A 72,089-nucleotide genomic window follows, 5' to 3' on the forward strand; every position below is an offset into this window, starting at 1 on the left:
CATTTCTAGTTTGAAAAATGTATAGGAAGTCATTGAGACATTTAAGTATTCCTAGCAAAGTTCTATGTCCATGAGTTCAATAGATATATTGTATTATTCTGTAGAAAAAACAAAGATGATTTATATGAATAGAAGTAATTCATTATAATGCACTAATTGAGCTAACTATATAGAGTATCTTCCATATAAAGAAATGATTTATATGAATAAAAGTAATTCACGTAATTTATATAAAAAAGTAGTTTTTTTTTTAAAAAAAAAATTTATTAACTTTTTATTTTAAAAATTTTTGAAATTAAAATATTTTTTTAAAAACTATTAATTTTTGATTTGGGGCCCAAGGCCCCCTTCTAAATTTTAGGGCCTTATATTTTTGGGGCCTATATGTTTAGGGGCTCATTATTCTTAGATAATTTTAGGCCCTCTTGTTAAGTGGGCTAGGGCTCAAATTTTTTGCCCCCTTAAATTGACACCTCTAGGCTTGACACTAGGCTTAAATTCTCAAACATATTGAGACGATTAAGTCCAAGCTTCTTCTTTTATTAATTACTTTAACTTTGTAATAACATTGCCATTTTGGCTCTTTTATAACATTTTAGCACGTTTACTACTTAAATATTATTATGTTATTTGAATCTCATTGAACAGTAATATGCAATTCTAATTAGCTATTAATATTATCGTCCATCATTCTTATTGCAGCTCATACCTGAGTCAACGACGTGAGATTCATCTTATTACCTAATAGACGACCTCTCATCCTATTCACCAATACAATAACATTACATCTCAATAGTTCATACGGATATTAGACCTAAATCTATGTCTAGACTTTAAGATATCCAATAGATGAAAAGCTTCGATCTAGTAATGACCAATACCTTTCAAATATCAACTCATTCCATAAAAACATATTTAAGGTAGCTAATCTAAATCAAGCAAAAAGAACGAAGAACTCATCAAAATTAAAGCTTAAGAAGAATCACATAGAACACCATGATCTAGATCAATGCACGAGCATTAGGACGACCACATCTAAACCCAACAAAAAAAAGTTATGCTTACTCATCGTAGCTTTACAATTAAGCCCTAGAAGAAAGATGTTGAAAACCATATGTTGCCAATCTTCAAACAGCGCTTCCGCCCTCAACCTCTCTCTCTTTTCCTCTCATGTAGTGTTTCTGGTACATAATGAATTTCTCTCACTTCCTACCAAGAAAACTACTTAATTACACCAAGTTATTTTCAAATGAACTACTTGAGAGCCTATTTATAGTGTTCTGGTCTGCCATTTTGACTAAACAAGGTTCAAAGCTCGCATAGCACGCCTACAAGCTTCCCCATTAAGAAATACCAACTCATCCTTCAAGTGGCCTTGGCAGCCTTAACCTTGCTTAGTGTGCCTCAAGCTCTCTTAATGAGCAACCCCTTACTTCTCTTTAAAATAACTTAGCTCGCTTAATGAGATTGCCACTTTTCTTAGCAAGCTACTAACCATCGCTTCCTCATGAAAGTAACTTGGCTTTGACGTAATCTTTAAACTGCATTGCTTCCCTGTGAAGTAACTTTGTCTTGAAGATATCTTGAACCGACATAGCTCGCTTACTGTACCCTATTTTGTTTAGCGAGTTTCAGTGCTTTTTGATGGGTTTTGGTGTTTTCTTTACTATTTTTACATGTAGATAATGAAAACACAATTAAAAAGCTCATATAGATATTTTTTGTGTTTTACTGATAAATTGAGGGTATTTTTATTCGGTACTTGTAAAATAAGTTAACAAATACGGATGTATTTTACGTATTTTCAGAAGTAATTAACTTTATATATTAGAAGTAACATAATGCACTTAAAGGACATTTTACATATAATTTATTTATAAAAAGATAACAAAATTAAATTTAGCAAGTTTGAAATACAATTATTAGTATGGTAGAATATAATAATAGCAATATTTTCATTTTACTAAAAATATTTCTAGTTTTGTTTCTAATTACCCCCTTAAATATGAGTATTATACAATTAATATATATTTTTTTTAATAAGCAATGGAATTAATCAAGAAGTATTATGGATACTCCTAACCTGAAAGGAACACAAAAGACATTCTTCAATTACTCAAAGCAAGTAAGAGGAAGAATGTTCCAAATATAAAAATTACAACAATCCTTCAAAACATAATACGATTGGAGCCAAGTCCAAGCTAACCAAATAATACCCGACATGCAATCAGTAAAACTATAAGGTTCACCTCTAAATATGATCGCATTACGCCTCAACCATTTAATATGCCTAATATAAATATTGACAATCTGTATTTTAAGTTCAAGTTTTCAAAGTTAATATCGAAAAAAAATTGAAGTGATTCTAAAAAGAAACACTCCTCTCTGTTACAAAAAAAAAAACACCACACATTATATGAAGCACCGGAAGTTTCATAGGTTTAGATATCAATTACTTATACAAACATTTACAATAGTTAAAATTTGTCAAGGACAACAATATAAAGTAAATTTTAATTTTACGAGTTGAACCACTCAATGATAGAATGTCCCACAAACAAGTTTTGTTTGAAAATTAAAAAATAGCCAACCATACCCCACATCACAAATATGAAAGAAAAAACAGAATGATAAAGTCAGGTGGGGTAATGGTGGCGGTCCGAGTGGCAGCGACTTGCACGACGGCGACAAAGAGACAGAACAGTGCTGAGTCAAACCAATGAGTCTTCCGCTAATAGAGAATGAGTATTTCATTTGAGCTGAAACATGTATATAATTTATGTGTTCAATTAATGAAAAAGAAAAGACATAACTTTATATGGAGGTTTTGATTGATCAAATGGTAGATATTAGATGAAAGGCACGGTGACTTTACCAGGGTAGAGTCACTGAAGCCTAATTCAAACCAAACACAGCAACAACTACTATACCGATAGTGATGACAGTTCTTAGTTTCTTGCTCTTTCCTAATCCTGAAATCAGAGTTAGTTAAAGATAGTCAAATAAAAAAAGTAAAAACAGCTTATAATGGTAAACATATAAAATAAACTTAAAACTGTTAAAAAATATATATACATGTGCAAAATCTAGGCATGTGTTTATTTCAAAGAATATGTGATTAGAATTCTTATATTCTCATATTTGTTTCAAAACTTATGAACAAAATTATTGGCAATGGTATTTCTAAAAATGATATTCTTGGAATTATAATTTTAATTCATCAGACAAACAAAACCTAATTAAGTTATCTTTACCTGGAGATGTATTGGTGGAATTGGTTGATGCAGTTTTAGGAGCAAGTGTTTGAGAAGGCTGTGGTGCTGGTGATTCTGTGTTGGTGGAGTTTGTCGATGCTGTTTTAGGAGCAAGTGCTTGAGATGGCTGTGATGCCGGCGACTCTGTGGAGTTGGTTGATGTAGATTTAGGGGGAAGTGCTTGAGAGGGCTGTGGTGCTGGCGACTCTGTCGAGTTTGTTGATGCAGATTTAGGAGGAAGTGCTTGCGATGGCCGTGGTGCTGGTGACTCCGTCCTGTTAACTATAGACTGATAAAACTGAACTATATCATATCTAACCGAACAACTTGGTCCCATATACAAACAACCTTTCATGTCTTTACACCACGTTGAGAACTTACCGTAAGCTGAATCCAAGCATTTAGTACAACTTTTCTTTGTCAAATCTGGTGTACATTGAACCAACCCATATATAGTCTCGTTATTGTTGTTATTTGATTCATTTACTTTAACACTCTTTATACCAAACTTCTTACGCCAATCGCCTTCAGCCGCGGTGCTTTTAAGTTCATCCAACAAGCCATTAAGTGTTTGACTAAATGCATCATCCACCCCTGTCTTATTTTCTATATCGTAAACATAACCAGTATCAGTATCCATGACACCAAAAATTGAAGCATTAGAATAGCGTAACATGCACAGGTCGTAGTATCCAATTGCTTCTTTCTGAATTGGACACCGATCTGTGAGAAGTACTGCGGAGGATTTCAAGCAGTCACGGCAATCATTTGGATTAAGGTCTCCTCTGCAGAATCCAATTGCGCTTACTTTGTCAGGTTTTTGGCCATAAGAGAAATTGTAGAATCCATAGTCTATTTCTTTGTTGGAATATATATTTTTTAGAACGGTGGCAAGGTTGTTTTGATAGGTACTACCGTCGGTGAAGTTTCCGAGATCATTGTTACATTTGTGGTAGCGGAAAACTAATTGGTCGTTGGCTTGAGAGTTTAGTGTGAAAAACAGAGGAAGAGATAAAAACAGAAGGCAACGCAAAGAAAGCATATTGCTCTTGTTTGGAGTGGTTTGTGAGAAAATTATGGAAGAATGAAGTAGTTAGAATGAATGTAGAAAGTAGCTTTTTATAGATCTTTCATGGTACTCACGGCAAGGTAATGGAATTTATTAAGGAAAGAAATATCTATTGAAGTTAAAAACACGGGTCAAGTGTTTTTATCCAACAAAAAGAAAGGGTCAAGTCTTCCCAAATTTCTTCTTGTTTTGTACTTTATGGTCAAGTCTTCCCAAATTTCAAAATTTCCGCTATTTTTGACTGGAAATTTCAAAATTTCCGCTATTTTTGACTGGAAATTTCAAAATTTTAGGTATTATCATTTACCAATACTATCGAAAATTTTGAAATTTCCAGAACCTATTATCATATCAGAAACTTTAAAATTTCCGGTATTTCAATTTAAAAAATAAAGAAGTTATTTTTGTTATATTTTTAAATTTTGCAGTGAGAATTAGAGGCAGAGACCGTTCTATTGCGGGACGGATCATCGATAGAGCCTGTGCGGTAGCTCGAACTACTGATGAAGTACAAGCCTCAGAGCTATGTGTTGGACGCGTTCCTCCGATCGGTTCTATCCGGAAACGAAGGGTTGAGCAACAGGCAGTGACAGGTTCCGCACACCTAGCCACAAGACTGGTAGAACATCCACTGTTGTGGAGGAGCATGTAGTTAAGGAGCAGGTGGTTCAGGAGCAGGTAGTTGAGGAGCCAATGGTTTAGGAACCGGTGGTTTAAAAGCAGATAGTTGAGAAGCCGGTGGTTCAAGAGCCGGTGGTTCAGGATCATATAGTTTAGGAGTCGGTGATTCAGGATACAGACACCACCACTCGTGCGTCTACGGAACTATCAATACACACTGATGGAGGTTTCCTCGAAGGACCTTATAACAGGTCCGTGTTGAAGGGATACACTGACTATGTCGCTTATAGGATGGATACTTGGAGTGGTTACACAATGTGTCACACCCTAGGGTCATACCACCTGCCACGACATCTGATGTTCCAGGGCCTTCAGGTACCAGGGATTTTTTTATCCACCGCCATTACCTCCACCTCCCGTGGGTGACCAGGACAGCCGCCTACAATTCATCGCCGTTCACTTAGATAGCCCCATGGGTTTTGTGAACCCTGATGGTGAAGTTCATACTATTTTAACTAGGTTGGCCGATGTTGCTCGTGGAAGGCCTATGTAGATTTAATTTTTTATGGTTGTATTATATGTATATTTTGTACAAACATCTTTTTATTGCATAATCTTTTTTGCTAGTACATGTTTCGATTATATAAAGAAAATAAAATATCTCAATAACAAACAAACATAGTTAACAAACATCATATGACAAACAACAAACATAAACAATACTCCAAAACAAAAAAACCTAGGCACTAACTGATAACTCTGGACATTTCAAACACTTCATTATGTTGTTCACGGATCTTCGGATCTGCGCGTCCATTTCGATCAGACCTTTAGTTATCCTACGGCGAAATGATTTCCACATTGCCTTCACATCTTCATCATTCTTCAACTCGATTAGGTTGTATTTCACCTTTCCATTTGTATCAATCCAATCCTCCCGAAACTCGATCTTTGTCACCCTTCTGTTATCAGAATCAGGCAGCAAATTATTCAATGTTTCTTTGAAGATGGCAAATGATTCGGGGCCATCTGAAATCTTGGTTTCAACAGCAGGGTTGCAGCCATTGAAATACTTTTACATTAATCAAATACTGAGGAAGAGGCATTTTGTTGAGATATCTTATCCAATAACCGTAAGACCCCTATTTATACAAATGGTGATGCATTCTAGACCACACATGTGTCGATGCAATCACTACCCTCCAAAAGTGTCGGCAAAATCTCAACCGTTGAAAAAACCTAAAATTGAAACATACCGAATATTTTAGTTATAATGAAATTTCTGGTACTGCCCGAAAATTTGAAATTTCCGGTATACCCAAAATTTTAAATACACTATCAGAAATTTCCTCGTACCAAAAATTTGATAGGGTGTATCAGAAATTTCGTCGAAAAATTCTTTGTATTTCATAAGGGGTAAAATTGGAATAAAAAAATTGAAGAGGTGACATGTATAATTTAAGGGGTGGCAATATAATTACTCCTCTTTTTGTCATGTTAACAGATTAAGCGAGAGAGTTTAGTTTTCTAATTTTTTTGGTCTCTTCTCGGATCAACTACGTCCAAAAAGTTTCTAAAAAGAATGAGAAAAGTTGAGTAAAATTATTGTACCCAAAACTTGAGAAACATTGGCATTCTATTTAGAGTAACATGTTGGGCCCAAAGTGAGATTCCGTAAGATGAAAAATATAGTAGTTCCTAACCTAAAAAAAAAAAGAAGATTAATACGTAATTTGTCTCTTGTTATATGAGGGCCAATCTTAAAAACACCTTGTAAAAAATACATATTCTCCCTTGCCCTTTAAAGATTCCCTTATTTTGAATCTTCATTAAATTATTTCTAAAACTATATAAATCCATTGAATATGTATTGGAAGTAGGGTCCTGAGGAAGCAAAAGGCATATAAAATATCACATCTATTCTTCTCTTTGGAATAGTATAAAAGGTTGTTTTGAGGAGTTGAAAAGCAATACTACTTGGCTTCTTGGAGATGGCAGGAAAAATTAACTTCTAATTAGATAATTGGGTCTGGGCTCCTCTGGTGGAGGTTTTCAATATCCCAACTTTAGTTATTTGATTTTAGTTTAATTTATATTATTTTATTTTAATTCAACTAATAAAATAACATTCATTGACTAGTTCATTAGAGTGTTCACACTACTGGATCAACAAGAAAAAAATCAAAAGGAAAAAGCACAAACAAGCATATATATAACAAACATAACAAAAAATAACGTCAACTCTTTCTGCTCCTATCTATCTGAAATGTTTCAGCTCCTCTTTCTCTTCGTGTGCCTTACCTCAATAACTTCAACATCATCATCACTATCTCCAACTTACAATGATATTTACTGTCCAAACAACAAAACCTTCGAATCCAACAACAACACAATACTCAAATCAAATCTCAATGTCCTCCTCTCCTCTCTCGTCACCAACGCCACGCTAGGCGGCGCTGACTTCTACTCAACCTTCATGGGATTGGGAACAACAAACGTGGTCAACGGTGTTTTCCTCTGTCGCGGTGATGTTAACTCCACCGCGTGTCAGAGTTGTGTAATCACTGCAGCTACAAATATAACACGCTTATGTCCTAACAAAACGGAGTCAATTATATGGTTTGATGAATGCATGCTGCGTTACTCTAACCGGTATTTTAGTCCTACCAGTATCGTCCCAAGAGCGAATTTGAATAACGGGAAGAACATCACTACCTCAAAATTGGATAGCTTTAATGTAACGTTGATGAGTTTCTTGGATAAGTTAGCTACGGAAGCTGCAGATTCTCAGACAACAACGCAATTCGCGATTGGAGAAGATAACTTCAACTTAAGCATAAGCAGCTCTTCGGTTTATGGGTTGGCGCAGTGTGTCAATGGATTGACCAATGTCCAGTGTGAGGAATGTTTAGTAAATGCGGCGAGAACACTTCTGACTTGTTGTGAAGGAAAACAAGGTGCTAGAGCTCTTCTAGCATGGTGTAACATCAGATATGATTCCTACAAGTTTTACAATACAACAGATGTTTCATCTTCGCTTCCGCCTCCTTCTTCCGGTAAGAGGTCTCATTGATTCAATCTCTAGTACAATTTTTTAAAGATTGCGTTCAACAAATAAAAATAATAATTGTCTAAGCAGGAAAGAACAAGTCCGGGTCAAAAACAAGAATGGTCTTGATTGTTGTTATTGTTATCGGGTCAACAATTCTACTTTGTTTAGGCTGCTATTTCCTCATCAGAAGATCAGCTTGGAAGAAATATAAAACTCTTATGAGAGAAAATTGTAAGTAAAGAAAAGTTTAATTAAGTCAACTCTCATTTCTTAAAAGCTTTGCTTACATTTAAGATTCACGTATATTTATTCTTCCAGTTGGTGATGAAAGTGCGGCGTTACAGTCACTGCAGTATAGTTTAGCCACAGTTGAGGCAGCCACAAAGAAATTTTCATCAGAGAATAAAATAGGCAGGGGAGGATTTGGAGAGGTTTACAAGGTAACATATCATAAGCAAAATTGAGTATTGTGTGTTTGTACTTTAATTTTCTCTAAGCTAATCGATTGGTTAGGATTTCAGGGTATTCTTATAGATGGAAGGCAAATAGCTGTGAAAAAGCTATCTCTGAGTTCAGGACAAGGTGCAGTAGAGTTCATAAATGAGGTTTTACTAATAGCCAAACTTCAACATAGAAATTTGGTAACCTTAATAGGCTTTTGCTTGGAGGACCAAGAGAAAATGCTCATTTACGAATATGTGCCCAACAAAAGTCTTGATTACTTTCTATTTGGTAATTCACCTCTCTGTATGAATTGATTTTGGTATATCGCCACAAGAGTTTAATATTTTTCTCACTCTAATGAATGTTTGATGATGTATTGATAGATCCCAACAAGACTAGATTCCTACAGTGGTTTGAACGTTATAACATCATCGAAGGAATTGCACATGGCATACATTATCTACACAACCATTCAAGGTTGAAGATTATTCATCGTGATCTCAAACCAAGTAATCTGTTGTTAGATGATAATATGAATCCCAAAATATCTGATTTCGGCATGGCAAGAATGGTCGCTCTAGATCAAGATCGGGGAAGTACAAACAGAATTGTTGGAACATAGTAAGTTTGTGGACTTGATATTCATATGACTACAAGAACTACGTGGTTTCATTTTTATTAATTTAGTTGATGTTTTGTTCTTATAGCGGCTATATGTCTCAAGAATACGCAATGTATGGACAATATTCAGAAAAATCAGACGTATTTAGTTTTGGAGTCATAATTTTGGAGATAATTAGTTCAAAAAGAAATGCTCGTTCTCTTTTATCAGATAGCGACGATGACCTATTGGGTCATGTGAGTATTGATTTTCAATAATTCATTTCTTTTTGTTGATCAAAAGAAGCAAAATGAGAATGATAATTATAATATCTAATTCAACAAATTATTACAGGCTTGGAAACAATGGATGAATCAAACACCATTAGAACTAGTAGACCAAGATATAAAAGAATCATGCAACCATAGTGAAGTGGTTAGGTGTATTCATATTGGTTTACTATGTGTTCAAGAGAAACCTGATGATAGACCTACAATGGCAACAGTTGTTTCGTATCTCACTAGCCCTTCAGCGGAGTTGCCATTTCCGAGAGAGCTGACGGAGTCTATGCATAGTGGAATACTGCTAAAGATAGTAGGAGGGGAGTTTAGTTCGACTTCTATATCAACTTTCAATGGAATAAGTCCATCAGTAAGTTCTGCATTCTCTGCCACTGCTTAGAAGTTAGAATTCATCTAATATGTTACTTCCAAATCTTGTGTTGTATATTGTATATATAATGTTTTCTACATGTTTGTAAATATCGATGATTCAAGTTACCTTGAAGCCTATGCGGTTAACAGAAAGTTTGTGTTTAGTGCACACATTCTTATCAAAGTTCAGAAAATGATGACAGATGTACTTACAGATTTTCCACCAGTGAGATCCTCAAATCGGTAGCAGAATTTGAATCAAGTTATCCCCTTTGTAATTATCGAAAATATATATTTAGCAATATAGCTGAAGAAAGAAGATGAGATGATGGACTCACAGTTTACATCTTGGACAATCTTCTTAGCAATTGTCAAATTCAGAAAACATCTGTTTGAAATCTCCCATTATATATATGAAATGAAATGCCGTTGAATCATGTTACTAAAATCATCACTGCAAATGTTTCGAAGAAAAATTGTTAACTTATGCGACAAGTCAAAGAAGGGTTCGAGGTTGAATACAGAGTGAAGAGACGGTTCCTTGAAGGCACTGAACCATGATTTGCAAACCAACATTGCACCAAGCCATTGATCCTTTACGCTGAGTCGTGACAGAGCGTTAATGAGACAGTTATGAATTAACTCAGCCTACTCGGCATTGTTTTCTTCCATTTCCTTCTAATTAACGCTTTCAAACATACTAACATGCAAACACTTCCTAAAACTTAAATTAGCTCGTGAGGTATTGAGGAAATAGGAAGTTAAAAGAGTAATTTAAGTTGAATATATGTTTTGTTCGCATAAGAAAAGGAAGGAATTTTAAAATTTATGTTATTTTCAAAATTATCCAACATCCTATTAAATAAATTAGTTCTGTTAATTCAACTCAATTGATAGTTGTGCTTACGAGTTTCATATGTGGAATTTTTTTCTTGAATAACCAATTTTTTAAAAAAAATTTCTGAAATATCCAACTTTTCAAAAAAATTTCCCAAATGTCCATTTTTTGCTATTTAATACACGTTGTCGCCAGGGGGGGTGGCGACAACACTGGGCTTTAAGGGTATTCGCCAGTGGGCCTGGCGCCCATGTGTATTTTTTAGGTGTTGTCGCCACCCCCCCTGGCGACAACACCCCCCCTTTATTTTTTTTTCTTTTTTTTTTTGTAATTTTTTTTTCTTTAACATATTGTCCTCCTAATTTTTTTCAGTATTTTTTTTTTAATAACTACAATGTTTTAATAATTTTTGTTAGTTTTTTTTTTTAGTTTTTTTTTTAACAACAATTTTTCAATAAATTTTTTATATTGTTTTTTTTATCTATCTTGTTAAAATTATTTTTGGAATATAAATGTTAATTAACTTATTTATAATTTAGTTTCTGAACATGGTTAATAATATATATTTTATTGGTCAATGAAGTAGTGGAAGTAGTTAATGAATTATAAGTAAAATAATTAATCAATAACTTATATTTTTGTGGTTAATATAGTTGTGAAGTTGGTTAGTAAAACAATGTTATATTTATATTATAAAATAAATTTTAAGATTATATAATATTGAAAAAAAATAATATTATTTTAAAAAATATTAAATACATTAAAATATAAGTTGGACATTCGTTAAAATAATTATATATTAAGATACAATAACGATACATTGACGATAGAAATACATTAAAATTAAAGACATTTCAAAAAACATTAACGATACAAATACATTATAATTAAAAACATTACAAAATACATTCAAGATACAAATAAAAATCTTATTGCGCGCCACGTGGACCATGGTACGATCCACACTGAGGTTGTCGAATGGGTCGTGTAGATGGGTCACGAGTTGGTAATGCCCCCCTATTCCCGCGACGACGCCCCCCTCTATTTGGTACGTCTTGTGCCATAGTCGACGGTCCCTGAATGAAACCTGGGTCTTCAACATCTTGACCTATAGAATTCCCTCCATATGATAGGCGGGTGCCCGCGGCGCTGTCGAAGCTGTGTCTAGGCGGAGGATCAGTAGTCCGGTGCGTGCCATCTGGCCTTATTCGAGATCGCATTTTTTCGTGTCTGTACTGATGCACACAAGAAACCCTAATTTATAGAGGGACAATTAGGGTTTCATTTACAAGGGAAAAACATAAACAATAATTTTGTAGAATAAAATTCAGGGCCCCACATGGTCCCCATCTGTTTTCTGTCCTTCGCATGCGTCCGAAACGAGTTCCTGTACACTAGCATGCGCCTGTAATGATTCCTGAAACGATTCCTGATAGATTCCTGCAACGATTCCCCCTATCTTCATGCATGCAGCCCTATCTTTTGTGGCATGCATTAGTCATGTCAAAGTTACTATCTTGTGCAGAATTATTGCCTCATTCATTGCATGCATGACCCCTGTGTAAGAGGTGGGGACGAGAATCTCTTGTGGCATGCATTAGTCATGTCAAAGTTACTATCTTGTGCAGAATTATTGCCTCATTCATTGCATGCATGACCCCTGTGTAAGAGGTGGGGACGAGAATCTCTTGTGGCATGCATTAGTCATGTCAAAGTTACTATCTTCTGCAGAATTATTGCCTCATTTATTGCATGCATGACTCTTGTGTAAGAGGTGGGGACGAGAATCTCTTGTGACATGCATTAGTCATGTCAAAGTTACTATCTTCTGCAGAATTATTGCATGCATTACCCTTGTGTAGGATTTCTTGCATGATATATAGGAACTACCTCACATACTATTTTTTACTACAAACACAAACTATCCCAACCATTTCTCACTTCTGCAACACAACACAATCCTCCCAAACATTTCTTCCTTTCACATTTCTTCTTTCACAAACACATAGCAAAATTATGGCATCCACCTCGCAGTACAAAGTTCGTGTTCATATGAATGGTGAGACATACCACTGCGACACAAACGGTTATCTATTTAGAAACACAAACTCAACACGTTTTGCTCTAAATAGACAATCTGATTTCTCGTATCTAAAAAGGAAAATCGAATCCAAAATAAGAGAACATGTGTCTCAGATATATTACCGACAACCCCTTCTTCAACCTAACAACTCGGTCATATTTTGTCAATCACAAATATCAACTGACTTAGAAGTTCAAAACATGTTCCTCACCCATGAGCATTTTGGTTATGATTATCTGGAACTGTACATAGTGGTTGAACAAAATGTACCTTCGCAAAATATTCAGTCACAAGTTATTGATCCTGTTGTTGATGACGAACAACAACCCGAGCATGTCATTGACGAAGAAACTGATATAGAAGATGTTGTTGATGAGTTGGTGAATCGTGAATCCGAAGATGAAGGTGACGAACAAGTTCCAGTACCGGAACGAGTACCGGAAACACATGCATATTCACCTCCGGCACATTTCACAACGCTTAATTTAGGAGAGGACGAGCCATCGTCCGATATGTTCTACAATCCATATATGAGGTCAAGCGAGGAGTTAAAAGAAGGTGACACGTTTCGTTCGAAGGATGATTGTCTGCTGGCCATAAAAAATTGGCACTTAGCAAATTGTGTTGATTTTAAAGCCGATCGATCAAATCCAGAGAGAGTGACTATTGCATGCAAAAACCCGGAATGTGGATACAGGCTGAAGGCATCGTTCAGAAAGAAGTTTAACGCGTGGGTGATACGTTCGATATCTCAAGCCCATACATGCGTCACCACTAACATGGCGCAAGATCATCGAAAACTAAGTCATGACATGATCTGTCATACCATCATTCCTCTGGTCGAAACTGACCCATCCCTGAAGGTTAAGACAATTATTTCTCATTGCGTTTCTGTGTTCAAATACAGACCTTCTTACAGAAAGGCTTGGTTGGCGAAACAGAAAGCAATTGAAAAAGTCTACGGCAACTGGGAGGAATCGTACCAACAACTTCCTCGATACCTGGCTGCACTGCAATTGTATTCACCTGGGACTGTTAGTATATTGGAGACACTGCCGGCACAGTCCCAGGACGGAACCCCTCTCGAAGATAATGGAATCTTCCATAGGCTATTCTGGGCGTTTCGACCATGCATCGTCGGTTTTGGTTTTTGCAAGCCGATTATTCAAATTGATGGAACGTGGCTGTATGGGAAATACAAGGGAACTTTGTTGATGGCGGTCGCGCAGGATGGAAATAGCAACATTTTTCCAATAGCCTTTGCTTTGGTAGAAGGAGAAACAGCTGCTGCTTGGGGTTTCTTTCTGAAGAATCTCCGAGCTAGAGTCGCACCACAACCCAATCTTTGTTTGATTTCTGACAGGCACGCTTCTATTGAGAGCGCATACAACAATCCGGCAAATGGTTGGCACAACACTCCGTCTAAGCATGTCTACTGTATTAGGCACATAGCACAGAATTTTATGAGAGAGATCAAGGATAAATTTTTGAAGAACCACTTGGTGAACGCGGGGTATGCCTTAAACCAACCTGGATTTCAATACTACCGCCGAGAAATAGCGTTGACAAATCCAGATGCAGGGAGGTGGATTGACAGCATTGATAGAGCAAGATGGACTAGGTCATATGACGATGGGGCTAGGTGGGGCCACATGACAACAAATCTTGTGGAATCAATGAACGGGGTATTCAAAGGCATACGAAACCTACCTGTAACTGCCATTGTTAGTGCTACGTATTTTCGGATGGCAACTTTGTTCGCCACACGAGGTAAGAGGTGGAATTCAGTGTTGCAAACACAACAGGTATATAGCGATGTCTGCATGAAATATATACAACAGGAATCTGCCAAGGCTAACACTCATCGAGTGACCGAGTTCGACCGTCATGGCCACACCTTTAGTGTCAAGGAAACAATTGACCATAACCAGGGGCTTCCACGACAAGAGTATCGCGTCAATATCCCAGATCGTTGGTGCGACTGTGGCCAATTTCAAGCATATCGCATGCCTTGCTCCCATGTCCTTGCAGCATGTTCACATACTCACTTTGATGCATTATCTTTGGTATCAGAAATTTACAAGGTATCAACGTTGCTCAGCGTATACGACAACTACTTTCCGGTGGTAGCAATGGAGGCATATTGGCCTGTGTACGAGGGGGAAACAGTTTGGCATAACGATTTAATGCGTCGGAATAAAAGCGGTCGACCAAACAGCAGGCGTATTAGAACCGAGATGGACGTAACTGAAAAAATGCAGAGGAAGTGTAGTATATGTCGTGAGGTAGGACATAATAGGACCAAATGTCCCAATCGTGGATCTAGTTCCACAACATAGTTATTAGTTTCGATGATGTTTGTAATTTACTCTTTCAATGAAATGAACTTTTTTATTATAAATTTTATGGGTTACAACACTAAATAAATTTTATGGGTCACAAAAAAAATTACTAAATAAAAAATAGTTCATGATACATATTAAAATAAATTACCAAATATTACTATGGAAAAAATATTTGGAACCACTAAAATTTACAAAGATTTAAGAAAAAATAGTACCGAAAACATTAATTTTGTCGGTAAAAAAATTACCGAAAACATTATACCATGGAAAAAAAAATTATTTATAAAATCCATTTTGAAATAATAATGGAAAAGCATAACATAAAAAAATTTAGGAGAAAATAATGTAAAAGAAAAAAAAATACAAAAAAAAAAAAGAAAAAAAAAATAAGGGGGGGTGTTGTCGCCAGGGGGGGTGGCGACAACACCTAAAATCAACACATGGGCGCCAGGCCCACTGGCGACTGCATTGCAGGCCCAGTGTTGTCGCCACCCCCCCTGGCGACAACGTGTGTTTTTTAAAAAAAAAATGACATTTGTGTAATTTTTTTGAAATCTTGGTTATTTCTGAAATTTTTTTTAAAAAAATGGTTATTCAAAAAAAAAATTCTCATATGTGACATTTGAGTTGTTCACCTTTAAACGGTAAATTTTAGTCATTAAATTATTTGAAAAAAAACTAAAATAGTTATGTATATTAACCGTTTATTTTAACAATTATTTTTTTTGTACATTTTCATAAATAACACAAATAATCAATGACAAAATATTTAATATTTTACACAAATAAATACAAATAAAAAAACATGAGAAAAATAAATCATTACTATGAAATTCAAAAAAACAAATTAATAAAAAGAACAAAGTAAAACATAAAAAAATAGTTAAAATAATTAAAATAATGAATTGCCGTGAAAAAAAAAATGAAAAATGATGTTGATTTAAAAAAACTTGAAAACCAGAAACAATAATGATTATAGCATATGAAGTTAGCTTGACGCATTAGCAAACTTTTAAGGTTTGTTTGGTACAATCAAGGGGAGGGGAGGGGAGAGGAGGGGAGATATTTTTATTAAGGGGAGGTGAGATGAGAGATTTTAATTACATATACGTTTGATTCAAAATATGAAAGGGGATGTGAGAGGAGAAATTTTATTTACAAATATGTTTGGTTCCACAAGTTAATGAGAGGTATTTTAAAAATAATTTACTTGTTTATCCTTGTAAATTTACCATAAGACTCATGATATTTAGTGTTTAAAATTCAAAGACAAATTCATTGACGAAACATAAGTATTCAATCAGAGAACACTATGACAAATTTTATAAAAACGTAACAATTGTAATATATAATTTAAAAAAGATTATCGAATATAATAAAATCTAACAAAAATTATTACAAACAAAAACATTACGATAATTAAAAAGTAACATTAAAATATAAAAAATTAAATAAAAAAATGTAAACACATATAATGATAATAAAATGAAGATATAAAAATACAAAAAATATAAAAGGAAGATAAAATTTATTTAAAATAGAACTTTTAACATTTTAATAAGTTAAATTTATATTTAAATAAATAAGGATAAATATGTAAATATAATTTTAAATAAAATAAACACTTCCCTTCCCCTCCAAATCCCCCCAAGTCGGGGGAAGCAAAAGTTGTTCTGGAAGAATTTTGGCCCCCTCCATCTACCTCTCCCTCTTGAAATTTAAACCAAACACATAAACTCTCAAATATTCTCTCTCCTCCCCTCCTCTCAATTTACTTCCTACCAAATAGACCCTTAGGTGCATAAGAGAAAACTTCAACATCAAAAAGTGAAGAGTAATTGGTTAGAAAACATAAAATTTATATATATATATATATATATATATATATATATATATATATATATATATATATATATATTATCATTTCTTACTTTCCCTCCAAAATGGAACAAATATGACTATATAAAGGAATCTGATCCTCTCCTCTTTTCTCCTCTCCCACTTAAATAATTGAATAAAAAAATTCACTGAAAATATTACCTTGTTTTTCCTCTCATCCTATCCAAAAAAATCTCAGCCAAACATGCCCTTAAGGTTAACAAACATGCCCAAAAGACATGGTAATGTTACTTTTATATAGAGTTGAAGTTGTAGTATTGTTTTTGGAATTGAAATTCTGGCGTCAGATTCAAGATGTCTTATGACTTGTTGGGACATCTGATCTGACACAACATACAACAAACAAATATCCATGAATTAAAACAATACTGAAAACTAATTGAACACACAAAATTGTTAACTCAGTTCGGTGTACAACAACACCTACTCAGGGGGCTACCAAGCCAGGAAGGAAATTCACTATTAGCAGTATCAATTTGAAACTAAACAACCTCTGGTTTACAACTTCTCACTTAATCTCTACCCAGTGCAACTTCTACCTAATAACTTCCTAGATAAGAGAAAACCCTCTCACTTCTAATCAACGTAGTGATGTCTCAAAATAACTACCCTAGTTACTGATATTAACGGTCTTTGACCACAATTGTCAATTACAAACAATACACGACTAAGACACCTTTAATAAAAAACTATTTGATCTTTCTTAAGAGCTTTGATCAAGAACAATAACTTGAATCACAAGTAACACACACTTAGATAACTGTATCAATGATACCTAAGTGACACACATACATTCAATACTTAGCAGCTTATGAATGCATAACTGAACTTACAACTCCATAAACAGTCCTACTCTTCTATCAACATGATATTAGAGAGGCTAATATTAAAAGAACAAACCCTAACCTAATCTCGTAAGTTCTTCTCTTCAAAAGGTTTGTAGCTTTCTAATTATAGCACACATCTGGTTGGGACTTGGACTTCAAAATGCAGTAGGGAGACTGCTAGAGATCTGCAAAATATTCTCCAAGAAAATAGATCTTCAATCATTAGTTTCCTAAATATTCTCCATATTTAGAAACCATCAAATCTCTTGAACATAGATAAAATCTTTTATCCATAGATTAAGCGTTATATTGGATTACATAATATTCTCCAAATATTATGCATCTGTAATAACTTAAATAAAATCCAAAAGCCCAACTTAACACTTAGACACGATGTCGGATGGGCTTTGCATATGTCATCTTGTTCGACATGTTACACCAGATGTAGTTGATAGAACATCCTGTTCAACATATATTTTCTGCAATGCTGAAATATTTTATCTAACATGTTGTTGTCTAATTTTTTTTACTAAAATTATTGTCAACCATACAAATAGAGATTCTACAATCTCCCCCTTTGAAAAATTTTGGCTAAAACAAATTTAAATATTACATCTAGCTAGAATTCAGAAACAATAAAGAAAACTTAAATGTCTCGCAGTCTTCCAAAGACCTCATGCAAACCTCAAGTATAGTTTTCACTTGAGACATTATTAGCACAGATCTATTTGTCAGAGAGCTAGTCTTCTTCTCATTCATATGAAGGTTGTCAGGACTTCATGTTTGACATCTTCGTACATCATTTTGAATGGGCTCCCTTTTCCACACACCACTGAACAACAACATCAAGAAAGGAGTAGAAAGTCCTGAAGTCATTTTGTGAACACGAGGATGAAGATAAACGACATTCCCCTTCAATATGGAAACCAAGTCTTGCCACTGATGGAAGTATCCAATTTTCCCTACTGATGGATAACTCTTCTATAGGGAATAACCGACCCATTAAGTGGCATAAGAGACCCCTTAAGAAGCATAAGAGGAAACTTAAGAAGCAGCCACCAGTCAACCTGTGTAACTCATAACACAAGACACAACTATGTTCATAACTCAGATCACAAGACAGAAAACCCACAAGACGTATGATGAAACATCTTATTTGACATCTTTGTAACCCCAAAAATTTAGACACAAGAAGAAAATAAGTCATACAACCCGACCCCTAACCATATTTTCTCTCCCCCTGTTTTGCCAAAAATTGACAAAGGACTCCATCACAGACCCATACTCAGACACTACTCACCCATACCTGAACAAATGTCATAGGAAAAAATAGGGACAAAAACAATATGCAATGAGAAGTAAGAAGAGATGACCTCTTTAAATAGCTGGGCAGTTACTTAGGAATCAAAGATCCTGGAAAGTAGCGATGGTCTTGGTCAAAGAAACACGTTATTTGAGAGAGATTCCTCATCCAAAAAAGTGCACCGTCCAAGTGAGTTTGTACGGCTTTATTGACTTTGGACCAGTTCTTTTGAAACGTTGATTCCAAACAATGTGCATGCATAGACACATTTTAAACACTTCTGACGAGTTATTGATTGCACCGTCCATAATATTCCCTTGCTCGTATCGAGGGACACAAATCCTGAACAAAGTCCTGACATCTTTTCAGACATTGTCTGCCTTCTCTTGTATTCTGAAGACTTCTTCAGTTAAGCAATGGATGGTTTAAGAAACCATCACGTGACCGAAAATAAACCATTATGCCTTCCACTGGTTACTGTTCTTAATTCATCCAGAATTAATGACATAGCCCTCAAAGATACGATATCATGTATGACATATCTCATACTTCAAGTTAACCTCAATACAGTCACTCCTCGAACAGAAGAGAAAATAAATTCTCTTATGCTCACTATTGTCCCTCCTGGTTTTCCAAAGAGGAAAGTGCACACATGATTTCATTATATCTAGAACCATACATGTCATCTTAAGACCACAACAACAACTAGGACATAATATTTAATAGTCCTTATGTCATGACATGTTGTTTGATATTTTAATCTTGCACAATCTTGATCAGTACACATGATCTCAAGGATAATACTACCATGCGCAAGACTTAATTCTCCCTGTCATGGACAACAAAAGCTCCTGTTGATGATGTGAATACTAGGACACCAGTATAACTCACATGATCGAGAGGTTACCGATCAATTTGTTTGGTGGAGGAATGCTTCCGGTTATTCGGTAAGTAATGCTTACGATGCTTTAATTTTAAGTCTTACTCTGAATCCAGTTGTAAATCACAATAGAGCTTTGGCTTTCTCGCGTTTATGGAAGTCTAAAGTTTCAAGTAGGATTCACCTTTTTGGTTGGAGGTTTATTTGGAATAGGCTTCCTTTAGTGTTTTTCAAGGGGGGTTGTAATGGATCTTGGGAGGATTGGTGTATTGATCCTAGGCTTGTTTTAATTTGATTTAGTTTTGGTTTGTTGGAAGGTTGGGGGTTGTGTCCTCACCTTTTCCTTCTGTTGTATTCTTGGGTTTTTAGCATTTCTAGTGCTTTTTAATACTACCCTTTGCTTATAAAAAAAATAATCTAGGGCTGATAGATGGAAATTTGGAGATGCCAGATAAATTTGTCTTAATAAAGGTTGTTAAGAGTACCACATTACATAATATATAGTTTGAACATAAGTAAGAGTAATCTTTATTTTACAAGTTGGTTTTGTAAAGGTTGAGTTGTTCAACCATATTTACATGATATCAAGAGCAATGTTTAAAAAAAAATAGATCACCTGCTCTTAGGTATCTGTTATTGCACTACCCACCATTTATTTCCATGTCAATTCACTTGCTATCAGTGTTTTACCCAAATAAGTGAACAATTGTTTGTTAGCTTTAAGATTTTGTCATTTTAATTAATGTATCTTCCCGTAAACTGTTCAAGAACTTCCAAGCATTTTCCATCTTGTACATTTGGAACAGAAAGCTACAAACAAAACAGCTATATTCAAAAGTCTCTCTTTTGAATAATTACTAACAGGACCTTTCCACAAGTTGAATGATCAAAGGACTTAAAGTTTGGCCTCAAACCCCAAATTTTATTCAACAAATTACTTCACACACGGCATATCTTTCTTATAAAAAAAGCTTCAATCCTCCAAAGCCCGGCCAAATTTTTTAAATATTCTGAGAAAGAAAACAATATCAGAATGGCAATTGTTACTACCAAGTTATTATTTTCCCTTTATTCTCTTCTCCTTCTTTTTATTGTATCTCTAACCAAAGCCCAGTCAAATTTTTTGTACAACTTCTGTCTAAATGATAAAGGAAACTACACAACCAATAGCACATATCAAAACAATCTCAACACCCTTTTGTCTAATCTCACTTCCAACACACAAATCAACTACGGTTTCTACAATTTCTCCCACGGCCAAAACAACGACAAAGTTAACGCAATTGGACTCTGCAGAGGAGATGTTAAACCAGATGTTTGCCGCAGTTGTCTCAATGATTCAAGAGTTCTTCTCACAAAGCTTTGTCCAAATCAAAAAGAAGCTATTGGTTGGTATGATAACTGCATGTTACGCTACTCGAACCGATCAATATTCGGTATTAACGAAGAATCACCTACTTTTTATATGTGGAACAATTACAACGCATCAGAGGTTGATCAATTTAATAAAGTTCTCGGGAACTTGATGACGAAATTGAAGGAAAAAGCAGCATCAAGTGATTCTCGTCGTAAGTTTGCCACGGATAATGACACTGATGTTAATTTTCAAACCATATACGGTCTTGTGCAGTGTACACCTGATTTGTCATATCAAGATTGTAGTGATTGTTTAGAAGCTGCTATCTCAGAAATTCCTAGTTGTTGTAATAACAAGAAAGGTGGGAGAGTTGTTAAAGCAAGTTGTAATATCAGATATGAAACCTATCGCTTCTATGATCCCACACCTATAATAGATCTGGAAAAAACCTCTCCTCCACCACAAAGTTCACCACAAGGTACTAACTTGTCAATATTTTACTATTCTTAATCTTTGAATGTCTAATTGAGCAGATGATTTTGATTTTAACAGAAAAAAGCAAATCATCGCATACTACCATCACCATAGTAGTGCCTATTGTTGTCGCTGTTGTTGTTGTTGCTGCTCTCCTAAGTTTCATTTGCATATACTTAATGAAAAGTAAGCCAAAGATGAATCATGAAGAAATAGAACACGATCACGATGATATTGAAATCGAGGAGTCATTGCAATTCAATTTCGATACAATACAAGTGGCAACAAATAACTTTTCTGAAGCTAATAAACTCGGACATGGCGGATTTGGAATTGTTTATCAAGTAAGTAACCATTTGATTTAGATGTATATCATATTCTTCCTCATGAAAGAATTTAGAGGACCCGTTTGTTTTGTCTTTCTTTTTTTAAACTAAAACAAACATACCCTAAATTATATATACAAATGCGATATATTTGCAGGGAACACTCTCTACTGAACAAGTGATTGCAGTAAAACGGCTGTCAAAAGGTTCTGGTCAAGGAGATAGTGAATTTCAGAATGAAGTGCAATTATTGGCTAAACTTCAACATCGGAATTTAGTTCGACTACTTGGTTTTTGTTTAAAAGGAAAAGAAAGACTACTTATCTATGAATTTGTTCCTAATAAAAGCCTCGACTACTTTTTATTTGGTAGGTTACAGTATATGCTTTATTAGATTGTTGCTCTCTTACATTAATTTTCATTTGAAAAAAAGACTATATATATTATTACTACTAATATAGCTAATTTGGTCCATGTATAGATCCACTAAAGAGAGCTCAATTAGACTGGGAAAGACGCTATAAAATTATTGAAGGTATTGTTAAAGGACTTCTTTACCTTCACGAGGATTCTCGACTTCGCATTATACATCGTGATCTTAAAGCAAGTAATATTCTCTTGGACAACAATATGAATCCTAAAATATCAGATTTTGGTATGGCCAGACTACTACTTGTTGATCAAACTCAAGTAAATACAGATAAAATCGTTGGAACATAGTAAGTACAAGAATATAAGTTCATATCTTGTTAAGTGCAATTTTTTATTATTACTTAATATTGTACTGCGAATAATTCATTGATGCTAACTCTTAAAAATAATTTCTATGATATTTTAGTTTTTTTTAAGGTACTACCATGAATAATTGGTTATTATAGAAAAACCTATTCTATTAACATGGAATCAGAATTGTTATTAAACTAAAACATGTTGAATATTTGTTACTAATTAAATCATTTTATTATGTTGTGTAGTGGATATATGGCTCCTGAATATGCAATGTTTGGACAATTTTCAATAAAATCAGATGTTTTTAGTTTTGGAGTACTAATTCTAGAGATTATAAGTGGCCTGAAAGTTTGTGGCATTCTTCATGAGCAGAGTATGGAAGACTTACTTAGCTTTGTAAGTCCTAATCTCTTATTATCATTTCTTTCATCCTAATGAAAAAAATATGCCTTAAAATATTATTACATATGACTAAACATATTAAAGTAGAATTATAATTAGTGTTCTATGCAATTGAGCAGGTGTGGAGAAATTGGAGGGAGGGTACAATCACAAATATAATTGATCCATCATTAAACAATAGTTTACAAAATGAAATAATGAGATGCATTCACATTGGTTTACTATGTGTTCAAGAAAAAGTGGTTGAAAGGCCAACTATGGCTACTATTGCACTCATGCTTAATAGTTATTCAGTCTCTTTACCTTTCCCTTTGGAGCCTGCATCTTTTATAGGAGGCAGAACTGGAAGTCTTTCAATTTCAGACATGCAATCTGGTGAAAATAGTGCAGGGATAATAAGGTCAAGTCAATCCAAGAGTATATCAACAAATGATGATTCAAGTGATGAGTTATCGGCATGTGGGTGATATGCTCATTTAGCATCATTGTTTCAACCAAAATACATATGTTTATGTTAAGTGTTGTTTATATATGTAGATTATTCTGAACCAACATGTTTAACATTATTTATGTATAAAATAGATAAACTAGTAATTTAGTTGTGTTTGTGTAAGTTTAAAACTATGTCAATTAATTTTTTTTAAAATCAAAACAAATTAGTGAATAAAAAAGAAAAAACAAAAAAGGATGACAGATCGTAAAATCTAATATCCATCTAAAAAATTATAAAAATGATAATTGGGCATGTTTAACCTATCTCTAAAAAAAATTAAAATCCAAAAAAAGAAAGTGAAAGTGTCATAATTAAAAAAAAAAATTACATTTGCTAATCTATCTATGCATTTTCTCCTATGAAAATATGAGATTTCTTGAATCTAAATAACACTACTAGAAAAAGTTTAAATAGCCACGGAAATTTAAAATAATGTCATTATCTGAAGAAATTGGTGTGATGTATAAAGATTTAAATAACACAATGAATGAAATAAATAAAAATATTATATTATTAATAGAAAATACCAATAGAATTGCATATTATACTTTTAATAAAATAAAAAATGGTCTTAATGAAATAAGTAATATACATGAAACCCTTGATGAAATTAATAGAGATAAAGAAATTGATGAAGCTATAAATATTCAAAAAATTAGAAAAATTCTTTATCAATTAGAAACCTTGTTAAAACATGAAGAAAGTAATAGAAGTATTACAATAAAAGATTTAGAAGAAATATTAGTCAGAACAAAAGAAGTAAACCAACTAAAAGTAGTTAAACAAGAACCTATAACTATATTTATGTTAATAAACCCATCATCTTCATGGAGGGGATAAAAACTGAATACATAGAAGCATTAAGAATATCTAATGATATTGAAGAAATTAGACAATTGATGGAACAACTACAAATAATAGAAGAAGAAAATAAACAAGTAGAAAAAATAGAAACTAAGGAAGAGAATGAAGAAGTAATATTAAATTATAATTCTTCAGAAATAGGATCTGAAGTAGGATCTGAATTAGATATAGACAAAATATTTATGGAAAAAGGAGAAACAAGTAATTCTAAACAAAAAAGAAAACGTGAAGAGAGTTTGAATCCTCATAGTTCTTGGGAAAAATATGAAAATGAAACTATGAATCAAAGAGGTTATGCAAAGGCTAGTGGAAATTGGACAAAAGTTGCAGAAGAATTTAAACCTTACTATGAAGAAACTAAATCTAAAAAATTATTAAACTTAGACTATATAAGAAATCCAGAGGATATACTACAAAGGTGGTCTAATGATACGATTATGCTTATAGCAACCGATGAAAAATTTTCTAAGATAAACTTAATGGATGTCAAGAATTCAATAGCTTATAGAACAACAGGAAATGTGCTGAAATTCTTAACGAGTATTAATGATGAAACATGGAATCAATATATAGGAATGGTAGAAAATAATCAAAAATTTGCTAAACAAATAATGGAATTAATATATAAAGAATTCATAGGCTACAATACTCTTGAACATAAAACAGAAGTAAATAAACTTTTGCGAGAAAAGGCAAAAATTCATCTAATTAATATGCAGATATGTAATATGTGTGAAATAGATAGTTTCATTTGTGAGTATAAAAAATACTATTATGAATTAGATAATGAAACTAGGGAAATATTTCAAGGAGTCTTTATATCCAAGTTACCATACCCACTTAGTGCAAAAATAAGAGATATATGGAAATCTCAACCAATTGAAATAGGTGATAGCTTAGGAGGAATTATTCAAATTCTATATAATGAATTAAGACGACAATGCATAAAGAGTACATGAGCTAAACAATTAAATAGAGGTAGATCCTCACTTTGTTGTGATATACCAGAGATAGAGCAACCAGGAAATTATGGTTGTAATCAACAAAGTAGAAAAAGATATAAAAGAAAACATATATTAAGAAAGACTTATCCAAGAAAAAAGGCCTATAAAAATACTAGAAGAAAGTATTTTAGAAAGAGAAAACAGACACCTAAAAAATATTTTCCAAAAGGAAAAAAGAAATGTGTATGTTGGATATGCAATGTAGAAGGTCATTATGCCAATGAATGTCCAACAAAGAAAGAAAAAGATCTTAAAAAAATCAAAACTAATAAAGAAAGTATATAAAATATATAATTTAGAACCATTAAAAGATGAGCTAAGTGATTCTGACTGTAGTGTATATGAATATATAGAGGATGAATTATCTTCAGAAGAAACATAATCTGAATAGTACATATATCAGAATTAAAATTGAAAAAGAAAACAAAGAAATTGAAGCCTATATAGATACATGAGCAAGTATTTGTATAGCAACCAAAGCATTATTTAGTAAATGGAAAAGATTAGAGAAACCATTAGAGATTCAGATAGCAAATGACTCAATACACCCACTAAATTGGATAGCTACAAGAATTACTTTAAATATTGAAAATAAATTATTCATAGTACCTACAATATATCAACAAGAAACAGGGTTAGATATAATAATAGGAAATAATTTCTTACGATTATATGCACCCTTTTGCCAATACTTAGAGTATATATCGATTAAGGCTCCATATATTAAAGTAAAACAACTAAAAGAAATTATAGATATCCCTATTATTCATTCCTCACAAACAATTTATTCAAGAAAACAATCAGAGCTCTCCAGACTAAAACGTGGTAAAATTATAAATTTGGTTTGTAGAAAAATGCGTTATGCATTAACTAATTTAGAACCAGGAAGAAAAATCCCAATACATATTGAAGAACTATTAGATAAAGTGAGTAGTGAAAAGCCACTAGATCCTAAAATTAATAATAAAAACATGGAACTAGTTGAATTGAAACTAAAAGATCCAACAAAATAAATTAAATGTAAACCCATGATATACACAAAACAAGATAGAGATGAATTTGTTGAAGATATTGAGCAAATGTGTGGAAAAGGATTAATAAGACCATCAAAAAGTAAACATTCAGCACCAAAATTTTATGTTGAAAATCATAATGAGATTAAAAGAGGAAAGAGAAGAATGGTAATTAATTATAAACAAATAAATGATGCTATGGAAGGTGATGTGTATTTTCTTCCAAGAAAGGATTTAATTATTGAAAGAGTTAGAAATATGAGATGGTTTAGTACTTTTGATTGTAAATCTGGATTTTATCGAATAAGATTGTCAGAAGAATCTAAAGCTTTAACAACATTTAGTTGTCCTCAAGGTCAATATGAATAGAATGTTCTTCCAATGGGAATGAAACAATCACCAGGTATTTTCCAATGCACGATGGATTCTATCCTTAAAGAATTCAAAGATTTTTGTCTTATTTATATTGATGATATATTAGTTTTTTCAAATAAGGATCCAGATGATCACTTTAAAAAAAGTAGAATTAGTACTTAATAGGTGTTTAGAACATGGAGTAGTATTAAGTAAGAAAAAATCTATAGTAGCTCAAAATAAAATCAATTATTTAGGATTAGAAATTGAAAAAGGGGAAATAATAATGCAAAAACATGTATTAGAAAAACTTCAAAATTTTCCCTCTAAACTAAAAGAACAAAAAAAAAAGAATTACAAAGATTTCTTGGATTACTAACATATATATATTTCAAATGAAGGATTTATTAAAAATCTTGCAGCTGAAAGAAAATTACTTCAACAAAAACTTAAGAAGGATGCTATTTGGTCATGGACCGAAAAAGACGAATTACTTATTACTAAATTAAAATATTTATGTCGAGATCTTCCTGAATTATATCATCCATCAGATGATGATCTAATTATTATTGAAACTGACGTATCAAATGAATGTTGGGGAGGTGTTATGAAGGCTAAGCCCCCTGGCCAAAAGAAAGAATTACTATGCAGATATATGTCTGGAACCTTTTTAGACAGTGAAATTTATTATCCTACTCATGAAAAAGAAACATTAGCATTAATTCGGATGTTAGAAAAACATCGAATTTATGTTCTTGATAAATAATTTATTGTTAGAACCGATTCTACTTATGTTGCAGTTTTCAAAAATATTAATCATAAAGGAACTTACAAGCAAGGGAGACTTATAAGATGGCAGATGAAACTAGCCGAATATAATTACTCAATTACTCACATTAAAGGCGAAAAGAACGTACTTGCAGATATACTTTCTAGAGAATGGGACGAATCTCAGAAGAAATCTTGAAACAACAATTGGAGTTAAAAGAAGCACTAAGAATTTACAAAATAAAAGAGCAAGAACTGATTGGAAAGGAAGTGGAATTAATCGACAAGGAAATAGAAATTATAAAATCTCGACTTAGAATGAAGAATCCACTTGAAGAGATTAAATTAAAAGAACCTAAGAAATGGTATGCAGTATTTAACGGACCATTTCCAGGAATTTATGATGAATGGTATAAAGCAACCCCTCATTGTACAAAAATCTCAGGAGTTACTTATAAAGGGTATGCCACCAAAGAAGAAGCTGAAAAAGCAATGAATGATCATAGAGAATCATAAAAATCAAGAAAAGAGATTTATCTTGGCCCGAGAACTTTTTCAGAAACAACAAAGAATATTGCACCAGAAAGAACATCCATGAAAATCTTAGGAAGAATCCCTTCTTCCCTGGATAATTTGCCAATTATGTCTCGAAAAGAGCATGAAAATCAGGTTAAATTCTCCGAAGAAAAATTTAAGGAGAATTTAAAAAGACTTAATTACTGGACCGAGAAAGAAAATACTAATTGTTTCTATATGGTGGATAAAAAGCTTTTTGGAGTAAAAGCTATAATTACACCAGGAGCATCCCAATTACTAACATTTAATATGTTCTACTTTGGACTTATTGAATGCCTTTATTTAAGTAAAAATCTGGAAGAAATTAATCTTTTCCCATATAATTTTAAAGAATCAGTCCAGAATTTTAAAAAGAATATTGCTGGAGAAAAAAATATTTATTTACAATTTTATTCAGCCTATCCGGATTTTACAACGAATCAACCAGCCAAGTATTTTGTCTTCATTGGAGTAAGCAATAATCAATTTCCTTTAAAAGATGACTAAAAAGAAAAAATGTATGATGATGATCACTTAAATATAATTTTATCTAATCAACTTTCAAGCATATTCTTTCAATGTCAAGTTATTGGAAAGAATTCATGTATGAAAGTATTGTACAAAGCACCTAATCTCCTACTACTAAGCAAGACAAGTGGAAATGTACTAAAGGATAGAGATATCCATCTATTGACATCTTTTGAGCTATCATTCTACGCATTTAATAAGGAGACAATGAATTATAAGCTATGTGTACTTAAGGAGTTATGTTCAAGTATAAAAAAGAGTGAAAATCATGCATGTGAAAGATGTTTTCAAGAAAAAGATACCGTGGAAGTGACCAAGTGTCTAGAAAAGTCCATGTGCCTTAAGGATGAGGACAAGGAGGAAGTAATAATAGAGTCATGAAGATGAGGATAAAGGAAAGCAATAATAGAGTCATGAAGATGAGGATAAGGGGAAGCAATAATAGAGTCATGAAGTAGATAAGAGTGAAGTCATTTGTCATGTAGTATTTAAGTGTTTTAAATAAGTGGTACTATAGATGAATAGTACTATGCATTGTTGTAAATAGAAAATAATATTATAATGTGTGTTTAGCGCTATAAATAAGTGCTTCTACGATGGGAAGAAGCAAGTTGTAGAAAACAACCTTTGTGTAAGTTTCTCTTTAGAAACATATGCTAATCCTTTAGGATTTAGCTTGGCACCTTTTGTGTGCATTGTTGTAACATAAACTTATATATCTATTCAAGAATCGTATTCAAGAATCATTCAATTAAATTACACAACATATATATCTATTAATCAACTATCTCACATAAACTTACGGAAGCAGCGGTGGACCAAAATTTCAGAAGAAATCATGATCAGGTATAATTTCTTTATTTACTTAATTTTATTAAGTGTTATAATTTTCTTATATATCTAGCATAACAAAAATGGAAAAAAGAAATAGTAAATGATATAGAACATTTACATATTACTGAAGAAGATGGAAATTACGAAGGAAGTATTTTAATAGATCCAACATTATTTCAAAAAATACAAATGGAAGACTTAGATTTAACTAAGGATGCAAATATGAAGGGAAATGATAGAATTGGAGGAATAATGAAAAGATTTAACCAAAAGTATAATATTATATATTATGGTAAAATAATTAATGAAACACCAACTGATATTGCAGATGCCCAAGGACATACCTATATACAATTATTAAATAAAAAGAAACTTATGGAACTCAAGAAAAATATCAAGAAAGATGAACATAGAAATAAAATAGGATATATTCATATAGGAGCAGTGCAAGTATTAATCCAAGCAACTTTTCAGAAGGAATAAATTCTCCAGTAGAACTAATATTAAAAGATGATAGAATTACAGACAAAGTAGATAAAATACTTAGAGTAGTAGAAGGAAATTTAGCTTATGGTAAACTAAAATTTGAAATACATCCAAATATAAGAATACCTTTAAATACTCAAAGATTAGGGGAAACTTTAACTCTTGAACACAAATTCATTAGAGGAAATTTAATGAGATCAGGAGATAAAATATTTTCAATCACTTATTGTGTTAATTATGCATTAACTAATTCTCACCGTAGTATTACTTTTAGAAATAATAATAGAATTGATATTCCAAGTCTTTTTGAAGATATAGGAAAAATTTATTATCCAAAGAAAAATGAAATAACTGAGCTAGGAACTTTTATGAATAAATCAAAATTTTTAGAGTTAAGAAAAAATCAAATACCAAAACCACTTAGATTTTATGAACCTGGAAAAATTGAAGAAAGTGATATTGATAAACTTTCAAACCAAGTAAAGGACTTAACAACATATTTAAAAAATAGATTATAAATTTAAACAGAATGAGTATTGCTGAATTTAGTATAAAAGAAAAAGAAATAGTTATAAAAATAAAAAAAATAGATATAACTTATTTTGATAATATTGAAAATAAAGAGAAATATTTTTATGAAAAACTAAGATGTATTTGGAAATTTACTTTACCAAATGACTTAAAAACAAAAATATGTAAAGAATATGGAAAATTATGTGCGCAAGCTATACTTTTTGAAAATGAAATAGATTATGCACTAGAAAGTGATATAAATTATACTTTATTAGTTTAAAGTTTTTATGATGATGAATTTATAACAGACTTAGCTTTAATAGAAAATGATGAAATTTGGGACTATTTTGATGATGATTAAGCTATAACAAAAATAAATTATAAAATTATTCAATAAATAATGAGGTATCATTTTTGGTATCAGAGCACTAAGATTCAAATTAATTAAATTAAAAAAAAACTAGAAAATGAGCATAGTTAATGAAAGATTACGAATTATAGAACTTAATAGTTTAATTAAAAGAACAAGAGGTCACATAAAAATATTATATGATAGACTAAATTATTATTTAGTAATAGGAGTTGATTTTGAAATTGAAAGAATTACAAAACACCTTTTAGAATATGAAAATAAATTAGATTTTTACAAAGCAAGGTTAAAAGAATTAACTGAATATAAAAATATCTGTCACTGAGATTTGCGACCAAGGAATTAGAGACCAAAGTTAAAATTCGGTCAGTAAAAACCGTCACTATCATGACTTATTTTAGTGTGTAAGCTGTATTCTGTGTAAAGTATTCTTTCATTTAATTAAAATATGTCAAGGGAGAATTTCCAAATAAGAAAATTCACGAAGGACTAACATCGAGTCAGTTTCAAGTCAAAGATTTCTCCAATTTTTTGTGTTAGGATATTCAATAGCAAGTATGATTCTATACGATTCAACTTGAAAGAAGGCGGAAATTCCAATCTTAGCTGAGAAAGCTCCAAAGAATATTTCAAAATTATTCCTAAATAAATCATCCCAATTTGATACTCTAGGAGATCCATCTGCGTTGTATTTAATTCAATTATGAATAAAAATACCAGCTAACTTGTATGATTCTAAGTGCAGAAGGAGGTAGACATTTAATGTCAAAATATTTAATACTCATGAACTCGTGAATCGAAGAGTATATATGCCTCTTGAATGAAGTAGATGCCATATAGAGTAATTGTTTAACATGGAGAAATTCTCTATCAAAGTCAATGTTACCATTTTGAAACCTGATATCAGTTCTTGTGTGCCAAGTTTTTCAAAGACTTATTATGACGAAAGACATGATCAGATCCTGAATTTGAGAGCTTCAACTTCTAACATCAACATTAAATAATCTTTCATAACTAGTTATATCAATGTTCATGACAAACAACTCTATCGAGTTTTAGAAAAGTAAAGTATACCCGCATCTAAGAAGTAAGTGGTTTAAGTTTGCAAAACACAATTGCAAGAGAGTACCTTGAAATCATATGCATATTCTCCTTTGAATCAAATTGTCTTCTATTGCTATAATATTCTATCTATAATATCGAATTATACTATTTTGATTAACTTTTTAAAGATAAGAATATAGTAATTCGTAATTATATTTTGAAAATATAAGTATAGAATAAATTTTGACTCTGTTTGATTTCTTAAAAAATAAACAACTACTTAACAAAATTTTAGATGTACTAGACATTAACCCGTGTATCCCGTGCGATGCACTAGTTTATTAGAATATTATATTTTATATATAAATAAATATAATGTATGAAAAAATTGCAAACAAATATATAACACAATATAATTTAATATAAAATTTAGATTTGCATAAAATAAAATATTTCAAGTCACATTTGGTAACAACTTAAACAATATATAAATATAGATCAAATTAAACAACATTTTCTTAATAATATATGTCAATCATATTTGATAATAAAAAGGACAACAATGTAGCATATCAAAATAGAGTTCTACAAACATACGATATCTTAAACAGTAAACAAAATGCCAAATTATTTGGTTAACACATTGTTTAGCAAGACTTTTTCAACATAAATAACTAAACATAAGGTGACATAATAAATAAAAATTGAGGCAAAATAAATTGTAGGATGAAAATTTTAATCCAAACTTGCATCAATCCCTTAAATCAATTTTTTTCATCTTCACACATGAAATTTTAGGTTCTTTAGTAGCAGATGAATCACCACTGTCAGCACTAATAAGAGCAACCAGTTTCTTTTTATTCCTATTAGAACGCGTCGATCTGATTCCCGGAGCTCAAGGTATGACCGTTTTAGTGCATACTGTTAAAGCTGAAAAATAAATACGAAAATCAAATAACAATAAAAATAAACTCAAATATAAAAACATAATAAAATAGAAAAATAAACAAACCAAACCATAAAAATGCCTAAGTACAAACATAAAGGAGTGTGCATCAAAACGCACTGATCAATGGTATACCGTTGAGGGAAAAATTTCCGGTATTATTTTCATTTTCATGTTTAAAACTTGTTTCGGTGGCTGGTATGGGGGGTTGGAGGAACGGAGCTTGGGTGGGGGGATTGTGGTGTGAATGTTCCTTCGTTGCCTTTGGAGAATCGAATGGAGTTTAATGAGCTAGAGACGTTGTTGATCAAGATAAAGTGGCGTGGTTAGGTGATAATTGTGGTGGATTTACGACTGGTTTATGTTACAGTTTCTATGCTTCTTTCCGTACTCCTCTTGGTCCTCCTAATATGTACAATATATCTTTGGATAAGGTTTGGAAGATGAAGGTTCCTTTCAAGAAAAAGACATTCGGACGGAGACTCTTATATTGAGCCACTATTGAACTTGGATTTTAATGGGGATAATCATTTGAGCATATGAGAATGCTTGGGCTCCTTTGTGGGTCTTAAAACCCTAATCTTGCCTGAGTCTTTTGATCAGCCACCTACCTTGGGAAACAAGCAACAAGCAAAACACAACCTCTTTTTTGTATATTTTTTGTTAGCAAATGGAAATATGAATAATGAGGATGATGACGACACCATGCACAAAATGATGTGGGATCTCAGGGTCAAAAATTGGGGTACAACATTGACCCTCTTGTGAATAGGGTATTTATAGTGCCCCCAGCGCTGGGCCAAGATATTCTATTGTGGGATGGATTCTTTAGGCCCAAGATAGAAGACTGTCAGGATCCTATATGGGTAGGTTAAGACCAACACATGGTCTTCATCCTGGACCAACTATCCTACGATCTCCGCGTACTGAGGAGCGGTTGTTTCGGAGGGCAGTTGGCCACGTGCTTTGGGAGAGCACGTGGGGGAGAAGGTCCCCAACGACTATGGAAAACTTGGTCATTTTGTTTGGCTTTGTAACGTTGGATTGTAACCTGCTCGACGGTGGGCTAGCCAAGGGCCCAGTTCAGAACACCACTATATAACAACATACATAATAATTCATACATAATATTTTTTCCATACACATAATACACCAACAAATTACAAAATAACAAATTATACACATAATATTTATTTTCAAAATTACAAATATACATATATTTTTATAAACAACACAAAGTCAACATATCAAACAACAATAACACTAAAGGTTGGAGAACCCTTAGTTCTCCGGTTATTAAATTCTTGCTTACACAAAAAAAAAAAACACTAATCTACATAAAAATAGAAAGACAAAAGATGTATCTTAAAGAAACAAATCAACAACTCCAAACTTTTATGAGTTTAACAAAAACTCATTGTTTTACTTGAGTTGGGTGATATTTGATAGATAATTTTCTCTTTTTAACTTTGTTCGCCTATTTATAATTGAGATTCTTGAACTTTTGTTCTTATATATTCAATAAATCTTGCTTTAAAAAAAAAACATATGACATTTACTTATTTAATTGGAAATATGTTTTTCATTATCCAATCATACCACACTTCCAAAACAGCATAAACCCGTGACAAGCTAAAAGCTATGCATAGTACTTGAGTTTGTTGACAATTCCAAGCTTGAGGTTTGAAAAGCAGGTCCTGTATTATCTTGATTTGAATCTTGTTCCCATCCACAGCCACCCGTTGGATTGAATCATGAACCACTCTCCAATTTCCGTATATCCTTTTCTATTGAAAATATCAAAGCATTTAACTCTCCAAGCTGTTGTATACTATTTCCTCTCAATTGAAAAGACAACATCAAACCTCCATATTTCTTTTCAACAACACATTTTTTCCTTCATGGTGGGGGCACTCTTTGGCCAAGTCTCATGCATCTCCCCATTATTTCTAACGTTACAAGTCAACATTATTAAATTTTTCTATAAAGGAATAGTATAGTAGTAAATGCTTATGGTCAGTCAACTCAAGTATCTTACACCCTCATCTAACCTTTATAGCACACCCTCACCTTATTTTTATCATTCATATTCATACAAAACGTTTTTTGCAATGCCTCTCCTTCCCTTTCTTTCTATTCTTTTTTTCAGAATAGTATCCCAAGCCAAAGCCGGAGATACTGGATCATGTGATAACTACATAGGTAACTACACAGCGGACAGCGAATATGACAACAACCTCCAAACCCTTATATCTAGTTTCTATTCTCATAAAGAAATTAACTACGGCTTCTACAAATTCTCAAATGGCCTGGATCCAAACAAAGCAAACGCCATTGGAATGTGTAGTGGAGATCTTAAGCCCAATGAGTGTCTAACATACCTAAGCAATTCTTTTGCCGATCTTAGAGAGCAGTGTCCAAATCAAAAAGAGGCAATTATGTGGGGTGGGAGTTTCACTTTGTGGTACTCAAATCGCTCAATATTTAGGATAGTGGAAACCAAACCTACAACGATTTTGTTATCTTCGTCACCTGTAACCGACATGGACAAGTACAACGATGCACTGAATAAACTGATGACAAATCTTACAGACAAAGCTGCATCAGGTGACTCCCGTCGTAAATATGATGCAGATAAGTATGAGTATGCAAATTTTGAAACTATATATGGTTCTGTGCAGTGTGTGCCTGAATTGTCATCGCAACAATGTATTGATTGTTTGGAAGCAATAATTTCAGAAATTCCAATTTGTTGTAATGGCACGACGGGAGGACGACTTCTTGAACCAAGTTGCCGTCTTAGATATGAAACTTATAGATTCTATAAATCTACCATTGAGTTAGACTCAGTTGCAACTCCACCATCGCAATCCACCAATAACACTTCTTCAGGTACTTAATTTTCTAATCTATATATTAAAGATGCTGCTGGCTTGAAAATCTCACTACTAAATACAGTGAAAACATTAGTAACTGAGACTAAATTTGTGGTGCAGGACATAACAAAACACGTACTGTCATTGCCATAGCATTGCCATCTGTGTTTGTGGTTTTAGTAGCTATTCTTATATGTTTCTGTTTGCTGGGGAGAAAGCCAAAACACAGTTTTGAAGGTATGCATATTTTATTATTTTAAACATGGATTAGTATAGCACTAGGGTCAACCTAAATCACTTTTGCCTTTTTAAAAAACTTTATTTAGTTTATTGCTTAATTTTTACTAAAAAAACTCATTTAATTCCTCATTTGTTAAAAAAATACAAGGTAATCTATTTATAATGTTATATATATGAAGTAATTATTACACATAAAAACTAATAAACTTGTTCATATTGGTTATTATGTAAAGCTTACATGGGAAAATATGATGATGGAGATGAAGAGGAAATGACGAATGTTGAGTCCTTGAGATTTAACTTTAAGGCCATACTAGTTGCTACCAAGGCCGTCTCAATTTTTCCAGAGGCCCTGTGTAGATTAGTCGTATTTTAATCATGGAAAAATAAATTGAGGCCTTATCTTACTATAGTTTAACCAACATAAACATTTTATGAGGCCTTATTTAGCCACATGTTAAGTGCGAAAAATTTGAGGCCCTGTGCGGTAGCCCGCCTTGCACGCCCTCAAAGACGGCCCTGGTTGCTACAAATGGCTTCTCTGATTCTAATAAACTTGGACAAGGTGGATTTGGAGTGGTTTATCGGGTAAGAAAACTTAATTATTTGTAAAAGTATCACATTTCTATAAAACATTACTATAAAAGAAATATAATTTATCTTAGTTAGTTAAAAGTGAAATATTTTCAGGGTAAACAGCCTAATGGACACATGATTGCAGTTAAAAGGTTGTCAATAAATTCTTCCCAAGGAGATGGGGAATTTAAAAATGAAGTACTATTAGTAGCGAAGCTTCAGCATCGAAACTTAGTTAGGTTACAGGGTTTTACTTTAGAAGGAAGAGAAAGGCTACTTATTTACGAATATGTTTCAAATAAAAGTCTTGATTTCTTCATATTTGGTAGGTTTTAATATCAACTTAATTATACATTAGCATAATATAGGGACTGTTTTTAACTTTCAAATTATATTTTCATCGGGGGTGTTGTTTGGCAAATACTAACTGTAAATATAGTTTTGAAATCATTTATATGATTTAATTATTTATATATGTAGATTCAACAAGGAAAATACAGTTGAATTGGGAAAAGCGCTACAATATCATAAAAGGTATTGCCCGAGGTCTTCTTTATCTTCATGAAGATTTCCGCCTACGCATTATACATCGTGATCTCAAAGCAAGCAATATTCTTTTAGACGACGAGATGAATCCTAAGATATCTGATTTTGGATTGGCAAGATTGTGTATAAAAGGTGAAACGCAAGGAAGTACAAATAGAATTGTTGGAACCTAGTAAGTTTCCCTATTTTCTTAATATTGTTGGTTTTCTTAAGAGCTTAATTCCATATTTCCGATCAACTATAAGTAAAATCTTAATTTTTCTTCATTACTTAATTATGAAGGATAGAAAAACACTTAGAAAGGGGGGGGGGGGGGGGGGGGTTTGAATAAGTGTAGCTTTAAAACTTGTAAGATAAAAACTATTTGCACAATGATTTTTATCTTGGTTCGTTGTTAACTAAACTACTCTAGTCCACCCCCTTGGAGTGATTTACCTCACCTGAGGATTTAATCCACTAATCACACGAGATTACAATGGTTTTCCACTTAGAAACACTCTAAGTCTTCTAGAGTATACTGATCACAACTTGATCACTCTAGGAACAAACTGCTTAGACACCTTCTAAGACTTGCTAGAGTATATTGATCAACAACCTGATCACTCTAGTTCTTACAACTTAATGTAAACAAATTCTTTTAAGAGTTACAATGCTTCTTATAAAGTTATTATCACAACTGTGATTTTCTCTTAAGTTTAAGCTTAAATCTCACTAAGATATTACAACAGCAATGTAGTGAGTTTGATGATGAAGTTTGAGAGCTTTTGATTTGAACAACGTTTCTGCAAGTTGTTTCAAGATTCGTCACATAGCTTCTCATCAGAACTTCATATTTATAGGTGCTTGAGAAGATGACCGTTGGGAGCATTTAATGCTTTGCGTAATCCGTACAGCATTGCATTTAATGTTTCACTCTTTTATCCACTACCTCGAGCCTTGTTTCCGCTGTGTCTACTGACGTTGCCGTTAATAGCTTCTAATGTTCCTTTTGTCAGTCAGCGTAGCCTGTCAGTCTAGTACTTGCTTCTGATCTGATGTTTGTGTAAACAACGTTTGAATGTCATCAGAGTCAAACAGCTTGGTGCAGAGCATCTTCTTGACTTCTGACCTTGAAGTGCTTCTGAGCGTGATACCATGAGAACTTCAGTGCTTCTGCTTTTGATCTCAAGTTCTTCTGATGCTTCCATAGACCCATGTTCTGATTCTACTTGACCATCTTCTGATGTCTTGCCAGACCATGTTCTGATGTTGCATGTTGAACCTTCTGAGTAAGTGCTTCTTGCGCTGATTTTGTGCATACTCTTTATATAATTCCTGAAATGGAAATTGCATAGTATTAGAGTACCACATTATCTCATACAAAATTCATATGCTTGTTATCATCAAAACTAAGAATATTGATCAGAACAAATCTTGTTCTAACAATCTCCCCCTTTTTGATGATGACAAAAACATATATAAATGATATGAATTTGCGATCAGAAAATCAGACGGCTAAGGACAATTACACAGCTATAGCATAAGCATATAGAATGTGTGTGAATATGTCTCCCCCTGAGATTAACAATCTCCCCCTGAGATAAATAATCTCCCCCTGAAATAAATACTAGAAGAATTTTATAAATAAAAGACTTCCCTGAGTATTTTAGTTGAGACGTTCACATATGCTTAGATCTTCAGAACATTCATAGCTCCTGATTCTTGTTTCCATAGGACAGCTTCAGAACTTGAATTTCTTCGATCTTCAGAATATTCATAGCTTCTGATTCTTGCTTCCATTGGACAGCTTCAGAGCTTGAATTTCTTCTTGAATCATTGCATGCTAGATTGTATCAGAACATTGTTGAATGTACTAGAGCATCATCAGAGCATCTCTACATCCTGAAATGTTACAAACAAACTAAACAACAAAAGTCATCATGAATGAATCAGAACATAGAATATGTTTCAGAACATATAATATGTATCAGGACAGACAACATTAATGTTACAGAACATATTTTATAACTAAAAACATGCATCAGAACATATAAGCAATAAGAATGAGTTAGAGCATATTCTATTAACAGAATATCAGAATATTCTTCCTTCCTGCTTCTGATCCTTAAAGCTTTATAGCACTCAGCTTGCTTCAATTTCCATGAGATTGTTTCTATATAGAATTGCTTTTCCCCATGTCTTTGGTTCTCATGTTGAGCTTTAAAGAGGATCTTCAATTTCTGCAAAACACTCAAAGACATAGAACCTTGCAAGTTCTGTTAGAAATATGGAGCCTTTCTCCCAGCAACTGATAAACTAAATCAGATCATTTATCACATTTTTCTCCCCCTTTTTGTCATAACATCAAAAACATAAAAGATTCAGATGAATAAACAAGACAAACAATATGAGAGAAGAAAAGGATAATTTTCATTAAGCACAGAGAAATTTTTCAGAAGTACAAGAGGGCAAGAAAGATGCATAGAAAACAGATGCAGCAAACAAAGAAAACAATCTAAGACACAATGACTAAGATGACCCTAGCTTGGACATGATCTTGGCCAGCATGTCATGAATCCCATTATTGCTCTCAGTCTGCCTCTCCATGAAAGCACAAAACTCAGCATTGATCAATCTTTGCTCATCCTGGTTCTTCTGAATGACTTCCAGAGTCCTGGCGAGACGATAAGGTTCATCAGAAGAAGCTTCACAACTTCTGTCCAGAGGGATGGCATTCAGAACCGCAGCTTCCATAGTCAGATCATCACCTAGATTTTCCTCAAAAGGAATAGTTTCAGCAACATGATCTTCAGCATCTGCTTCTTCCATAGAAGCATCTCCATACTCTGCAGCAGGAACCTCAAAATCTCCATTCTCAAGAGCCTGAAGAATGGCAGCTAGATTCCGTGGAGCAGAAGGGCCTTCAACTTCTGGAGGGTCAACAACTTTTGGAATGACCAAGCTTGGGTCTTCCTCAGAAGGATTTTCCCTCAGAAAGTCAAAGAGAGATCTGAAGTCTCCAGTCAAAACTGGATACTGAGGTCTCCAGACCACAATCTCCCTGCAAGGATTAGCTTCCATTGCTACAGCAATTCTTGCTTCCTCAAGTTCATCCACAAACTTCTTCTCCTCAACAGCTCTCCTATTTCTGATGGGATGATGGTAGATACCATTATCACCCTCCAGAAGATAACCAGCATATCCAGGGGCAGCAGCCACTAGTCTCTTCTGAACAGCCATTGCTCCTACTTGAAAATCCTGGCGAAAGCTTCTCCAGAGGTTTCTTGTAGAAACATCATCAAGACCATTGAAGAAAGCATCCTTCAAGAGGTCCAGCCTATTTATCACTTCATTTCTGAACAGCTCCAAGTATATATGGGGTTCAGGTTCAGGTGGGTTGAAGGTGAATTTATAGTTAGGGTAGAGAAGGCAGTATGGGTTAGATTTTCTGGTGTTTAGAGGATGGGATAGAGAAGGTGGAGGTGCAGTGGTTAAAGAAGAAGGAATATCAATGGGGATGATTGAGGAGGAAGGAATATATGTGATGGGAGTTGGTGAAGATGGAATTTCAATGATGGGGGTTAATGAGGAGGGCATATCAGAAGGAGTTGGGGGATAGATATTTAGTGGTGTAGGGTTCAAGACCGATGTAGAAAGAGATGGTGGAGGAGGATTTGGTATGGTAAAGGTGTTTTGTGGTTCATAAGGAGGTGGTTGGGTAGAAGTTTGAGGTTTAGAAGGAGGAGTGAAAACATGCCTGGAAACATCGGCAGATCTGGAAGCACGAAGAGATTCTCTTATTCTCTGCTGCTGATATTCTAGAGTGTTAACCTTTTCAGGATCATAGGTGACTCTCTGCTTCTTGGCTTTCTTGGCCTCATCTTCTTGAGCCTTTCTTTTTAGCCTTGCTTCTTATTTCTTCTGATCCTTCTTCTGAAGATCAGCCAGTGAAAGAAGCACTCTACCACGAATCCACGCAGGGTCAATGGTAGATTGAGTCCTAACAGAATCTTCCAAGTAGTGCTTGACAGCCTTGTGAAGTTCTAAGTGAAACAAAGTAGCAAAACCTTCAACAGGAACTCTCCTAGACAGAATATCTTGAAAGCTTGTACCAACAGAAGATACCGTCTTGATGAGATCAAGTCTGAACAGATCAACACCATTGAAGACAAGACCTTGAACAACTCCAAGAAATTGGGACGCTCCAGTGGTCCTAATAATATCCAACAAATTACTTTCTATCAGAATATCAGAGATCATTCTGGAGAAAGGAATGGTATTTCTTGGAATATGAGGACACTTCGCACGTTCTTCATCTCTAGACTCTACAATAGAAGTCTTTAGATTCTGAAACAGAATGTGGGAAATGTTGAGTTCCAATCTTCTTCCAATGCAGAAGAGAGTATACTTGTGATCAGGACTGATGTAGGCAGAGGAGGAGAATAACTGCTTTCTGTGGTGAAGAGAACCCAGAATAATTTCAGCCCACACCTGATAAAACGCCTTCAAAGTACCAGTTTTATGAGATTCAATACCGGTAGCATAAGAGATTTGTTGTTCAACCTGAAACCAGTTAACCCTTCCAGGAAGAGGACCGGTGCAACCTTCTTCATCATCCAGGTTGTATAACTTCCTGATCAGCTTTTCAGTAACTACAACTTCATGCCCTAACACGAAGGAGATGATTGCAGTTGGAGTAACCGTTGCATGAACCCAGAAGTCTTTTATCATATCAGGATAAATTGGTCCAACCAATCTATCTAGATAGTTTGACCATCCTTGTACTAAGATCCTTGCATCAGGCTGGAAACCATTTCCTCTTAGGTTTTCAAAGTCCACAGCGGACTCGCACAGAACTTCCAAATCGTCAGTGGGTATCATGCAAGTCTACAATGGAGCATAATCATGCTTTCTTAGAAGTATTTGAGTGGAAGTGAGTCTTTCTGCTGGGCTAGAGGAACTTGATGAAGAATGCATGATGATTTGCTTGGTTACAGATCAAAGCTAGGGTTTGAAAGAAGAATGCAAAGAGAGAGACACAAGAATAGAGAGAGAGCGAAAAAGATGAAATGAAGATGAAGCGGGTTATTTAAACGGTTTGAATAAAAGAAAAGAAAATAAAATAAAACTTTTTAAATGAAATGATTACAGAAAAACATGACATCAATATTGTTAGAACAAGATTTGTTCTTATCAATTATCTTAGTTTTGATGATAACAATAATATGAATTTTGCTTAAGATAATATGGTACTCTAATCCAATGCAATTTCCCTTTCAGGAAATATATATAAAGAGTACGCATAATTCAGCGCTCAGAAGTTGTGTCTCAAATGGTTCAGCATGCAACATCAGAACATGGTCTGGCAAGACATCAGAAGATGGTCGAAGCAGAATCAGAACATGGGTCTATGGAAGCATCAGAAGAACATGAGATCAGAAGCACTGAAGATCAGAAGATGGTATCACGCTCAGAAGCACTTCAAGGTCAGAAGATTAGAAGATGCTATGCACCAAGCTGTTTGACTCTGATGATATTCAAACGTCGTATTCACAAACATCAGATCAGAAGGAAGTACAGGTGGCAATCTACGCTGACTGACAAAAGGAACGTTAAAAGCTACTAAAGGCTACGTCAGTAGACACAGCGTGAACAAGGCTCGAGGTAGTTGACAAAAGCGTATAACATTAAATGCAATGCTGTACGGAACACGCAAAGCATTAAATGCACTCAACGGTCATCTTCTCAACGCCTATAAATATGAAGTTCTGATGAGAAGCAAGGTTAACGATTCTGCACCAAAACAACTTATATCAAACTTGCTGAAACGCTGTTCAAATCTAAACTCAGAATCTTCATCTTCATCAAAGCTCACTACATTGCTGTTGTAATATTTTAGTGAGATTAAGCTTAAACGTTAAGAGAAATATCACAGTTGTGATTATCGCTTTTAAGAAGCATTTGTAAACTCTTGAATTGATTACATTAAGTTGTAAGGAACTAGAGTGATCGTGTGATCAGTATACTCTAGGAAGTCTTAGCAGTTGGCTGAGCAGTTTGTAACTAGAGTGATCGTGTTGATCAGAATACTCTAGGGAAGTCTTAGGAGTGAACTAAGCCTAGAGTGATCGTGTTGATCAGTAGACTCTAGAAAAGTCTTAGAGGGTATCTAAGCAGTTGTTCCTGGAGTGATCAGTGTGTGATCAGAAGACTCTGGAAGACTTAGTTGCGGACTAAGTGGAAAACCATTGTAATCCGTGCGATTAGTGGATTAAATCCTCAGGTTGAGGTAAATCATCTCTGCGGGGGTGGACTGGAGTAGCTTCGTTAACAGTGAACCAGGATAAAAATAATTGTGCAATTTATTTTTATCGCTCAAGATTTAAAGTCACACTTATTCAATCCCCCCCTTTCTAAGTGTTTTTCTATCCTTCAATTGGCATCAGAGCGCCGGTTCTAAGGTGCAAGCACTTAACCGTGTTTAGAAAAGATTCAGGAAGAGAAAAACGCTTCAGTAAAAGATGGTTGATGAAAGTGAAAAGACTACACCTACACCTGCATCTACATCTGGCTCTGCTGAGCAATACAACAGTAACAATGGTTATACTAGACCGCCGGTATTTGATGGTGAAAACTTTGAATACTGGAAAGATAAACTGGAAAGTTACTTTCTGGGTCTAGATGGTGATCTATGGGATCTTCTGATGGATGGTTACAAACATCCAGTAAATGCCAGTGGCGCAAAGCTGTCAAGGCAAGAAATGAATGATGATCAAAAGAAGCTTTTCAGGAATCATCATAAATGCAGAACTGTTTTGCTGAATGCTATCTCTCATGCTGAGTATGAGAAGATATCTAACAGGGAAACGGCCTATGACATATATGAGTCCTTGAAAATGACTCATGAAGGAAATGCTCAAGTCAAGGAGACTAAAGCTCTAGCCTTAATCCAGAAGTATGAAGCCTTCAAGATGGAGGATGATGAAGACATTGAAAAGATGTTTTCGAGACTTCAAACTCTGACTGCTGGATTGAGAGTTCTTGACAAAGGATACACCAAGGCTGATCATGTGAAGAAGATCATCAGAAGCTTACCCAGAAGATGGGGTCCTATGGTGACTGCATTCAAGATTGCAAAGAATCTGAATGAAGTTTCTCTGGAAGAGCTGATCAGTGCCTTGAGAAGTCATGAGATTGAGCTGGACGCAAATGAGCCTCAAAAGAAAGGTAAGTCTATTGCATTAAAATCCAATATCAAGAAATGCACTAACACTTTTCAGGCTAGAGAAGAAGATCCTGAAGAATCAGAATCTGAAGAAGAAGATGAACTGTCCCTGATCTCCAGAAGGCTAAATCAACTCTGGAAGACCAAGCAAAGGAAGTTCAGAGGCTTCAGAAGTTCAAAGAAATTTGAACGTGGAGAATCTTCTGATGAAAGAAGATTTGACAAGAAGAAGGTCATGTGCTATGAATGCAATGAGCCTGGACACTACAAGAATGAATGTCCAAATCTTCAGAAGGAAAGTCCCAAGAAAAAGTTTCATAAGAAGAAAGGTCTTATGGCAACCTGGGATGAGTCAGAAGATGATTCAGAAGATGAGCAGGCCAACTGTGCGCTGATGGCGACAGAAGATGACGGATCAGAATCTACATCAGAATCAGATTCTGAAGAGGTATTTTCTGAACTTACTAGAGATGAGTTAGTTTCCGGTCTAACTGAACTTCTGGAACTCAAGTCTCAGATTAGTCTCAAATACAAAAAGCTGAAAAAGCAATTTGAATTTGAAACAAAGAAGCTTGAGTTGGAGAATTCTGAATTAAAAGGAAAACTTTTAAAATTATCCAATAATGTTGGATCTCCTTCTGATTCAGAAAAATCCACTCCCAGTCTAAACCATATTCTGAAAGAATATGATTTAAGTTTCAGGAAGTTCTTATCTAGGAGTATTGGCAGGAGTCAGCTAGCTTCTATGATATATGCTGTGTCTGGAAACAAAAGAGTCGGCATTGGTTTTGAGGGTGAAATCCCATACAAACTTGAACCTGTTGATGAGATGAAAATCACATACAAGCCATTGTATGATCAGTTCAAGTATGGCCACTCACATGATATTAGGCACACTTCACATGCTCAAAGTTTTCACATTACACACACTAAGAAGCATGTGACACAACCTAGGAAATATCATGAAACTCACATTAAGAATTATCATGCTGTTCCTCCTATTGCTTACAATGTTAAATCCAAGTTCAATCAGAACTTGAGAAAATCTAACAAGAAAGGACCCAAAAAGATGTGGGTACCTAAGGATAAGATTATTCCTATTGCAGATATCCTTGACTGCAAAAAGGACAAGGCACAACATGTCATGGTACCTGGACTCTGGATGCTCGCGACACATGACAGGAAGAAGGTCTATGTTCCAAGACCTGGTGCTTAAGTCTGGAGGAGAAGTCAAGTTCGGAGGAGATCAGAAGGGCAAGATAATTGGCTCTGGAACTATAAAGTCTGGTAACTCTCCTTCCATTTCTAATGTACTTCTTGTAGAAGGATTAACTCATAACCTCTTATCTATCAGTCAATTAAGTGACAATGGTTATGATATAATCTTCAATCAAAAGTCTTGCAAGGCTGTAAATCAGAAGGATGGCTCAATCCTATTTACAGGCAAGAGGAAGAACAACATTTATAAGACAGATCTGCAAGATCTTATGAGTCAGAAGGTGACTTGTCTTATGTCTGTTTCTGAAGAGCAGTGGGTCTGGCACAGAAGATTAGGTCATGCTAGTTTGAGAAAGATTTCTCAGATTAACAAACTGAATCTGGTCAGAGGACTCCCTAATCTGAAATTCAAATCAGATGCTCTTTGTGAAGCATGTCAGAAGGGCAAGTTCTCCAAACCTGCATTCAAGTCTAAGAATGTTGTTTCTACCTCAAGGCCATTAGAACTCTTGCACATTGATCTGTTTGGTCCAGTCAAAACAGCATCTGTCAGAGGAAAGAAATATGGATTAGTCATCGTAGATGATTATAGCCGCTGGACATGGGTAAAATTCTTGAAACACAAGGATGAGACTCATTCAGTGTTCTTTGATTTCTGCATTCAGATTCAATCTGAAAAAGAGTGTAAAATCATAAAGGTCAGAAGTGATCATGGTGGTGAATTTGAGAACAAATCCTTTGAAGAATTCTTCAAAGAAAATGGTATTGCCCATGATTTCTCTTGTCCTAGAACTCCACAGCAAAATGGGGTTGTAGAACGAAAGAATAGGACTCTTCAAGAAATGGCCAGAACCATGATCAATGAAACCAATATGGCTAAGCATTTCTGGGCAGAAGCAATAAACACTGCATGCTATATTCAGAATAGAATCTCTATCAGACCTATTCTAAATAAGACTCCCTATGAATTGTGGAAGAATAGAAAGCCCAACATTTCATATTTCCATCCTTTTGGATGTGTATGCTTTATTCTGAACACTAAAGATCATCTTGGTAAGTTTGATTCCAAAGCACAAAAATGTTTCCTTCTTGGATATTCTGAACGCTCAAAAGGCTACAGAGTATACAATACTGAAACATTGGTTGTAGAAGAATCAATCAATATCAGGTTTGATGATAAGCTTGGTTCTGAAAAACCAAAGCAGTTTGATAATTTTGCAGATTGTGATATTGACATATCAGAAGTTGTTGAGCCAAGAAGCAACGCATCAGAAGCAGAGCTTCTCAGAAGCAAAGAATCTGAAGATCAAGTATCAGCTTCTCTGGAGGATCTAAGCATATCTGAAGAACCATCTGTCAGAAGATCATCCAGACTCATCTCTGGTCATTCAGAAGATGTCATTCTTGGAAAGAAGGATGATCCAATCAGAACAAGAGCATTCCTTAAGAACAATGCAGACTGTCAATTAGGTCTTGTATCTTTGATCGAGCCAACTTCTGTTGATCATGCTCTAGAAGATCCAGACTGGATAATTGCTATGCAAGAAGAACTAAATCAGTTTACAAGGAATGATGTTTGGGATCTTGTTCCTAGACCAGATGGATTCAATATAATTGGTACAAAATGGGTCTTCAGAAACAAGCTCAGTGAGAAAGGTGAAGTGGTAAGGAACAAAGCCAGACTGGTGGCTCAGGGTTATAGTCAGCAAGAAGGGATTGATTATACAGAAACCTTTGCACCAGTGGCCAGGTTAGAATCTATTCGTCTATTAATTTCTTTTGCCACTCAACATAACATCACTCTCTATCAGATGGATGTTAAGAGTGCCTTCTTAAATGGTTATATAGATGAAGAAGTTTATGTCCATCAACCTCCTGGTTTTGAAGACTCTATGTCTCCTAATTATGTTTTTAAACTTAAGAAATCATTGTATGGATTGAAACAGGCTCCCAGAGCTTGGTATGAACGCTTAAGTTCTTTCCTTCTGGATAATGGTTTCACTAGAGGAAAAGTGGACACTACTCTCTTTTGTAAAACCTTTAATAAGGATATTTTAATCTGTCAAATATATGTAGATGATATTATTTTTGGAACATCTAATGCTACACTTGGAAAGGAGTTTGCTGAGTCTATGCAGGCTGAGTTTGAAATGAGCATGATGGGAGAACTCAAGTACTTCCTTGGAATACAAATAAATCAAACATCAGAAGGAACGTACATTCACCAAACCAAGTATGTGAAGAAACTTCTGAAGAAGTTTAATCTTCTGGACTGCAAAGAAGCCAAAACTCCTATGCATCCAACATGCATCCTAGGTAAGGATGAGGTGAGTAAGAAGGTAGATCAGAAGTTATACAGAGGTATGATTGGATCTCTTCTATATTTGACTGCTTCTAGACCTGACATTTTGTTCAGTGTCTGTTTGTGTGCTAGATTCCAATCAGATCCTAGAGAATCTCATTTAACTGCTGTTAAGAGAATTCTAAGGTATCTGAAAGGTACTACTAATGTTGGCTTAGTTTACAGAAAATCTAAAGAATACAACTTAGTAGGATTCTGCGATGCTGATTATGCTGGAGACAGAATTGAAAGAAAAAGTACTTCAGGAAGTTGCCAATTTCTTGGAAGTCATTTGATCTCTTGGTACAGCAAGAAGCAAGCAACTATTGCTCTATCAACAACAGAAGCAGAATATGTCGCTGCTGCTGGCTGTAGTACACAGATGCTCTGGATGAAGAGTCAGTTGGAAGATTATCAGATATTTGAGAGTAACATTCCTATATTCTGTGATAATACTTCTGCTATATGTTTATCTAAAAATCCTATTCTTCATTCAAAAGCTAAACATATTGAGATTAAACATCATTTCATAAGGGACTATGTTCAGAAGGGTGTTATATCTTTAAACTTTGTTGATACAGACCATCAATGGGCTGATATCTTTATAAAACCCCTGGCTGAAGATAGGTTTAAGTTCATTCTGAAGAACATCAGTATGGATTTATGCCCAGAATGAGAAGATGAGAAGTTCTCATGTATGAGTATCTTCTGAAATGAATGTGGAACATTTCTTTTAATCAGAAGTTCTGATTGAATTCTTTTAGAAATTATGATTCGGTTATTACTAACGTTTCATTGTCTAAGTTGATTCAGAACCTCTTTTAAAGCAAAACAGCTGTTACGTTTTATCTCGGGATGGTAAACCTGTCGTTACTATTCATGGATAAGCGCGCGTGCAGTTGAAGGGACGCCGACCATAGGTAACTGTGCCAGTCACCTCATTTGTCTTTATTATTTCTCCTCCTTTCACGCAACATTAAATGTTTTTCTTAAATTGCTTCACTTTATTTTCTTTTAAATACTCTTCAAAATGGTTTTTGGTGTCCGATCTCTTTGTTTTCCTCTTTAAAATTTTTTTTCTTCTCTCTCTCTCTCTCTCTCTCTCTCGTTTTTCATTTCTTCTCTCAAAACCTAGCGTTCACCCTAAGCCTGTTGAAGCTCCATGACTCAAAGGCGACAGATCTCTGTGCATCTCGGGATGGCTCTTCTAATACCTCTCAAGTCAGATCCTTCTTTGATGTTGTTATCAACTTTCATCCAAAGACTGAAGACTTTCTTGAGTTGTGGGAAGATATGCTCAACTTCTATGTTGAGTTTCTTGACCGAATGTTGGTTTTTTAATTTTTGTAGTCATTTCCTCTTTGGAAATTCTACTTTGTATTTGCTAGGAATGTTTCTCATCTTGTTAAACATAGGAACCTTTTGTAATATCTTTTGATTATCAATGAAAAGTTTCTTTGTGTTTTACATTCCTGTAAATGTTTTCTTTTGTCGTTTTATACATCTGAATCTTTTTAAATATTTCTTTTTGATGTTATGACAAAAAGGGGGAGAAGATAAATGATAAATGATTTGATTAACTCTATCAGTTGCTGGGTAAAGGCTCCCACACATTCACTAACAAGAACTGCAAGTTCTATATAGTTTAAGTGTTTTGCAGGTACAGAGAAGTGAAGTGAATCTTCAGAAGCAAACACTAGAAGCAAAACCATAAGAAGCGTTATTCTGTAAAAGGAATAAGCTCTTGGAAACTGAAGCAAGCTGAGTGCTGTCAAGCTTCAGAGATCAGAAGCAAGAAAGAAGAATGAATCAGAAGCACTGATAATAGAATTTGAATATCATTGTCTATCCTGTTCTGACAAAATTCTATTTGCTCTGATACATATAATGTTATGGCTCTGATACATTATTTGCTCTGATACATTATTTCAGCCTATATGGCTCTGATACATATAATGTGTTCAAACATACATTTTATGTTCTAACTCGCTCATGCTGACTTTTGTCGTTTAGTTTTTGTTCTGTAACATTTCAGGATGTAGAGATGCTCTGATGATGCTCTGGTACATTCAACAATGTTCTGATACAAATCTAGCATGAAGTGATGTTGGTAGACATTCGAAGTTCTGAAGCTATCCGAGGGAAGCAGAAATCAGAAGATGTGAATGTTCTAAAAGATCCAGAAAATTCAAGTTCTGAAGCTGTCCTGAATGGAAGCAGAAATCAGAAGCTGTGAATGTTCTGAAGATCAAAGAAATTCAAGTTCTGAAGCTGTCCTGAATGGAAGCAGAAGTCAGAAGCTGTGAATGTTCTGAAGATCTAAAGAAATTCAAGTTCTGAAGCTGTCCAATGGAAGCAGAAGTCAGAAGCTATGAATTCTCTGAAGGCAGAAGCTTATATGATCGTCTCTACCGAAATAATCAGGGAAGTCTTTTATCAAAGTTCTTCGAGTATTTATTTCAGGGGGAGATTATTTATCTCAGGGGGAGATTGTTAATCTCAGGGGGAGACATATTCATATGCTTATGCTATAGCTGTGTAATTTGTCTTTTGCCGTCTACTCTTTCTGATCGCAAATTCATATCATTTATATATGTTTTTGTCATCATCAAAAAGGGGGAGATTGTTAGAACAAGATTTGTTCTTATCAATTATCTTAGTTTTGATGATAACAATAATATGAATTTTGCTTAAGATAATATGGTACTCTAATCCAATGCAATTTCCCTTTCAGGAAATATATATAAAGAGTACGCATAATTCAGCGCTCAGAAGTTGTGTCTCAAATGGTTCAGCATGCAACATCAGAACATGGTCTGGCAAGACATCAGAAGATGGTCGAAGCAGAATCAGAACATGGGTCTATGGAAGCATCAGAAGAACATGAGATCAGAAGCACTGAAGATCAGAAGATGGTATCACGCTCAGAAGCACTTCAAGGTCAGAAGATTAGAAGATGCTATGCACCAAGCTGTTTGACTCTGATGATATTCAAACGTCGTATTCACAAACATCAGATCAGAAGGAAGTACAGGTGGCAATCTACGCTGACTGACAAAAGGAACGTTAAAAGCTACTAAAGGCTACGTCAGTAGACACAGCGTGAACAAGGCTCGAGGTAGTTGACAAAAGCGTATAACATTAAATGCAATGCTGTACGGAACACGCAAAGCATTAAATGCACTCAACGGTCATCTTCTCAACGCCTATAAATATGAAGTTCTGATGAGAAGCAAGGTTAACGATTCTGCACCAAAACAACTTATATCAAACTTGCTGAAACGCTGTTCAAATCTAAACTCAGAATCTTCATCTTCATCAAAGCTCACTACATTGCTGTTGTAATATTTTAGTGAGATTAAGCTTAAACGTTAAGAGAAATATCACAGTTGTGATTATCGCTTTTAAGAAGCATTTGTAAACTCTTGAATTGATTACATTAAGTTGTAAGGAACTAGAGTGATCGTGTGATCAGTATACTCTAGGAAGTCTTAGCAGTTGGCTGAGCAGTTTGTAACTAGAGTGATCGTGTTGATCAGAATACTCTAGGGAAGTCTTAGGAGTGAACTAAGCCTAGAGTGATCGTGTTGATCAGTAGACTCTAGAAAAGTCTTAGAGGGTATCTAAGCAGTTGTTCCTGGAGTGATCAGTGTGTGATCAGAAGACTCTGGAAGACTTAGTTGCGGACTAAGTGGAAAACCATTGTAATCCGTGCGATTAGTGGATTAAATCCTCAGGTTGAGGTAAATCATCTCTGCGGGGGTGGACTGGAGTAGCTTCGTTAACAGTGAACCAGGATAAAAATAATTGTGCAATTTATTTTTATCGCTCAAGATTTAAAGTCACACTTATTCAATCCCCCCCTTTCTAAGTGTTTTTCTATCCTTCAAATATGCATTTAATGAGAAATGACGTTAGGAGAGATAAAGTGACAAAATGAAATGATTTGCACAGTTACCTAGGGCGGCGTCTCCTCAACTGCACGCATGCTTGTCCAAAAATAGTGAACACGTGTTCATTTTCTGGAATGACTGGTGACAACTGTTTTGCTTTAAAAGAGCTTCTGAATCAACTTAGATAATGAAACGTTAGTAATAACAGAATCAGAACTTCTAATTGATCATTATCAGAACTTCTTATAACCACTTAGTCCTAACACATTTCAGAAGTCATCCATACAAAGATCTTCTCATCTTCTCATTCTAGGCATAAATCCATATTGATATTCTTCAGAATGAACTTAAACCTATCTTCAGCAAGGGGTTTTGTAAAGTTATCAGCCCATTGATGGTCTGTATCCACAAAGTTCAATGAAAGAACACCCTTCTGAACATAGTCCCTCATAAAATGATGTTTAATCTCAATATGTTTAGCTTTGGAATGTAAGATAGGGTTCTTGGATAAACATATAGTTGAAGTATTATCACAGAAAATAGGAATGTTACTCTCATATATCTGATAATCTTCTAGCTGACTCTTCATCCAGAGCATTTGTGTGCTACACCCAGCAGCAGCAACATATTCTGCTTCTATTGTTGATATGGGCTATGGTAGTTTGCTTCTTGCTGTACCAGGAGATCAAATGACTTCCAAGAAATTGACAACTTCCAGAAGTGCTCTTCCTTTCAATTCTATCTCCAGCATAGTCAGCATCACAGAATCTTACTAGGTTGTATTCTTTAGATCTTTTGTAGACTAAACCAACATTAGTAGTACCTTTCAGATACCTCAGAATTCTCTTAACAGCAGTTAAGTGAGATTCTCTAGGATCTGATTGGAATCTAGCACACAAACAAACACTGAATAGAATGTCAGGTCTAGAAGCAGTTAAGTATAGAAGAGATCCAATCATACCTCTGTACAACTTCTGATCTACCTTCTTACTTACCTCATCCTTACCTAGAACACACGTTGGATGCATAGGAGTTTTGGCTTCTTTGCTTTCAGAAAGATTAAACTTCTTCAGAAGTTCTTTCATATACTTCGTTTGATGAACATAAGTTCCATCAGAAGTTTGGTTGATTTGAATCCCAAGAAAATACTTGAGTTCACCCATCATACTCATTTTAAATTCAGCCTGCATAGACTTAGCAAACTCCTTTCCAAGTGAAGCATTAGATGTTCCAAATATAATATCATCAACATAAATTTGACAAATTAAAATGTCCTTCTTAGATGTTTTACAGAAAAGAGTCGTGTCCACTTGTCCTCTAGTGAAACCATTGTCCAGAAGGAAAGAACTTAATCTTTCATACCAAGCTCTGGGAGTTTGCTTCAATCCATACAATGATTTCTTAAGTTTGAAAACATGTTCTGGAGACTTAAAATCTTCAAAACCAGGAGGTTGGTGGACATAGACTTCCTCATCTATATACCCATTTAAGAAGGCACTCTTAACATCCATCTGATACAGAGTGATGTTATGTTGAGTGGCAAATGAAATTAATAAGCGAATAGATTTTAACCTGGCCACTGGTGCAAAGGTTTCTATATAGTCAATCCCTTCTTGCTGACTATATCCCTGAGCCACCAGTCTGGCTTTGTTTCTTACCACTTCTCCCTTCTCACTAAGCTTGTTTCTGAACACCCACTTAGTACCAATGATGTTGAATCCTTTTGGTCTTGGAACCAAATCCCATACATCATTCCTTGTAAACTGATTTAATTCTTCTTGCATGGCAATTATCCAGTCTGGATCTTCTAGAGCTTGATCAACAGAAGTTGGCTCGATCAAAGAAATAAGACCTAATTGACATTCTGCATTGTTCTTAAGGAATGCTCTTGTTCTGATAGGATCATCTTTCTTTCCAAGAATTACATCTTCTGAATGAGCTGAGGAGAGTCTAGAAGATCTTCTGACTGTTGGCTCTTCAGAAATTCTGAGATTCTCTAAAGATGCAGCAACTTGATCTTCTGATTGCTTGCTTCTGAGACTTTCAGCTTCTGGAGCTTTGCTTCTTGGTTCTACAGCTTCTGATATGTCAATATCTATATCTGCAAAATTCTCAAACTGCTTTGGCTTTTCAAGACCAAGCTTATCATCAAATCTGATATTGATTGATTCTTCTACAACCAATGTTTCAGTATTGTATACTCTGTAGCCTTTAGAGCGTTCAGAATATCCAAGAAGAAAACATTTTTGTGCCTTAGAATCAAACTTACCAAGATGATCTTTAGTATTCAGAATAAAACACACACATCCAAAAGGATGAAAATATGAAATGTTGGGCTTTCTATTCTTCCACAATTCATAAGGAGTCTTATTTAGAATAGGTCTTATAGAGATTCTATTCTGAATATAACATGCAATGTTTATTGCTTCTGCCCATAAGTGCTTAGCCATATTGGTCTCATTGATCATGGTTCTGGCCATTTCTTGCAGAGTCCTATTCTTTCGCTCTACAACTCCATTTTGCCGTGGAGTTCTAGGGCAAGAGAAATCATGGGCAATACCATTTTCTTTGAAGAACTCCTCAAAGAATCTGTTCTCAAATTCGCCACCATGATCACTTCTGACCTTTATGATTTTGCACTCCTTCTCAGATTGGATCTGAGTGCAGAATTCAAAGAACACTGAATGAGACTCATCCATGTGTTTTAAGAACTTTACCCATGTCCAGCGGCTATAATCATCTACGATGACTAATCCATATTTCTTCCCTCTGATAGATGCTGTTTTGACTGGTCCAAACAGATCAATGTGCAGAAGTTCTAACGGCCTTGAGGTAGAGACAACTTTTTTAGATTTGAATGCAGGTTTGGAGAACTTACCCTTCTGACATGCTTCACAAAGAGCATCTGATTTATATTTCAGATTTGGGAGTCCTCTGACCAGATTTAGTTTGTTAATCTGAGAAATCTTTCTCAAACTAGCATGTCCTAATCTTCTGTGCCAGACCCATTGCTCTTCAGAAACAGACATAAGACAAGTCACCTTCTGCTTCTCAAGATCAGAAATATCAATCTTATAAATGTTGTTCTTTCTCTTGCTTGTAAATAGGATTGAGCCATCCTTCTGACTTACAGCCTTGCAAGACTTTTGATTGAAGATTATATCATAACCATTGTCACTTAATTGACTTATGGACAATAAGTTATGCGTTAATCCATCTACAAGAAGTACATTAGTTATGGAAGGAGAGTTACCAATACTTATGGTTCTAGAGCCAATAATCTTGCCCTTCTGATCTCCTCCAAACTTGACTTCTCCACCAGGTTTAAGCACCAGGTCTTGGAACATAGACTTTCTTCCCGTCATGTGTCGCGAGCACCCAGAGTCCAGGTACCATGACATTTTGTGCTTTGACCTCTTTGCTGCTAAGGATATCTGCAACAGAAATTGTCTTCTCCTTAGGTACCCACAATTTCTTGGGTCCTTTCTTGTTAGTCTTCCTCAAGTTCTGATTGAACTTGGGTTTAGCATAATAGTTAACAGGAGGAACAACATGATATTCTTTAGGTTTGACATCATGATATTTCTTAGGTTGTGTCACATACTTCTTGGTGTGTGCAGTGTTAAAACTCTATGCATGTGAAGTGAGCCTAATATCATGTGCGTGGCCATATTTGAACTGATCAACAGGTTCAAATTTATGTGAGGTATCACCCTCATAGCCAAAACCAAACCTTTTGTTTCCTGAAACACCATATATCATAGAAGCAAGATGACTTCTGCCAATACTTCTAGATAGGAACTTTCTGAAGCTCGAGTCATATTCTTTCAGAATATGATTGGGACTAGGAATGGATTTTTCTGATTCAGAAGGAGATCCACTATCTTTGGATAATTTTAAAACTTTTTCCTTCAGTTCAGAATTTTCCAATTCCAGCTTCTTAGTTTCAAATTCAAATTGCTTTTTCAGCTTTTTGTATTTGATACTAAGATGAGCCTTGAGTTCCAGAAGTTCAGTTAAACTGGAAACTAACTCTTCTCTAGATAGTTCAGAAAATACCTCTTCAGAATCTGATTCTGATGTAGATCCTGATCCATCATCCACTGTGGCCATTAGTGCAAAGTTAGCTTGCTCTCATTCAGAGTCTGATTCTGATTCTGATTCAAAATCATCCCATGTTGCCATAAGACATTTCTTCTTCTGAAACTTCTTCTTGGGATTCTCCTTCTGAAGTTTTGGACATTCACTCTTGAAGTGTCCAGGATCATTGCACTCATAGCAGACGACCTTCTTCTTGTCAGATCTTCTGCCACCAGAAGATTCTCCTCGTTCAAATTTCTTTGAACTTCTGAAGCTCTTGAACTTCCTTTGCTTGCTCTTCCAGAGTAGGTTTACCCTTCTGGAGATCATGGACAGTTCATCTTCTTCTTCTAATTCTGATTCTTTAGAATCTACTTCTTCAGCCTGAAAAGCATTAGTGCATTTTTTAAAATTAGATTTTAATGCAATAGACTTACCTTTCTTCTAAGGCTCGTTTGCGTCCAGCTCTATCTCATGGCTTCTCAAGGCATTGATTAGCTCTTCCAAAGAAACCTCATTCTGATTCTTTGCAATCTTGAATGCAGTCACCATTGGGCCCCATCTTCTGGGCAAGCTTCTGATGATCTTCTTTACATGATCAGCCTTGGTGTAGCCTTTGTCCAGAGCTCTTAATCCAGCAGTTAGCGTTTGAAATCTTGAGAACATCTTCTTAATGTTTTCATCATCCTCCATCTTGAAGGCTTCATATTTTTGGATTAGAGCTAGAGCTTTAGTCTCCTTGACTTGAGCATTTCCTTCATGGGTCATTTTCAATGACTCATATATCATAGGCAGTTTCCCTGTTAGATATCTTCTCATACTCAGCATGAGAGATAGCATTCAGCAAAACAGTCCTACATTTATGATGATTCTTAAAAAGCTTCTTTTGATCATCATCCATTTCTTGTCTGGTAAGCCTTACGCCAGTAGCTTTTACTGGATGTTTGTAACCATCCATCAGAAGATCCCATAATTCACTATCTAGACCAAGGAAGTAACTTTCAAGTTTATCTTTCCAGTATTCAAAGTTTTCACCATCAAATACTGGTGGTCTAGTATAACCATTGTTACCATTTCCATTGTATTGCTCAGCAGAGCCAGATGTAGATGTAGATGTGTTTATTGGATCTTCACCAATCATCTTTTACTGAAGCGTTTTTCTCTTCCTGAATCTTTTCTAAACACGGTTAAGTGCTTGCACCTTAGAACCGGCGCTCTGATACCAATTGAAGGATAGAAAAACCCTTAGAAAGGGGGGGTTTGAATAAGTGTAGCTTTAAAACTTGTAAGATAAAAACTATTTGCACAATGATTTTTATCCTGGTTTGTTGTTAACTAAACTACTCCAGTCCACTCCCTTGGAGTGATTTACCTCACCTGAGGATTTAATCCACTAATCACACGAGATTATAATGGTTTTCCACTTAGAAACACTCTAACTCTTCTAGAGTATACTGATCACAACTTGATCACTCTAGGAACAAACTGCTTAGACACCTTCTAAGACTTGCTAGAGTATATTGATCAACAACCTGATCACTCTAGTTCTTACAACTTAATGTAAACAATTTCTTTTAAGAGTTACAATGCTTCTTATAAAGTTATTATCACAACTGTGATTTTCTCTTAAGTTTAAGCTTAAATCTCACTAAGATATTACAACAGCAATGTAGTGAGTTTGATGATGAAGTTTGAGAGCTTTTGATTTTAACAGCGTTTCTGCAAGTTGTTTCAAGATTCTTCACATAACTTCTCATCAGAACTTCATATTTATAGGCGCTTGAGAAGATGACCGTTGGGAGCATTTAATGCTTTGCGTAATCCGTACAGCATTGCATTTAATGTTTCACTCTTTTGTCAACTACCTCGAGCCTTGTTTCCGCTGTGTCTACTGACGTTGCCGTTAATAGCTTTTAACGTTCCTTTTGTCAGTCAGCGTAGCCTGCCAGTCTAGTACTTGCTTCTGATCTGATGTTTGTGTAAACAATGTTTGAATGTCATCAAAGTCAAACAGCTTGGTGCAGAGCATCTTCTTGTCTTCTGACCTTGAAGTGCTTCTGAGCGTGATACCATGAGAACTTCAGCGCTTCTGCTTCTGATCTCAAGTTCTTCTGATGCTTCCATAGACCCATGTTCTGATTCTGCTTGACCATCTTCTGATGTCTTGCCAGACCATGTTCTGATGTTGCATGCTGAACCTTCTGAGTCAGTGCTTGTTGCGCTGATTTTGTGCATATTCTTTATATAATTCCTGAAATGGAAATTGCATAGTATTAGATTACCACATTATCTCATACAAAATTCATATGCTTGTTATCATCAAAACTAAGAATATTGATCAGAACAAATCTTGTTCTAAAAAATTAGGCATAGATTTCTTAACCATTTATTCAAAAAGTTACATGTTTGATTTGATTATTATAATTTATAAGAGTCATACCTTTTAAAAGGCAAATAGCATAAAACACTCCTAGAACTAAGTCAATAATACCATTGACAATATGTAGCAACTGAATTAGTGGAAAAAATAACTTGAAATATAAAAATATTTATTATTAAGATTGTTTATATTGACATGCAGTGGATATATGGCACCAGAGTATGTGATGTATGGAGAATTTTCAGTAAAATCAGATGTTTTTAGTTTTGGAGTATTAGTTCTTGAAATTATAAGTGGTCATAAAAATAGTGCAAGCATTTGCCATGGGGAGAATATGGAATATCTACTGAGCTACGTAATTTACACGTTTCCCACTATGATTTATGATTTATTCCTTATTATTAATGGTATATATTAGAATATCATCTGACCTTAACTCTGTTAATTGTCCTTTTGCAAATTCTTTTAGGCATGGAGAAGCTGGATAGAGGGGAACGCAACTAATATTATAGATCCATCTTTAAACAACATTTCACAAAATGAAATAATGAGATGCATTCATATTGGTTTACTCTGTATTCAAGAAAATATAGTTGACAGACCAACAATGGCTACTGTTGCACACATGCTTAATAGTTATTCTCTCACTCTCTCGATACCTTCCAAACCTGCATATTTTATGGGAAGTGGACCTAAGAAGCTACCAGATATGGAGCCACTGGTTGCTGATGCAGCTGCAACAATATTTGATGAATCGATTAACCAAGTTTCAATTACTGAACCATACCCTCGATAGATTTCAATTATAAAACAAGATGGTTCATAAGGGTAGGATACATTACTTTATCATCCATGTAATTCAACCAAATTATAATTTCTTGAGACTCGTAATTAGCTAGTACAAATTCTAGTTAAGATTGTTAAGAGTCCCACATCGGACAATATATGGCTTAAACATGACCTTATAAGTGGGGGCAATCCTCACCCTACAAGCCGGTTTTGTAGGGATGAGTTAGGCCTAACCACATTTCTTAACATGGTATCAAGAGCCTCGTTTAAGATCCGGTGGGCCACCTTCTATGGTTTCCGCTATCGGGCCACCCGCCATTTATTTCCACGCTCCAGTTGTCTAGTCCTGGGCGTGAGGGGGTGTGTTAAGAGTCCCACATCGGACAATATATGGCTTAAACATGACCTTATAAGTGGGGGCAATCCTCACCCTACAAGCCGGTTTTGTAGGGTTGAGTTAGGCCCAACCACATTGCTTAACATGGTATCAGAGCCTGGTTTAAGATCCGGTGGGCCACCTTCTATGGTTTCCGCTATCGGGCCACCCACAATTTATTTCCACGCTCCAGTTGTCTAGTCCTGGGCGTGAGGGGGTGTGTTAAGAGTCCCACATCGGACAATATATGGCTTAAACATGACCTTATAAGTGGGGGCAATCCTCACCCTACAAGCCGGTTTTGTAGGGATGAGTTAGGCCTAACCACATTTCTTAACATGGTATCAAGAGCCTCGTTTAAGATCCGGTGGGCCACCTTCTATGGTTTCCGCTATCGGGCCACCCGCCATTTATTTCCACGCTCCAGTTGTCTAGTCCTGGGCGTGAGGGGGTGTGTTAAGAGTCCCACATCGGACAATATATGGCTTAAACATGACCTTATAAGTGGGGGCAATCCTCACCCTACAAGCCGGTTTTGTAGGGTTGAGTTAGGCCCAACCACATTGCTTAACAAAGATGTAGCTTGTTAAACATACAGAAGATAGCCTTGTTGTGTTTGATCAAACCTGTTAAGAATATATTATGATGAATTAAAATTGATTAGTATTAATATTGTATCAATTGTATTGATTACATTACTTTATTGTGTGCAACCCATATGATTATAAATATACATTCAGCGTGATTTCATGAGATACACATCATTATATATAAAATACAATTCTAATATGGTATCAGAAGTTAAGGATTTTACGATCCTTTCCTTTCACTACAACAAATGCGTCCGAGTTGTGGGGGTTTATTAACCATTTTGAGGGGGGTTTTGACCCCCACAAACTATTGTGTTGGAGTTATGAAAAATGCCGCTTATACGATTCCCACAATATAATTGTTGTGGTTTTGAGTCGAGATGGCAAAAATATCCATACCCGCAGATATCCATGAATAAAATCTGTAACGGGTACGGGGCGGGTAGTTTATAGATATCCACATATAAAATAAATGGATATTTAAATACCTATTTATTAATGGATATGGATCGGGTTTAATGTTATCCGTACCTGCGGATACCTGTATCCGTTAGTAAAATATAAAAATTACTTAAATATTATTAGTTTATTATACTATAACATTTCATCTTCTAAAAAAAATTAGTCACATATATATATATATATATATATATATATATATATATATATATACACTATGCCAAATTTTTCTTTTAGCAGCACCCCTACGAAAGCGCTTTTGGAAAAAGCGCTGGCATAGGCTTCACTAAAAACAAAATTAAAAAACACGCTAAAAAAACATTAAAAAAGCACTGGTATAGGGTATGTCTACAAAAGCGCTTTCTAAAAGCGCTGGTATAGGCCACCTTACGAAAGCGCTTTGTAAAAGCGCTGATATAGGGGTAGATATGAAAGCGCTTCAAAAAGCGCTGGTATAGGTATAGGCTACGAAAGCGCTTTTTGGGAAAAAGTGCTGGTATAGGGGTAGATATGAAAGCGCTTTTGAAAAGCGCTGACGTAGGTCATTTTAAAATTAAATTTTTTAAAACAAATTAAAACAGACACGTTTTGTGTTTCATTATTCTTCATCGTTCTCACTGTTCTTCACTGCCCTCACTGTTCTCTTCTTCATCGTTCATCGTTAACAAAAGCTACAGCCGACCACCACTCAATGTCTGTCGCCGCTGCCAACCTCCACAACACCGACCACCACTCAACATCATCTCGCCGCCGCCGCCGTTCTAGCTGAGCAGTTTCACTTTGTGAAGGTTAGCGACATTGTTGTAGTTTTAGGGTCTGTAGTAGTTTTAGGGTTTTGTGTTAGGTTTTAATGAATGGGTTTTCTGTATTATTGAATCCTATTATTAGTAATTTGCAGAAGCCATAAAATTCATGTGTGCTGTGAGTAGAATCGAATAGAGGATTTCATTGCTTTCAGTGCTTTTTCTAATTAGAGAATCGAATGAAAACTGATACTAATTAGCCTCTGAAGAACTTATTATTAGTAGAAAGAAACAGAACAGTTTTGTTACCCATTTTTGGTCTTGTCATGATTCCACCAATGTCCTATGTAGCAACTTGTATCGTATCAAAGCTAAATTGCAATGACTCAATGACCATTATTTCATCTTCTCCGTCGTCTTCGTATTCTTCATTGTTAGCTTAGGACATTAACCAAGTTAAATAAGATAGTTTTTTTAATGGCGCTGCTATGGCGATGACAGTATGTGTTTTGTTGTGTCCTGCGCCACAAATTTAATCTCAGTTACTAATATTTTCACTGTATTTAGTGTGTGTGATTTTCAAGCAAGCATCTTTAATATATAGATATGAGAATTACGTTTTCTTTTCTATATGTTTAAATTAGAATTTAAAGGACTAAATTTCATGTGTCTATTAGGATGTAGGTTCTTTTAGAATCTTTCAATCAATTTTGTCTTAGTGGTTACTAACATTGTGAATTTGCTATAGGGGTAACTTGTGTAGAGTGAAAGTTTGATCGTTTCCCGGCGTAGTTCGACGTTTGGCGTTTTCTTGAGTTCGGTAACATCCGAGGTAAATTTCTTTCTCAAATTACTGGTATTATGATGAATTTTGCAGTATAGAAACTAATTTTAAAATGTTCAATCTAGATTGGGGTTTTTTTGATATTGTGTTAGTAGTGGTGAAATAAGGTACTGTATTCTTTAAGAAATCGGTTTTTTTGATATTAGTGTCTCTCAATCAGTTTTTTGGTTTGTGGACTTATATTACCTTGAAATAAGGTAATGTCTTCTTTAAGAAATCGGGGGTAGGTTGAAATAAGGTACTGTATTCTTTTAGAGACTCAAACAATCGAGACAACTGTAACTTCCTATCTATAGTATATTTTTGTACTATAGTTGCATAACATTCTATTATTCACACTTTATAGGATCTCATTAGGTATTTTGATCAAGACATAATGATGATAGCTATTTATTATCTTGACAGAATTCCTTAGTACCTGATAGAGAAACCAAGAAGCATTTGTTTAGCTTAATTAAGACATGGATAAGACATGGATGAATTCAAACCGATTGTCGAAAGAGTACCAGAAAGGGGTATGGGAATTCGTTGAGTTTGAGGTTGCGCACTCCGAAGACCCGATTCGAATGTCGTGTCCTTGCTTGGGTTGTTGTTATGGGGATAAGGTTGACGGGAATAAGTTGGCATTGCATTTACTACGGTTTGGAATTGATAGAAGTTATACAGTTTGGAGTTTGCATGGTGAGAAAAGTAACGGGAATGTTGAGCCGAGGTGTAATACGAAGTATGCTTCAAACGACGATTGCATAGACACATACGATTGCGATCGAGTCGAAGAGATTGCAGAAGCGCTTATAGAAGATCTTGAGGATTGTCCCAAAATGTTCGAGAGGTTGGTAAGCGATTCAGAGAAACCGTTGTATGATGGTTGTTCAAAATTCACAAGATTGTCTGTGGTGTTAAAGTTGTACAACTTAAAGGCGGACAATGGATGGTCGGATAAAAGTTTCACAGAGTTATTAGCCCTTATGAAAGATATGCTACCAAAGGATAATGTTCTTCCCAATCGAACGTATGAAGCCAAAAAGATGTTGTCCTCTATTGGCATGAGCTATGATAAGATACATGCATGTCCAAACGATTGCGTTTTGTTTCGAAATGAGTATGCAGCGTTGAATGAGTGTCCTAAATGCGGTGCCCCTCGATATAAGAAAAAGTTGTCTCCAGCCAAAGTCTTATGGTATTTTCCTATAATTCCGAGATTTAGACGCATGTATCATAGTGAAACCGATTCAAGACACTTGACTTGGAATGCAGATGAAAGAATTATTGATGAAAAGTTGCGACATCCGGCAGACTCACCACAGTGGATGAAAGTTGATACTAGTTATCCTGAATTTGGAAAAGAAGCAAGAAACCTTCGCTTGTCATTGTCTACTGATGGAATGAACCCGCATGGTATTCAAAGTATCTCGCATAGCACATGGCCTGTGATTCTTATGATTTATAACCTACCTCCGTGGCTATGTATGAAGCGTAAGTACATGATGTTATCTATGCTAATTTCTGGGCCTAAACAACCAAGGAATGACATAGACGTATACTTGGCACCCTTAATCGAAGATTTAAAGTTTTTGTGGGAGAACGGTGTGGAGGTTTAGGATGGGTATAGGAAAGAAAGTTTCAACTTGAGGGCGATGTTGTTTGGAACAATTAATGATTTTCCAGCATACGGAAATCTATCCGGGTACAGCAATAAAGGTCAAAAAGTGTGTCCTGTTTGTGAAGATGAAACCGATACGACACGATTGGAGCTTTGTCAAAAGAATGTCTTTCTCGGCCATCGTAGATTCTTAAATTCTAATCATCACTACCGTGGGTGGAGAAAAGCATTCAATGGAAAGGTCGAACATCGTACAGCCCCGCCTTTTTTGTCAGGTGATCAAATTTTTGAAAAGGTGAAAGATGTGAGCACTCAGTTTGGCAAGCCTTTTGCACATTCATTTGTCAAGGGTGGGTGGAAGAAGAAGTCAATTTTTTTTGAACTTCCATATTGGAAGTCGTTGTACATAAGACATTTCCTGGATGTTATGCATATTGAAAAAAATGTATTTGACAGCGTTATAGGTACGTTACTCAATATACAAGGAAAGTCTAAGGATGGCATTAACATAAGGAATGACATGGTAAACATGGGGATGAGAACTGAATTGGGACCCGTGACAAAAGGAAGACGAACATATCTGCCACCTGCTGTTTACACTCTATCTAGAAAGGAGAAGAAAACATTGTGTAAGTTCCTCAGTGAAGTTAAAGTTCCAGAAGGCTACTCTTCAGTTAATGTTCCTCAGGAGTCTGTTGCATCACTAAAAGAGGTACATTTAAGGTGTTAATATATAATTTGAATCTAAAACTGCATGATTTTATATTTTACCGATTGTTATATGAATTTTAGGCATCTGCTCGGTGTCGCTACCGCGAAAAATGGATCAGAGTCGCCACTAATATATTTATCCCATAAGGGAAAGGAATACCAGGAAACCTAACTCAGAATAAGAACAAGGTCTTTCGACCAGAGAATCTAGGCACGGGAGTCGGTTACGCAAGGGGAAGGTGCTAGCACCCCTCACGCCCATCGTACTCGATGGTATCCACCTATGTTTGTTTCTATCTAAAGGGTATATATCTATATCTAAACCTAAATGTGAATGCATGCAAAAGAAATACGGGGAAAAGAAGGAATTATTTACAAGTGTGTTCGCTTAGGCCCCGCGACCCAATGCCTACGTATCCCTTACAAGGAATCTGAGCGACCGTAGTTCGGCTCAAGATTTTCTATGTTTTGGTGTTTTTTGGGTGAACAGAGGTTAAAGTCGCACTCCACGATGCTCGACCTTTGGAAACTTACACGCCTAATTATGGAATGGATTCAACATGTTCTTAAGAATGCCACGAGGGCGAGAGACAGAAGAGAGTTTGAGCGTTTCGAATGGATCCCTTAAGCAAGGGAGATTCGAGTTACCTTTTGGTTTGTATTTTTTAGATATTGGGAACTTACGCTCGAATGGTTCCCTTAAGCAAGGGAGATCCAAGCACTCGAATGATTCCCTTAAGCAAGGGAGATTCAAGCTTCCATCCCCTATTTAATGATTTTCACTTTTTTATTAATGTTTTTTAAGTGTTTTCTTTGTATTTTTTAGAGGGATTTTATTTTGAGTATTTGTTAAGTGTTTTAAAGTTGAAAATGAAAAGAAATGGGAAACTAGCCTAATAACTAGCCTAAGTGTCAAAATGGGGATTTCTAGATCCTAATGTTATCATGGTTTCTACCTAAAGTTAGGATAAAGGAACATGAAAATTAAAGTCACAATTATAAGCAAAGATTTGAGAATGATACAATGGTACAAAGTTACACACAAGCATGAAGTAACAAGTCAAAATATAGTACAAAAATGAAGTAAAATACTACTATTTTTATATGGTTTTTATGAAGGAAATTGAATTCTAATTAACCAAAAAAAGAATTAAAAGAGATAGCCTAAACTAATATTTTTTTTATTCTATTTTTTTATATGCCACAAATTGAATTAAAGTCTAAGAAAATAATAGGAAAAAATGTCATTTTTATTACTAACAGAGATGATAAAAAAATCTAATTAAAACCTAAATTCAAGTGATTAAAAAAGAGGAAACAGGGGGGTGTAAGTTGAAAATGAAGGGGTAGGTAGCAATATGGGCGCAAGGCCCAGTCAGATCAAGGTCCATGAATGTTTGTTTTTCTTTGTTCAGATTTTGCCTAAGCCAAAAATGGTGAAATGGGTCATAGAGGATAAGAGGAATTCGGTGCAGGCCCAATGTAATGATCCAGGTTTTCACACCAGATTTATTATTCAGATTTTTTGATATTAATTAAAAGGAATTGAATTAAATTAAATTAATAAATTAATAAAGTAAAAAAGGAAATTAGGGTTAAGTTAAGTGACGTTTCAAATTCCTTCACTCTCGCTCTCGCCTCTCTCTTGTTCACTCTCGTCTCTCAACTGCTCGCGACGGTGGTACGACGGAGAAGTTCGTCTTCTCAGACCGAAGTTTTGGTCTCTCCGTCATATCTCTCGCCCTATCCTCCATCTCCGTCTCTTATTGTTCCATCCAAAACATCTTTGATTCAAACAAAACTCAAAATCCCCAAATCGAACCCCAACTCACTCAAATAAAAAAAACTGAACCTAAACTCATTCAAATATCGCAATATGGGGTTCAAACTAGGGGTGTTCATGGTTCATGAACTGCACTGAACCAAACCACATTTATGGTTCAATTCAGTTTGCAATAACCATTTCAATAAAAATCCAATTAACTGTTAAAATGGTTTCAATTCAATTTAAAACTAGTTTAGAACCAGTTTATATTTATAAACTAGTTTATAATCAATTTGCAATTTGAAACCAATTTTATATTTTAAACTCTTTTAAAACCAATTTTTTTAATATTTAAAAAATGAATATATATATATATATATATATATATATATATATATATATATATATATATATATATATATATATATATATATATATATATATATATATATATATATATATATATATATATATATATATATATATATATATTAAAAGAATAATATTTTCAAAATATTTATTTTCAACTTTTTTATTTTCAGATTTTTTTTAAAGTAATTACCGATACACCATCTTTGTTAAAAACCCGATCTACCATATTTTTTTTATATTTTTTTTTGTTGTATAGACACTTCAATTATTCACTGTGTCCGCTTTGATCACTATTCTTTATTAATAAATGATAATTTTAAAATTCTCATTTAAATCCAAATATGTTGATATTAGTGATATACTAATGTATGAAATAATTTTATAATTAAAAATGGATGAAAAATGAAAAAAATAGTGGATTTTTAACATAAAATTTTCTAATTGGATTCGTTCTCAATTTCCGAGAACTAATCAAATCCGAATTGTTTTCATTTTGATTTTTGTCTGAAAACTAATAAATTTGCAAAAAGATTATGACGTAATAACAACCATGTCTTTCAAAATTTACCTTCACCAAAAAAACTTTCAAATTTACGCTCACTAAAAATTTAAAATTATAATCCAATCCGGTCTTGAATCCCCTTCATCTTCTTCCTCTGAACTCAATCCTAAACCCACCACCATTGATGAATCCACTCACAACAAAATCCTCACAACAACACTATTGGCATTAATGTTTCTTCTTCTCTCTCTAACAACAACAAGAAAACTTTGAAACACTGCGTTTTGAAAATTTCAATTCAAAAAAAAAAAAAGGTCTTCTTTTTTTACTAGTGTTAAATCGGATACGTTCAAGATCGTTGCGAGTGCTCAGAAGCTTGTGTGAATACAATTATTACTCTTTATTAATAAATTATATTTTTTTTATTTCCAGAATTTTTATTTTATAAAAATATTGTTTATTTTATTTTAATTTTCTGTAAATTTTTGAAAAAAAATATTATTTTCTAATTTCAGATTTTTTTTACTCTCAATTAATTTTTTATTATTTTTATGAAAAATTAATTTATATAATTAATTCAGTTTATAAAAGAAAACTGGTTCTGAACCGGTTTTAAATTGAATTTGAATTGTTTAAATTAAATGGTTCAGTTCATTAACCATTTAATTGGTTCAGTTTTTTTATAGTGCAATTCAGTTCAGTTCTAGTATACAATTCAGTTAACCATATTTTTGAACACCCCTAGTTCAAACAATGATACTATGCCATGAACAGAGAGGATTTAGGCTTACCTGGAGTGAGAAGTGTCGAAGAAGACCGGAGTGAAGAGTCCGTGTTCTTTGCCGATGCTTGAATCGCGAAATAAACGCGAGAATGAATCTTGGCTCAGGTGTGTCTCGATCTTCTTCTTTATGCTTTTGAATCGTCTTCTTCTTCTCTCCTCTGTTCTTGTTGAAAGATGGTGTATTGATGTTGTTGCAGGTGATGAACGCGTGAAGATGAATGTGATGGAGTTGGTTGAAGAAGAAGATGAAGGTTTAGATGTGGTTATCGATGAAGGAGATTCTGAATTCCTTTTGTTGCGATTTTCTCATCTTCTCAGTATCTTGGTTCCGTTTTTGCAGGTTCTTGTGATGATTATTCAGAGATGGAGAGTGATTGGAGAAAGCTTGAAGATGATGATGAAATTGAGAAAGTGAAGTGTGAAGCAGAGAAGTGAAGAGAGTGAAATGGAGAAAAACGATGGAGAGGATGAATGAAGAAATGGTGGAGAAGTGGTGAGAGTGGTTTGTGATTGAAGGAGAAAGAGTGGAGAGGGTGAAGAATGATTGTTGATTGTGAAGTGTAGAAAATGAAGAGAGGATTGAAGATGGTGATGGAAAATGGTGGAGACTAATGAAGATGTGTGTGAATTGTGGAGAAGAGGAATCCTGTAAACAACGGTGAAGACTGTTATATAGAGTTTCAGGTTAGCTCAAATCTCCTTTTCTGATTCTAATGCTTCTGCTATGTATGAGTAACTGATTCTGTTAGATGATGCTAGGTTTTGTAATTGAATCAGTTAGGCTGTTATGAAATTGGTTGAAGTTGGTTACTAGTGGTTAGAAGAAGTTAGTTATAGATTGGTTAGGACAGTTGAAAGAGATTGGTTAGAGAACTGTTAGAGAGGTTGGAAAGAGGTTAGATTTTCTGTTTTCTGTTACATTCTGTTTTTGTTGTGAAGTTTCTGTAATTGAGCCCTGATATTTTCTTGATTCTCAGTTTGTTTTCCTGTTACGTGAATCCCGATTCTGTTATACTTTTCTTGTTCGATTCTGTTGCCTCTTTCTGAGTTTTTCCTTGTTGTGAAGAGTTTTTGAACTGGTTTTCTCCACCTCTATTTCTGCTTGCAGGTTTTGCTCTTGTGGAGTGCAGCCGGTTTTGTTTTGTTGCCGAACCGATGTGGTTTTTTCTCATGGTGGTTCACTGATTCACTGATGTGGCTGAGTTTAAAGTTAAATTGCACGTCGGTTTTCTCATAGTTTTGTAACGTGCCGAGTCGGTTTAATTATGCAGGGTATTTAAATTCAACTACAGAATTTTGGACTGGTTTAGATGTTGTAGGGCTAGTTATTGCTTGAATTCTGAACTGGTATGCTCTTTATTGTGCAGGCTATGCAAGTCGGTTTTATTCCTGATTAACGCAAGGGCAGTTTCTATAGCTGGAGGTGCTGAATTGGTTTTTATGGGGTCTGTAAATAATTTTTATTTTGTGATGTATCATGGATCTGAGATAATTATAGTTGTAAATGGAATGGACATTTGTAGTGAATTTTGAATGGAAGTGTGGATAGGGAAATTGTAACATGGTGTTGATGAATGATGTTTAGAGATGAGGGGCAATAGGCCAAGGACATTTTTATGTAATTTTGTAATAAAATTTGAATGGATTTGAACACTTGAACAATTGGTTTTGAATGTTGAATAATGGATGTAATTTGGATTTGGACATGTAATGAATAATGATGAATGCTATTGATTCTCGAATTTGAATTTTGAATGGATTTGCATTAATAACCTTGAACTCAAAATAACTCATGTACACAAATTCCTTTGATTCACTCTTAATTGATGCATAAAACATGCACATGAGATCCTCGATATCAAAAGAGAACCATAACCCACAACCTTGAATCACACTTCTCACCCATTTAGAAATATTGAACTCATAGCACACTTGAACGAATGCTTCACCATGTTGAATCCACATCCATCCCCACTTCTTGATGAGATCTAATTAATTAACCTTTTGCTAAGACCTTCATTGCAAGCAACAACAAGTAACTACTATAAGAACAAAACCCCTTTGATCCAAAAGGGATCCATAAATTCATCTCTTACGTCACGGCGTGTATTGGTATTTATGTTCAGTACAACAACAACACCTTGAGAAATCCTTAAAAGGATAAGGCTTGAAGTATAGAGAAATCTCTTAACCTGACATCTGATTTAAACTTTGCCGATGAACCTTGACAAACTTTAAACACTCAAATGAGAAACTCTTTAATATTTGTTTGATTTTTGGTAAATATTAATAGAGGAAAACCTTGTAGCTTTAGAAAAAAAATCCACCATGAAAGACCGTATAAAACCCCAACTTCCAAGATCCTTGATCCAATGCAAAGTTATTTGATTAATGAATGTATGAATGTTAGATGGCCTAAATGAAACATGTATATGAATGGGGTGTGAAAGCCAATTAGGAATAAATATGTGGGCAAATTTTGGGGTGCAACAGCTGCCCCTATTCAATCTTCTTGAACCTGGATGTACAAACATCTTGGGTTTCGGACAAAGGAGGTGCAAGTGGATTGAATACCCAAAAGTACCATCAAAATTTGCATTCTGTGGTGAGACAAATTGTGTTGAGTATTATCAAAGGATACCAGCCGAAGGTGGACCTTAAACAGGTTGCTAACCTCAGTTAGACTTCAAAAAAGAGACACAGTCTAAGAGTGACTTGATAAAGGATGAAACCAGCCGAAGGGGAATCCGATCCTAATTGCTGACCTCAGTTAGACTTCAAAGAGAGACACCACCGAAGGGCGACTTGATAAAGGATGTAACCAGCCGAAGGGGAAACCGATCCTATTTTGCTAACCTCAGTTAGACTTCAAAGAGAGACACCACCGAAGGGCGACTCGATAAAGGATATAACCAGCCGAAGGGGAAACCTGATCCTATTTTGCTAACCTCAGTTAGACTTCAAAGAGAGACACCACTGAAGGGCGACTCGATAAAGGATGTAACCAGCCGAAGGGGAAACCGATCCTATTTTGGTAACCTCAGTTAGACTTCAAAGAGAGACACCACCGAAGGGCGACTCGATAAAGGATGTAACCAGCCGAAGGGGAAACCGATCCTATTTTGCTAACCTCAGTTAGACTTCAAAGAGAGACACCACTGAAGGGCGACTCGATAAAGGATATAACCAGCCGAAGGGGAAACCAATCCTATTTTGCTAACCTCAGTTATGTTAGAACAAGATTTGTTCTGATCAATATTCTTAGTTTTGATGATAACAAGGATATGAATTTTGTGTGAGATAATGTGGTACTCTAATACACTGCAATTTCCCTTTCAGGAAATATATAAAGAGTATGCACAAACCAGCGCTCAGAAGCTTTGTCTCAGAAGGTTCAGCATGCAACATCAGAACATGGTCTGGCAAGACATCAGAAGATGGTCAAGGCAGAATCAGAACATGGGTCTTTGAAAGCATCAGAAGAACTTGAGATCAGAAGCAGAAGCACTGAACTTCAAGGTCAGAAGACAAGAAGATGCTATGCACCAAGCTGTTTGACTCTGATGATATTTAAATATTATATTCACAAACATCAGATCAGAAGAAAGTACAAGTGGCAGGCTACGCTGACTGACAAAAGGAACATTGGAAGCTATTAAAGGCAACGTCAGTAGACACAGCGTGAACAACGCTCGAGGTAGTTGACAAAAGCGTGAAACATTAAATGCAATGCTGTACAGAATACGCAAAGCATTAAATGCTCCCAACGGTCATCTTCTCAAGTGCCTATAAATATGAAGTTCTGATGAGAAGCAAGGTTAACAACTCTGAACCAAATTCTGTGAATATTAACTTGCTGAAACGCTGTTCAATTCAAAGCTCAGAAACTTCATCTTCATCAAAGCTCACTACATTGGTGCTGTAATATATTAGTGAGATTAAGCTTAAACGTTAAGAGAAATATCACTGTTGTGATTATAGCTTTTAAGAAGCATTGTAAAACTCTTATTTGATTACATTAATTTGTAAGTAACTAGAGTGATCAAGTGTTGATCAGGATACTCTAGGAAGTCTTAGCTTGTGTCTAAGCAGTTGTAATTAGAGTGATCACGTGGTGGTCAGGATACTCTAGGAAGTCTTAGCTTGTGTCTAAGCAGTTGTAATTAGAGTGATCACGTGGTGGTCAGGATACTCTAAGAAAGTCTTAGCTTGTGTCTAAGCATTTGTTCCTGGAGTGATCAGGTTGTGATCAGGATACTCTAGAAGAC

The 72,089-nt window shown here is 34.8% G+C and overlaps 4 protein-coding genes across 6 annotated transcripts; 3 read left to right on the forward strand and 1 right to left on the reverse strand.

The window, feature by feature from the left end:
- Positions 1 to 2,375: 2,375 nt before the first annotated feature.
- LOC131627265 (cysteine-rich repeat secretory protein 38-like) lies at positions 2,376 to 4,388 on the reverse strand. 3 transcript variants are annotated; one of them, XR_009291417.1, is made up of 4 exons: positions 3,636 to 4,388; positions 3,255 to 3,529; positions 2,876 to 2,972; positions 2,376 to 2,759 (listed from the first exon to the last, which is right to left on the reverse strand). XR_009291417.1 is itself a non-coding variant. In XM_058898101.1 (3 exons), the coding sequence occupies exons 1-2, from the start codon at positions 4,294 to 4,296 to the stop codon at positions 2,896 to 2,898; spliced, it is 1,119 nt and encodes a 372-aa protein (XP_058754084.1). In that variant the 5' UTR covers positions 4,297 to 4,386; the 3' UTR covers positions 2,385 to 2,759; positions 2,876 to 2,895. The 3 variants fall into 3 exon arrangements, 2 of the variants coding, with proteins under 2 accessions (XP_058754084.1, XP_058754086.1); XM_058898101.1 differs by having other exon boundaries at positions 2,385 to 2,759; positions 3,255 to 4,386; XM_058898103.1 differs by lacking the exon at positions 2,376 to 2,759 and having other exon boundaries at positions 2,835 to 2,972.
- A 2,812-nt stretch (positions 4,389 to 7,200) lies between these two features.
- Positions 7,201 to 10,520, forward strand: LOC131627261 (cysteine-rich receptor-like protein kinase 10). The gene is made up of 7 exons (XM_058898098.1): positions 7,201 to 8,000; positions 8,084 to 8,227; positions 8,315 to 8,436; positions 8,518 to 8,728; positions 8,824 to 9,061; positions 9,148 to 9,298; positions 9,396 to 10,520. The coding sequence occupies exons 1-7, from the start codon at positions 7,211 to 7,213 to the stop codon at positions 9,720 to 9,722; spliced, it is 1,983 nt and encodes a 660-aa protein (XP_058754081.1). The 5' UTR covers positions 7,201 to 7,210; the 3' UTR covers positions 9,723 to 10,520.
- Positions 10,521 to 20,617: 10,097 nt separating this feature from the next.
- On the forward strand, positions 20,618 to 23,714 carry LOC131627267 (cysteine-rich receptor-like protein kinase 44). Its single transcript, XM_058898105.1, has 6 exons — positions 20,618 to 21,704; positions 21,779 to 22,044; positions 22,184 to 22,394; positions 22,508 to 22,745; positions 23,001 to 23,151; positions 23,277 to 23,714. Exons 1-6 carry the CDS (start codon positions 20,903 to 20,905, stop codon positions 23,622 to 23,624), a joined length of 2,016 nt encoding a protein of 671 aa, XP_058754088.1. The 5' UTR covers positions 20,618 to 20,902; the 3' UTR covers positions 23,625 to 23,714.
- Positions 23,715 to 35,017: 11,303 nt separating this feature from the next.
- Positions 35,018 to 59,079, forward strand: LOC131627279 (cysteine-rich receptor-like protein kinase 26). The gene is made up of 5 exons (XM_058898118.1): positions 35,018 to 35,821; positions 35,926 to 36,042; positions 37,102 to 37,339; positions 58,485 to 58,638; positions 58,753 to 59,079. Exons 1-5 carry the CDS (start codon positions 35,041 to 35,043, stop codon positions 59,077 to 59,079), a joined length of 1,617 nt encoding a protein of 538 aa, XP_058754101.1. The 5' UTR covers positions 35,018 to 35,040.
- The last annotated feature ends 13,010 nt before the right edge of the window (positions 59,080 to 72,089 follow it).

This window comes from Vicia villosa, unplaced genomic scaffold, assembly GCF_029867415.1.
Source record: "Vicia villosa cultivar HV-30 ecotype Madison, WI unplaced genomic scaffold, Vvil1.0 ctg.000353F_1_1, whole genome shotgun sequence".
Taxonomy (NCBI): domain Eukaryota; kingdom Viridiplantae; phylum Streptophyta; class Magnoliopsida; order Fabales; family Fabaceae; genus Vicia; species Vicia villosa.

What these genes read in the sequence shown, in the direction of transcription:
- LOC131627265 (XM_058898101.1), bottom strand. Translation starts at nt 4,296, where the DNA reads ATGCTTTCTTTGCGTTGCCTTCTGTTTTTATCTCTTCCTCTGTTTTTC. An exon ending in TTCCACCAATACATCTCCAG is followed by an intron (nt 2,973 to 3,254) that starts GTAAAGATAACT and finishes CTCTGATTTCAG; the next exon opens with GATTAGGAAAGAGCAAGAAA.
- LOC131627261 (XM_058898098.1), top strand. Translation starts at nt 7,211, where the DNA reads ATGTTTCAGCTCCTCTTTCTCTTCGTGTGCCTTACCTCAATAACTTCA. An exon ending in TCTTGATTACTTTCTATTTG is followed by an intron (nt 8,729 to 8,823) that starts GTAATTCACCTC and finishes ATGTATTGATAG; the next exon opens with ATCCCAACAAGACTAGATTC. An exon ending in AACAGAATTGTTGGAACATA is followed by an intron (nt 9,062 to 9,147) that starts GTAAGTTTGTGG and finishes TTGTTCTTATAG; the next exon opens with CGGCTATATGTCTCAAGAAT.
- LOC131627267 (XM_058898105.1), top strand. Translation starts at nt 20,903, where the DNA reads ATGGCAATTGTTACTACCAAGTTATTATTTTCCCTTTATTCTCTTCTC. An exon ending in ACCACAAAGTTCACCACAAG is followed by an intron (nt 21,705 to 21,778) that starts GTACTAACTTGT and finishes TGATTTTAACAG; the next exon opens with AAAAAAGCAAATCATCGCAT. An exon ending in GATAAAATCGTTGGAACATA is followed by an intron (nt 22,746 to 23,000) that starts GTAAGTACAAGA and finishes TATGTTGTGTAG; the next exon opens with TGGATATATGGCTCCTGAAT.
- LOC131627279 (XM_058898118.1), top strand. Translation starts at nt 35,041, where the DNA reads ATGCCTCTCCTTCCCTTTCTTTCTATTCTTTTTTTCAGAATAGTATCC. An exon ending in AATAGAATTGTTGGAACCTA is followed by an intron (nt 37,340 to 58,484) that starts GTAAGTTTCCCT and finishes ATTGACATGCAG; the next exon opens with TGGATATATGGCACCAGAGT. An exon ending in TGGAATATCTACTGAGCTAC is followed by an intron (nt 58,639 to 58,752) that starts GTAATTTACACG and finishes AAATTCTTTTAG; the next exon opens with GCATGGAGAAGCTGGATAGA.